This window comes from Pristiophorus japonicus, chromosome 14 (genome assembly GCF_044704955.1).
Source record: "Pristiophorus japonicus isolate sPriJap1 chromosome 14, sPriJap1.hap1, whole genome shotgun sequence".
Classification (NCBI taxonomy): Eukaryota; Metazoa; Chordata; class Chondrichthyes; family Pristiophoridae; genus Pristiophorus; species Pristiophorus japonicus.
Genome location: NC_091990.1, coordinates 28,841,299 through 28,905,602, shown reverse-complemented (window position 1 = coordinate 28,905,602; position 64,304 = coordinate 28,841,299). Strand labels below are relative to the sequence as shown.

At 46.4% G+C, this 64,304-nt stretch overlaps 1 long non-coding RNA gene across 1 annotated transcript; it reads left to right on the top strand.

Annotated features, from left to right (window-relative positions):
- The first annotated feature begins 7,014 nt into the window (after window positions 1–7,014).
- Window positions 7,015–57,122, top strand: LOC139279335 (uncharacterized). Its single transcript, XR_011596446.1, has 3 exons — window positions 7,015–7,104; window positions 42,499–42,599; window positions 56,161–57,122. It is a non-coding gene; the product is annotated as an uncharacterized lncRNA (long non-coding RNA).
- The last annotated feature ends 7,182 nt before the right edge of the window (window positions 57,123–64,304 follow it).

Here is a 64,304-nt window from a genome sequence, read left to right as displayed (position 1 = left end):
CTAAACCATAAAATGTTCTCTGGTTCTGAATGTTTTTATAATTATAATCCAGAATATTTCGTATCTGTACCAGTAATTCTGCTGAAAATAGTTACTATATGGGAAAATAGTTACTAAATTGGGAAACATTCATGTATTTTGTAAGATGCAAAGGGAATCAATACACCATTTTTTAGTTCACTTCGATCTTTGATTGTTTGAATTATTTTTTGGTACAGTAGCACCTTTATATGATCATGATTACAAACCACATCAAATGGGAATAAGAGTTATGGGGAGCAGGCAGGGAAGTGGACCTGAGTCCATGATCGGATCAGCCATGATCATATTAAATGGCGGAGCAGGCTCGAGGGGCCGTATGGCCTATTCCTGCTCCTATTTCTTATGTTCATTATGTTCTTATGAATTCTTAGGCAAAGAACCCATGAAGCAAATACATTACACCCACCAATTTAGCAATGGCCTGAACACCATTAATTGGGTACAGGCCTCAGCCCTGCTAAATTGGTTATTTTCATGGGCTTTCAGCCCATAAAAACGTTTTAGGCTTGTTTATTGATTTAATCTGACTTCTCCCTTACTCTTTCCAACTTTAGTGTGTCCTTTAGTGGTCTGGGCCCTTCTCCAATTTGCCAGTAAACAAATAATCAGGGACAAATTGCTTTTATGCATTGGATATCTGAAAAATATAGCAACTCGCTAGCTTACAAGAACAATGTGCTTTTTCCTCCATTTCCAACCTTTCATTATGTCTTTATTCTGCTCTCCTACCACAAGAGACCATTTAGAACCTGTCGCATCTGTTTTCTGTCTCACTGACCAGCTCCTTGGCTGTGCCAAAAGGTGTGATTTATTCCGTATTAACATCAAGGCCAGCAACATATTTGCCAAGTGAAAATGTAGTTAAAAATATTAAACGAAAATCTCACTCATCACCACTGCTTGTAACATTTCCGAAGCAGGATTAAAGTGCATTAAGACCAAGGGGCAGAAGAACAGCCAGAGTTCCTGCTTCTGGTTGTTTGCCAGTGACTCCTGCCAGAAACTGCTCGTGTGCAAACAGTAAGATCAGACTCTGTTATGATGCCTCCCACAATTGAATAGCCCAGGTGGTGCACATGGGTTAGGCTCATACATGAAGGAGGAGCACTTGGTTGAGGGATAAGCGCATCTGTAAAACAATATACCCAGAGGGGGGAAATTGGCAAAATTAAATCACGCACAAGGATGGATAAAGTGTGATGCAAATGTGCACACCCTTTGCTGTGACAAACCCTGTGGACCAGCCGGTCAACATTTCGAAAATATAATACAAGGTAAGCAACCACAATGGCACTTGTATAACAATGATACATGCATGAATATACCAGTTTATTATCACACTGAAACATCTTAAAATACTTAATTCAATGTATGACCTTTGAGGCGCAGTTATTGTAAATATGCAGGTGTATATCCTCAAAACAGTTTGGAAATCAGTGTCTTATTATTCAAATTCTACGACAATACTTTATTCCTCCGACATTTCAATTCATTTTAATTGCCACAAGAGACCTCCTCAGCACAAAAACCCAATCATCAAAAGAGCCTCAAACAAATTTTACACCAATTTGAATTTATTTTTTAAATGCTTGTTTAATTTATTTCCCTCATTCACACACACAGTGTCCTATTGACCACTAAGATTTAGTTGCTATTTTCTACTAACGTCATTATTGATTACGTAAGAACATAAGAAATAGGAGCAGGAATAGGCCATACGGCCCCTCGAGCCTGCTCCGCCATTTATTACAATGTTGGCTGATCTGATCATGGACTCAGGTTCACTAACCTGCCCACTCCCCATAACCCCTTCCTTATTCCCTTATCGGTTAAGAAACTGTCTATCTCTGTCTTAAATTTATTCAATGTCCCAGCTTCCACAGCTCTCTGAGGCAGCGAATTCCACAGACTTACAACCCTCTGAGAAAAGAATTTTCTCCTCATCTCAGTTTTAAATGGGCAGCTCCTTATTCTAAGATTATGCCCCAAGTTCTAGTCTCCTCCATTAGTGGAAAAATTTTCTCTGTATCCACCTTGTCAAGCTCCCTCATAATCTTGTACATTTCGATAAGATCACCTCTCAATCTTCTAAATTCCAATGAGTAGAGGCCGAACCTACTCAACGTTTCCTCATAAGTCAACCCCCTCGTCTCCGGAATCAACCTAGTGAACCTTCTCTGAACTGCCTCCAAAGCAAGTATATCCTTTCGTAAATATGGAAACCAAAACTACACGTAGTTTTCCAGGTGTGGCCTCACCAATACCCTGTATAACTGGAGCAAGATTTCCCTGCTTTTATACTCCATCCCTTTTGCAATAAAGGCCAAGATTCCATTGGCCTTCCTGATCATTCGCTGTACCTGCATACTAACCTTTTGTGTTTCATGCACAAGTACCCCCAGGTCCCGCTGTACTGCAGCACTTTGCAATCTTTCTCCATTTAAATAATAACTTGCTCTTCGATTTTTTTTCTGCCAAAGTGCATGACCTCACTCTTTCCAACATTATACTCCTTCTGCCAAATTTTTGCCCACGCACTTAACCTGTCTATGTCCTTTTGCAGATTTTTTGTGCCCTCCTCACTCATTGCTTTTCCTCCCATCTTTGTATCGTCAGCAAACTTGGCTACGTTACACTCGGTCCCTTCTTCCAAGTCGTTAATATAGATTGTAAATAGTTGTGGTCCCAGCACTGATCCCTGCGGCACCCCACTAGTAACTGATTGCCAACCAGAGAATGAACCATTTATCCCGACTCTCTGTTTTCTGTTAGTTAGCCAATCCTCTATCCATGCTAATATATTACCCCCAACCCTGTTAACTTTTATCTTGTGCAGTGTCCCTCCGCTCTCTGATCAATGTACTATTAAAGGGACAATTTTTTATCTTTAACTTTGATCGACAAATGTACTGCATCCATCCGTGCACTACAGACCCACAAGTGATGTTTACGTGATGGCATAAGTTGGTTACATGCTGCCAAGAAAGCACTTGTCAGCAAAATTCCATGTATCCAGTGCGCCAGTGCAATGGAATTTCTTCAGGCCACTCGGGAGGAAGTGGCCCCACATAGCACAGTAGCATGAAACAAGGGAAAAGTGTGATCTGCGGAGAGGAAAAAGGCCTCACCAAATTGTGTGCAAAAAGCTGCCTGGCATCTGTGTACCACTTGTATAAAGAATATCAACAATATATTTCAGTCTGTATCTGGCACGTGATATGCAATGGCACTGTGTAAAGATACATTTGCCAATAAACTTTTTTTAAAGTTTGCCTTAATTATTACAGTATGGTTAATAGACCACGTTCCACCCCAGGTCTGTGTTGGCTGGTCTCCCCCAGGAGGGCAATAAGGAAAGGCATTACAGCTGGCCTCAGTGCCCTGACATTAGGGGAGGGAAAATCAGATAGGACTCCCACTTCTCGTCTGTGAGTCAGAAAGTTGTGGGTTCAAGCCCCACTCCAGGGACATGAGCACAAAATTCTAGGCTGACGCTCCCAGTGCAGTGCTGAGGGAGTGCTGCACTGTCGGGGTGCCGTCTTTTGGATGAGCCGTTAAATCGAGGCCCCGTCTGCTTGTTCAGGTGGATATAAAAAATCCCATGGCATTATTTCGAAGAAGAGCAGGGAGTTATCCCCGGTGTCCTGGCCAATACTTATCCCTCAATCGACATAACAAAAACAGATTATCTGGTCATTATCGCATTGCTGTTTGTAGGAGTTTGCTGTGCACAAGTTGGCTGCAATGTTTCCCACATTACAACAGTGACTACATTCCAAAAAAATACTTCATCGGCTGTAAAGCACTTTGAGACATCCGGTGGTCGTGAAAGGCACTATATAAATGCAAGTCTTTCTTTCCTGATTGTAATCCTCTAATTCCTGCTTTGTCAACACGCATGGATATACGCGGGAGGACAGGATCAGGCTCGGGCTTGGCTGTGTTCCTTGCCGCCACTACGATGTAGTCAGGCAAGCTGAGGTTTAAAAAGTCAGTGAGAATAGTGCAGCATCCAAATGCTCATCAATGGGATTTTAATGTTAGCAGTAACATAGGTTCATCCACAGTGGCTTTTTTTTTTAATATAATGGTCTCTGCTTTCTTCATGAACATAAATCCAAGCTCCGTTGTGCCCACTTTCCCTCACTTCTGTTGTAGTTGTCTGGTCTAATATGTGATATTTGGGCAAGGTACTGAATGTCAATGGAGCAATCCCCCAACATGAATTAACAATTCAGAACAAGAGGGAAAAAAAAAATTCTACAGCTTAACACCATTTGTGTTGCGCTTGGAGTACCGTATGCAGTGGTCAATGAGAGAGGTACAGTAACTATAAAGACTATGGGCTAGAATTTCCTATCAGCCCACCAGTGCCCGATTGCTGCCCAAAGTACCACTAAGACTGGGAAGATTATCGCTGGTGAAAACTTCCCTCCAAAAGATGTAAAAATCCGCCGAGCGAAAAACATGGGTCTTGCACCCCCATTCTGGCCGAAAAAGTGCAATTTGGGGTCGATTGGGCGGTTCCTAAGCAAAATGGGCGATAAATAAAAAAAATCAATAAAAATTTACCCCGAGGCTGCGGATTGGGCCTAACAGCAGAAAAACAATAAAAATAATTTTTCAAAAATCATCACCTAAAAAATTTTTTTAAAGTTCCCAAGACACTTTAAAACTAAATAACAACAGATTTTTTTAAATAATTAGTAAAAAATCAAATCACTAACCTTTTTCTTGGAGGGCTACTCGCCTAACGCCCAGCTCTGCTGATCCTCGCAAGCGGTTTTTTAAAAACTCAGCTACGGGTCACCGCTGACCCAGATATCACGCCAGGGCAATCTCAGGACGGTGGTCCGTTCCCCAGCGGTACCTTAAAACCGTCGGCGTAACTCAGGTAAGGAATTTCTCGCTTACCTGATTACCGCCCACAATGGCCAATACCGCCCAGAAACCGGGCGGTATGCCATTGCAAATCCCAGCCCTAAGAGGTTAGTGGCAGCAGCTCGGGCATTTTTGAAGTACATGTCCCTGCTACACCCCAGACCTCATACATCATCGAACATCTGGAGCAGGGATAGAATATAATGCAACAAATTAAAATTTGCATGAGATATTCTTAAAAATAAAAAAGGTGAAAATCAATGTTCCCTTTAAGTTTTTCCGTTTGTGGTCCCTTTAACTGGCTGTGTTGCTCATTCAAATTTTGGTGCATTTCTTGTAAAAGCCGATGAACGCCTGCTCGGGACCTCCGGACCGCTGCGTGGCCATGCAGCTTAGCGGGAACGTTGGTGAGGACTACAATCCTATTACTGCATGATACTGATGACTGATAATATAGTTTCACATTTGTCTCAGAAAATGTGTTTGTTTTTTGTTGGTGATATACAGCACAAGGTTTTCTAACATATATTAGAAAGGTAATGTGGTGGAAACCATATTTGCTTCATACTAAATAAAAGTCTCTTGATAATGAAAGGAAAAGTGAAAATTTTGATACATGATTATATGAAATTAAAAAAACAAATTTCCTAACTATATCATTGTATTCGCTCAGAAGCACTAAAGTAATTAAAAAATCCTGTTAAATCCTTTTTGATGTACGTTATGTATTTTATCATATTTTGTGGCTAAACTATAGATTGCACAATCTGCTGCATGACTTATTATTTTATAATTTGTATGTTAATTATTTGTACAATCTACATAACAAACAAGTAAATAATCAGAATAGGAAATAATTGAACTCGGGAAAATGTTATTACAAGAGACTTTGCAACTGAAAATTCCTACCGACCTTTAACTGCAACTTTCTAACAACTGCAATTTCTGTTCTAGTGGCTGCAAATCAAATCCCTTATGTCCTGTCATAGAAGACGTCAGGTTAGCACCCTGAGGAGTAAGCTGGACTCAGTTAATTTTCGGAATATTTTACTTCACTGGCCATCTGTGCAGTAAAAATCCACACGAATTGTGAGCACTCCAAAAATAATATTTATTGGAACATCTAAGACAACAACAACTTGGCTGGGCAAGCCAGGAAATCCGCTGTGGCCGCCTCACGCCCTGTTTCACAACCGACGTCTCCGGTTGCAGGAGAGAGACAACTGTTTCAATGTGTCTGGTGGAGGACGCACAGTAACTCTCAGTCCCTAGACAAATAAATAGCAGCTCCCCCAGTCCACCCCATTTCAAGTATCAACTGAATAAATAAAACACTGCGATGGATATCTGCTGCTTGGAGGTTAACCCTTTGAGCATTGCACAGACTTTCGGCATCAAGGCAACATTAGAATGTTTTCAGCTGGTTAAGAATGCTGTAAATAAATCAACAATTTGTTCGGGGTGAGTGGCAGACGTTGGTGGAATACTCCATCGATACGAACAAACTCGGAGTGACGACTCAATCCCACTGACACTATCAGAATCAACAGAACAAGTACTTTTGTTCAGTTTGGGTTTGAACATTTAGTGAAATGGAGAAATCGTTGAACAACAAACTGAGCACAGCTTACTACTGAATCATCCAAAATCAGCTCAGCTCAGATTTACGGTCTAGATTTTCACGAACACCCAACAATAGGCACTACTGTACATTTTGGGGATTTTGTTAAACAGCAAGTTACATTTGAAGTTCAGTATTGCACTCAGAGATTTAAATACTTATTGACTAGTTGAATTCAAATTAGCAATCAAACTTTTGTTCCCTTGGAGGTCAGCGTAGATGAGGAATGTTTTGAAGGAATCATTATGTATTTTATAGTCTCTTGAACACACAGTTCAACTTAACTATTTATTTGGGAGATCTCAGACAGCCATGTGGCGTTTAAGATGGCGTTCCTTCACTGACCCTCTCTCTCAGTACAGCTCCCTATACCTCCGAGCTAGAGGGCTCTATACATTATATCGATACCTCCTAGCTAGAGGGCGCTATACATTATCTCATTGCACCTTTCCTTTCATAAGAAACAAAAATTAATTAAAGTTAGCTTCAATATAAACGGGTAGCCATCATCATCATAGGCAGTCCCTCAGAATCGAGGAAGACTTGCTTCCACTCCTAAAGTGAGTTCTTTGGTGGATAACAGTCCAATACGAGAGCCACAGACTCTGTCACAGGTGGGACAGATAGTCGTTGAGGGAAGGGGAGGGTGGGACTGGTTTGCCGCACGCTCTTTCCACTGTCTGCGCTTGATTTCTGCATGCTCTCGGCGTTGAGACTCGAGGTGCTCAGCGCCCTCTCGGATGCACTTCCTCCACTTAGGGCGGTCTTTGGCCAGGGACTCCTAGGTGTCAGTGGGGACGTCGCACTTTTATCAGGGAGGCTTTGAGGGTGTCCTTGTAACGTTTCCTCTGCCCACCTTTGGCTCGTTTGCTGTGAAGGAGCTCCGAGTAGAGCGCTTGCTTTGGGAGTCTCGTGTCTGGCATGCGAACTATGTGGCCTTCCCAGCAGAGCTGATCGAGTGTGGTCAATACTTCAATGCTGGGGATGTTGGCCTGGATGAGGACGCTGATGTTGGTGCACCTGTCCTCCCAGGGGATTTGTAGGATCTTGTAGAGACATCGTTGGTGATATTTCTTCTGCGACTTGAGGTGTCTGCGGAACATGGTCCATGTCTCTGAGCCATACAGGAGGGCAGGTATTACTACAGCCTTGTAGACCATGAGCTTGGTGCCAGTTTTGAGGGCCTGGTCTTCAAACACTCTTTTCCTCAGGCGGCCAAAGGATGCACTGGCGCACTGGAGGCGGAGTTGGATCTCGTCGTCGATGCCTGCTCTTGTTGATAAGAGGCTCCCGATAGGGGAAGTGATCCACGGTGTCCAGGGCTGCGCTGTGGATCTTGATGACTGAGGGGCAGTGCTCTGTGGTGAGGACAGGCTGGTGGAGGAGCTTTGTCTTATGGATGTTTAGTGTAAGGCCCATGCTTACGAAAGCATGGGCCTTTCGCTAAATGGGTAGTTAACTTCTTATGAATACATGTATTAAACAATTCCAAGTTTTGACAACTAACAACAAAACTCTTGACTTACTAATTCTTTATCCAAGTATCCAGTGGCCATGATTCTTATTTCTTTACATAGTGTTCCAGATATTTTGGTGTTGTGCGGATTCTGTTGCTTTGCCTCAAACTGGTTGTTTCAGTGGTGTTCTGTGCACTGATCGCTTTAGTCCCTTTATCAGTGCTCTGAGGGGAAATATCAGGCAACATATCCCTGTTTTCACGTGTTGTCGTTGAAGTGCTGTTTCGCGTGTTAGTTGGCTGTGTAGTCAGCGGACCGTGTGTGGGTGTCACTGAGATCTTGGGAGTTTCGATAAATATCTCAGCACTCTTTCTCAGATGTTTCCTATTTCAGCGATACTCATGACCATCTTCTGTAATGACCTGATTTGATCGAATGACGACTTGTTTCTGAGCCTGAGCTTTTTGCCACTCTTTGCTTTCTCGTGTTTGTTTGAATCTCACTGTTTTTCCTTCCTGCAGTGTAGGAAGAGTTGCAGCACCTCTGTTGTAGTAGTGTGCTTGTTTGGCATGGTTCCTTTGTTGACGATGACGTTGTGTATGATTCTTGGTTTGAGTAGTTCATTTGCGATTGGGATGTTTGTCTTTGTGCGGTGACTGAGCAAGCGTTGTGCTGGCAAACTGTTAGATCTCTTAATTTCCAATGAAATACGAACTTCGATTGTAGTTTTAACTTTTTAATCTTGGCAGAGAGCAATAACAAGTTCTTGGCTTTAAGCCAGGTCTTTGTTCTTCTGGCACCACATGGTCAAAATGGCTGTACTTATACCTGGATCAATTTACAGAAAAGAACTCGCCTTCTTTGACCTTATTGGCTCAATTAATAGTCTTTTAACCTTTTAATTGGCTCGCTACCCAAGGGTCCTAAAATGTCAAGTTGATTGATGCCTTAATGCAACATGCTACCACTCACGTAGCATCTCTGACTTGTTGTCTGTGAATTTTCACAGTCTGTCTAAATGCAGCCTGTTTGAATTCTCTATCAATCCGCCTTTGATTCTTTCACAAACTGAATCATGAAACATCAGGTATCACTGGTTAAACATTCTACAAAATAATTTCATACATGTTAATAGAGTTTCCTTCTAAAATTTGTTGATGTGTTTCACCACATGTCCAGACTAGTAGCTTCTTACACAAATTTACACCAACCCGAGTTCCATCGTGGCCACAATGGAAGTCTGGTTTTAGTAGGTTAATTAACCTTATTCCAATTTAATCCAAATCAATATCTTAATTCAACCAGTAAACAACCTTCCCTTAAGCATAACATACCCCTGTGCCACGTACAGACGGTCTGCTGGGACCTACAAGGTGTCTCACCTGCGGGACAGCAGCTACAGCCGCCTGGTCGCAACAACATTTAATCAATATAAACAAACAATATAAAAGTAAAACAATTACAACAAATAGAATTAAACCTTCCACCAATGAAGTTCCTATTGAACCTAGCCATTCAGTGGCTCCACTCCACAAAGTGAATGATGGGGGTTGCTTAAGTTTTTCTACCTCCTTTTGGATATGCTCCGCTAAGTGGGTAATTTCTTCGGAGCTATCTGGGATATATGTGCAACACTCAGTTCCGAGTAGGGTGCAAGTACCTCCCTTTTCAGCCAGGATGTCATCAAGGGCCAGTCTATTCTGTAGGGCTACTGTGCGGATTGCTACCATTTCTGCATTGATTTTAACTAGGGCTTCTGAGGTATCATTGGCTACTCATTCCACAACGGATGCCATGTTAATGGATTCCCTTGCCAGTTTGGCGGTCCCATACCCAGGGATCAGAATGGCAAAGAACCTCTCTGTTTCTGTGATAGCTCTCTTAGGACGGTGTAAATGTTCCGACAGTGACTTTATATGATACATATAAGGCACAATGTAGGCTAAATAGCAGGATCCCGTCCAATTCTGGGGCAGCCAAGGGTAGGCCTTGTGGCCACACACCCAATAGGTGCCATTATAGGTAATGAAGGTTAGCTGTTTCTTTGTCAGCAACACTCCGAGGCCTGTCCAGGCTTTTCCATCTGTTTTATTCAGAATGCCCGTTACGTTCAAAATTCCCACATTGGCCCAGTTTGGACAGTTCCGTGGCTTGATTATTTTATAATTCCGGGAGCAGTTACTATACCTCATATTTTGGCCTCCTTTGATGTTTCTAATCAGACAGACCGATTCCCCCGGTCTTCCTATTCCCGTTGTATTAGCGATAACAAAAAATGGGGGCCGTTTGGAATTATTGTAGCATAGTTGGTATCCCCCTTCAAAGGTAGTCAGATTGTAACCTGCTGACTTCCACTTACGTGCCCAGTTTTCCGTATCCTGAAACGCATTGCCTGTTTTGTTTTGACTAATTATCCACTCAGCCATTTCCGAGATATTCAAGGGAACTGGCCTCAAGGAAATCCCTCCCTTTGAGTGAATAGGAATATGCGCACACACCCAACAACTAGAAATGTTACCTTGTTTGGCATAAATGTGTGACATATATAAAAAGGTATTTACATGTAATTCCTTTGCTACCCTACTATTTCCCTTTGGTGCAGAGAGTCGGCTAGTAAGAAGTAGGCCTATGCCTAGGATACCTACAATCAATAATTCAGTAAATTTATACATTTTCGCAAAAAGTAATTGTCCTTATTAGATTTCAGCTTCAGTTATGGGTGCTCGTTTAACATGTGAAGCGTGGATCCAGGCTTTCTTTCCTTGGATTTTAACAGCTGCCTGGGTGGTCAATAACACTTGATAAGGTCCCTCCCATTTGGCACCCAAAGGTTCTTTATGCAACTTTTTCACATACACCCAGACTCCCGGGATGATGTCGTGTCCTCCTTCGGGTGGATTACCCCAAGCTGCTGATACCTGTCTGGAAACAGAACTAATAGCATTGGTTAAGTTCTGACAGTATGATAACAAAGTGTCACTCATTAAGTGAACATCAGCCTTCCGTAAATCGATAGTTCCTGGCAGCGACATGGGTCTTCCTGTTAGAATTTCAAATGGGCTTAGACCTGTAGTTCTGTTCGGGGTTGCCCTAATGCTACATAGCACTATTGGTAGTGCCTGGGGCCATGGTGTTCCTCCTTGGTGATATTTGGCAAGCCGTTGTTTCAGGCAGGGGGATGGGAACCAATGCAGGGAGACAGAGGGAAACAAAAACGAGACAAAAACAAAAGACAGAAAGGAGATGAGGAAAAGTGGAGGCCAGAGAAACCCAAGACAAAAAACAAAAAGGGCCACTGTACAGCAAAATTCTAAAAGGACAAAGGGTGTTAAAAAAAAAGCCTGAAGGCTTTGTGTCTTAATGCAAGGAGTATCTGTAATAAGGTGGATGAATTAACTGTGCAAATAGATGTGAACAAATATGATGTGATTGGGATTACGGAGACGTGGCTCCAGGATGATCAGGGCTGGGAACTCAACATCCAAGGGTATTCAACATTCAGGAAGGATAGAATAAAAGTAAAAGGAGGTGGGGTAGCATTGCTGGTTAAAGAGGAGATTAATGCAATCGTTAGAATGGACATTAGCTTGGATGATGTGGAATCTATATGGGTAGAGCTGCAGAACACCAAAGGGCAAAAAACGTTATTGGGAGTTGTGTACAGACCTCCAAACAGTAGTAGTGACGTTGGGGAGGGCATTAAACAGGAAATTAGGGGTGCATGCAATAAGGGTGCAGCAGTTATAATGGGTGACTTTAATATGCACATAGATTGGGCTAACCAAACTGGAAGCAATACGGTGGAGGAGGATTTCCTGGAATGCATAAGGAATGGCTTTCTAGACCAATATGTTGAGGAACCAACTAGGGGGGAGGCCATCTTAGACTGGGTGTTGTGTAATGAGAGAGGATTAATTAGCAATCCCATTGTGCGAGGCCCCTTGGGGAAGAGTGACCATAATATGGTGGAATTCTGCATTAGGATGGAGAATGAAACAGTTAATTCAGAGACCAAGGTCCAGAACTTAAAGAAGGGTAACTTTGAAGGTATGAGGTGTGAATTGGCTAGGATTGATTGGCGAATGATACTTAAGGGGTTGACTGTGGATGGGCAATGGCAGATATTTAGAGACCGCATGGATGAATTACAACAATTGTACATTCCTGTCTGGCGTAAAAATAAAAAAGGGAAGGTGGCTCAACCGTGGCTATCAAGGGAAATCAGGGATAGTATTAAAGCCAAGGAAGTGGCATACAAATTGGCCAGAAATAGCAGTGAACCCAGAGACTGGGAGAAATTTAGAACTCAGCAGAGGAGGACAAAGGGTTTGATTAGGGCAGGGAAAATGGAGTACGAGAAGAAGCTTGCAGGGAACATTAAGACGGATTGCAAAAGTTTCTATAGATATGTAAAGAGAAAAAGATTAGTAAAAACAAACGTAGGTCCCCTGCAGTCAGAATCAGGGGAAGTCATAACGGGGAACAAAGAAATGGCGGACCAATTAAACAAATACTTTGGTTCGGTATTCACTAAGGAGGACATTAACAACCTTCCGGATATAAGAGGGGTCAGAGGGTCTAGTAAGGAGGAGGAACTGAGGGAAATCCTTATTAGTCGGGAAATTGTGTTGGGGAAATTAATGGGATTGAAGGCCGATAAATCCCCAGGGCCTGATGGACTGCATCCCAGAGTACTTAAGGAGGTGGCCTTGGAAATAGCAGATGCACTGACAGTCATTTTCCAACATTCCATTGACTCTGGATCAGTTCCTATGGAGTGGAGGATAGCCAATGTAACCCCACTTTTTAAAAAAGGAGGGAGAGAGAAAACAGGGAATTATAGACCGGTCAGCCTGACCTCAGTAGTGGGTAAAATGATGGAATCAATTATTAAGGATGTCATAGCAGCGCATTTGGAAAGAGGTGACATGATAGGTCCAAGTCAGCATGGATTTGTGAAAGGGAAATCATGCTTGACAAATCTTCTAGAATTTTTTGAGGATGTTTCCAGTAGAGTGGACAAGGGAGAATCAGTTGATGTGGTATATTTGGACTTTCAGAAGGCTTTCGACAAGGTCCCACACAAGAGATTAATGTGCAAAGTTAAAGCACATGGGATTGGGGGTAGTGTGCTGACATGGATTGAGAACTGGTTGTCAGACAGGAAGCAAAGAGTAGGAGTAAATGGGTACTTTTCGGAATGGCAGGCAGTGACTAGTGGGGTACCGCAAGGTTCTGTGCTGGGGCCCCAGCTGTTTACACTGTACATTAATGATTTAGACGAGGGGATTAAATTTAGTATCTCCAAATTTGCGGATGACACTAAGTTAGGTGGCAGTGTGAGCTGCGAGGAGGATGCAATGAGGCTGCAGAGCGACTTGGATAGGTTAGATGAGTGGGCAAATGCATGGCAGATGAAGTATAATGTGGATAAATGTGAGGTTATCCACTTTGGTGGTAAAAACAGAGAGATAGACTATTATCTGAATGGTGACAGATTTGGAAAAGGGGAGGTGCAATGAGACCTAGGTGTCATGGTACATCATTCATTGAAGGTTGGCATGCAGGTACAGCAGGCGGTTAAGAAAGCAAATGGCATGTTGGCCTTCATAGCGAGGGGATTTGAGTACAGGGGCAGGGAGGTGTTGCTACAGTTGTACAGGGCATTGGTGAGGCCATATTTGGAGTATTGTGTACAGTTTTGGTCTCCTAACCTGAGGAAGGACATTCTTGCTATTGAGGGAGTGCAGCGAAGGTTCACCAGACTGATTCCCGGGATGGCGGGACTGACCTTTCAAGAAAGACTGGATCAACTGGGCTTGTATTCACTGGAGTTCAGAAGAATGAGAGGGGACCTCATAGAAACGTTTAAAATTCTGATGGGTTTAGACAGGTTAGATGCAGGAAGAATGTTCCCAATGTTGGGGAGGTCCAGAACCAGGGGTAAGCCATTTAGGACCGAGATGAGGAGAGACTTCTTCACCCAGAGAGTGGTGAACCTGTGGAATTCTCTACCACAGAAAGTTGTTGAGGCCAATTCACTAAATATATTCAAAAAGGAGTTAGATGTAGTCCTTACTACTAAAGGGATCAAGGGGTATGGTGAGAAAGCAGGAATGGGGTACTGAAGTTGCATGTTCAGCCATGAACTCATTGAATGGCGGTGCAGGCTAGAAGGGCCGAATGGCCTGCTCCTGCACCTATTTTCTATGTTTTCTATGTTTTTCAGAGTTCGATTCATTCGTTCTACTTGTCCTAATGATTGTGGATGATAAGGACAGTGTAAATCCCATGTAATGTTCAGTAACCTACAGACTTCTTGTCAGACAGCACCTGTGAAGTGTGTTCCCTGATCTGAGTCAATGCTATTCGGGACTCCCCATCGGGGAATGTAATCCTTACACAAGACCTTTGCAGTGTGATTGGCTGTGGCTCTTTTAGTTGGGACAGCTTCTACCCATCTGGAGAATCTGTCGACCATGACAAGAATGTTAGTGTATCCTTGGCATGAAGGAAGAGATATATAATCAACCTGCAGATGCTGGAATGGTCCGACAGGGGCAGGGGGCCTCAGTTGGGGCATTACCGTGATGGGTTCAGAATTATTTTTCTGGCAGACCACACAGCGGTCTGTTACCAGCTGGGCATGTTTTTTAAATCCTCAACCCCACCAGCTTTTCTGGAACCGTGCCGTCATCTGTTGTGAGGCCAAGTGTCCCCACGAGTGGATCTGTTGGGCTAAAAAAGGCATAAGCGCTTGTGGCGCGACTGGCTTATTGGTAACTCTTTGTCTCCAGACACCATCTTCACATAGCTTAATTTCTGCCTCAATCCATGTCCATTTTTCCTCTCGGAAGCACTCACCTTGCATTGTTTGAAGGTCTCGTGTCAGAGTCCTGAGTGCTTTCAATCTGCACATCTGTGTTGTTCTTCTGGAGGAACGCCTTGTGAGGCGGCATCTTTAGCTGCCTGGTCGGCTAGTGCATTTCCCTGAGCTTCTGTGGTATTTTCCTTGGTATGGGCCTTACACTTCAGGATGGACACTTACTGAGGTAATTGTATGGCCTCCGGTAAGTCCCTGACTTCTTTTCCATTTCGGATAGGTGTACCAGCAGCAGTGAGGAATCCTCTTTTCCACCATAACAGACCAAAGTCGTGAGCGACTCCAAAAGCATAACGCAAATCTGTGTAGACATTAGCTGTCTGTCCTTCTGCTATTCGACATGCTTCTGACAGGGCCCGTAACTCGGCCTGTTGTGCTGACGTTCCTGAGGGTAAACATCCTTTTGCCACTACCTCATATAAGGTTGTAACTGCCCATCCTGCTTTTCTGGTACCATTGTCAACAAAGGAGGAACCATCTGTAAGCAGGATGAGGTCTGGGTTGTGCAGAGGCTCCTCTGCTGCTAAGGCTGCTTCTTCTGTTTCTTTTAAAATCTCCACACAGTCATGCTCCTCACATTCTCCCCCCTCTTGCTCCCTCGATTGTGACATGGGGAGCATAGTTGCGGGATTAACCGGGCTGGCCCGGACGATATGGAGATTAGGAGCTTCCAAAACTGCTGTCCAGCGGGTCCATCTTGCTGCCGTCACCTGAGACATTCTATTCATAGACAGCAAAGCACGTACGGTGTGGGGACACTTGACAATCAGCTTTTGGTCGAGGACTAGACCCGCAGTGATCATTACCGCTCGACATGTAGCTTCCATGGCCCTTAGGCAACTTCCCCATCCGAGGGCTACCACATCCAGTTTTGCCGAATAATAGCCAATAGGTCTTTGCCGGTCCCCATGTTCTTGTGTCAGTATAGCTGTCATATATCCTTCTTCCTCATGGACAAACAGGGTAAATGGCTTACCACTGTCGGGGATTCCCAGAGCCGGTGCCGAAACAAGGCCTTTTTCAAACTCAGGAAAGCCTCTTGCTGTTCTTTAGTGAGGGTGATGGCTTCTTTAGAGGCACGTTTCCCCTTTAAAATATCATTCAATGGCTGAGCAAGCTGTGTGAAGGAGTCAATCCAATTTCTGTTAAAGTTACACAATCCCAAAAAAGATCTTAGTTCCTGAATAGTGGTGGGTTTTTTAGCAGCCCGAATGGCTGCAGTTCTATCCTGGGTAAGTTCTCTCTTTCCTTGTGAAATCTTTTGTCCCAGGTATACAACCTCTTCTTGGGATATTTGTGCTTTGCCGATGCTGGCTTTATGTCCTTTCAGCCGAAGGTGGTCCAGCAAAGCTCGTAAATCTTGTTCATGCTGGTCTTCCGTGTTTGAAGCTAGCAGGATATCGTCTACATATTGGATGACTGTGGATGACAGGGGAGGTAATTCTCGCAAATGGCTTTGTAAAGCCATGTGGAATACCGTAGGGCTGTTGTGGAAACCCTGTGGTAACCGGGTCCAAGTATACTGTTGTCCTTGGACAGTGAAAGCAAACCACTGTCGAATCTCCGGTGCCAGAGGCACCGACCAAAATCCGTTGGCCATATCTATAACTGAGAAATATTTATGTTCCGGTTTGAGGGCATTAAAAATGGTGGAGGGATCTGCGACCAAAGGAGCTTTTTGATCAATACACTGGTTAGCTTTCCTATAATCGACAGTCAAACGCCAAGTCTCATTAGATTTCTGTACCGGCCATACGGGGCTATTGGAGGAGCTATGCGTTTTAATAAGCACCCCTTGTTTCTCCAATTGCTGAATAACCGGTAAGATTCCCGTGATGGCAGTTGGACTGATGGGATACTGTTTAGTGCATGGAGGCTTGGTCCTGTAAATGACGCAGGCTCCATCTGGAGTAGACCACAATCGTTCTTATCTTTAGCCCATATCGGGTGTTCCTTCAATTCTTCTTTCTTCAAAGTTCTAATTGACCATGTCACCCGACCATCCTCGAAATGCAACGATGAATCTACTTGTATTAGAACGTCCATTCCCAAAAGGAGTTGATCTACTGGGCCTATCCAGACCGGCGTGGTTAGTTCATGTGGACCCAGCCCTATAAGTACCGGTGTTGTCCTTTTAATTTCCATTTTATGGCCCCCCAACTCCATAGGCTGTAAGTGCCCTACCATCCAATGGCAAAAAGTCTCCATATTGTAGGGGTAAGCATGTTAATTCCACCCCTGTGTCTAAAAGACAGTCCACATCCTTATCGCCCACCCTCACAGTTATATATAGCCCATCTCCCCTTTGTTGTATTAGTGCGAGGAGGGAGGCCAGGGTGGGCACTAATCGTTTTTTGCTATCCCAAGTAACTCTTTCTGTTGTTGTATTGTCAGTCGCTTAAATGCTTCTATGAGGTCGTTATCTTGTGACAAGCCTGGCTTGTTGGCTGAATTGTATCCCTGGCTGCGTCCTCTTCCCCAGCCATGACCTTTCTGTTTTGCCCTGCACGTCTTGGCCCAGTGACCTTCTTTCCCACAATAATGACATTTTCCGGGTAATTTTCCTAATAACTGTTTATTGGAATCCTGGGATTTCCATCCCATAGCCTGTACAGCTCGGACTTTAGCTCCCATATCCCGATCTAATTGGTTACATCGATCCACCAATGCTGCAAAGGTAGTTCCTCTACCTTCCCAGTCCGGTAACACTACCTTAAGCATTTTGGACAGTTCTGGCTTTAGACCTGCCACGAAAGCTGCTTTTAGGGGTCCAAACACTTGTTCATCCATTTCCTCATCCGTATTATTCATACCCGAATGTTCTAGCCACGTGCATCTAAACCGCTCATCATACTCCAGGACCTCCTCTGTTCCTTTCTGTTGGCAGGCTGCAATTTTTCCCCAGTCTGTCTTAGCTGGACTGAAGGCTTGCAGCCAGTGTTTAATCGCCTCCCATCCTGCATCTAAATCTTGCTCATCCTGCCCCAAAGCTTCTTCTACCTTGTCATGCAATTTTCTTCCCTGTGTTTTTGGCACCATTATGGTCAAAATTTGCACTCCGTCTCAGGGATGAAGTTGATATATATTTCTTAAGTGGTCCAATTGGTCCCACGTTTTTACTCCCCCTTTCTTTGGATTGGGCAATTCCTTGGACCATTTATCAATTTTCTCTGGGTCTGCCGGATCATGAATTAAGTATTTTTCATACAGCCTTTTCTTCGTTTTTTTGGTTCCGCCTTCATCCGCAGTCTCTTCTGATTTGATTACAACTCGTCTTTTTTTAAACGGGACAAAGCACACCCCTAATTCTTCATCCTCCGACACTGTACTGTCGGAGGATTCAGAATCCGTATCTATTCCTCGGTCGTGTCTTCGGGTTTGCGCTTTTAATTTATCCAAACATGGGTACCCTGGGAATTAATCAATACATTTTCCTTTTCCTATTACTGTCTCTTGACCTAATGATTTTTTCCATTCTTTAATTTCACCTTTAAGATCTTTAACTTCCGCTTCTAGCTTTTCGAGTTCAAGCTTTTTCTGTCGCAGCTGCGCACAAACTGCTTGTAATTGATCCTTTGTACTGGTCAGTTCTCGATCATGTTGGGAACGCATTATAATTTCATTCCGCTTTCGAATCTGGCCCATAACCGCTAGGGACCATCTAGTTCGCTCTTTATTTTTCATACGGGTCGTTTTTCCCCAGACCCTTTTAATCTCGTCCAAGGACCATTGTCCTTTGGAGGTTCCGTACTTTTGTTCGATCTTAATACAGGTTTTAGATAAGTTGAATTGTTGCTCTATGTATTCTTTCAACTGTTCGAGAATTAAATCTAGCGAAACTTCAGGTGGTGCTTGCTCACCTTTACCAGTTGTAGGCAATTCTTTGCTCTTATCTCCTGCTGTCATAATTTCTTTACTGGGGTCTCGAGTCGTAGGCTTTCTAGCCGATCAATAGGTCGGTGATTAATTAACTAACACACCGCCGAAGTTTAGACGACTATGGGATCTCGAGCCGACTACCAACCGGAGGGTTCGCCACCGGAGGCTTTCGGAATCGCGTAGAAGGAGAGGCGAATTTAGATTTTTGACCGAGGACTTTTAAAAAGAGGTGTCCTTACCTCAATATGTAGGTCCGATGTCCAAAATTCAGTTTCTTTCCTCAGCGATCGTGTTCGTGACGCCAAAATTGTTAGATCTCTTAATTTCCAATGAAATACGAACTCCGATTGTAGTTTTAACTTTTTAATCTTGGCAGAGAGCAATAACAAGTTCTTGGCTTTAAGCCAGGTCTTTGTTCTTCTGGCACCACATGGTCAAAATGGCTGTACTTATACCTGGATCAATTTACAGAAAAGAACTCGCCTTCTTTGACCTTATTGGCTCAATTAATAGTCTTTTAACCTTTTAATTGGCTCGCTACCCAAGGGTCCTAAAATGTCAAGTTGATTGATGCCTTAATGCAACATGCTACCACTCACGTAGCATCTCTGACTTGTTGTCTGTGAATTTTCACAGCCTGTCTGAATGCAGCCTGTTTGAATTCTCTATCACAAACTATCAAGGCCTTCAGTTGGTGTGTTTCGCCAGATGAGAAGTTTCATGTCGAAGTTATCACAGCCTTTCTTTGTCTTCTAGATTAACCGCTTTGCGAGCTTCACCGCGTTATCAACCTTTCCGTTGATTTGTGGATATTCTGATAAGCTTGTTGCGTGATCGAATCCATATTCTGTGGCAAAGTTTGTGAACTGTTGTGAATTGAAGGGAGGTCCATTGTCAGATTGAACCTTGTCTGGAATACCATGGATAGAGAAGTGTTTCTTGAGGTGTTTGATGATAACAGTGGCATCTTTCTTTCCATGCAGATTGTCTATCTCGAAATAGTCCGAGTAGTAGTCCACTGTGCATAAGTAGTCTTTGCCATCGAGTGTGAATATGTCACAACCAATCTTTTCCCAAGGTCTCTGAGGGAGGTTGTGACTTATCAATGGTTCTTTTGGTTGGCTCGATTGATAGGTGTTATATGTTTCACACTTTGAAACATAGTCTTTTATGTCACTGTTCAGTCCTGGCCAGTAAACGGATTCTCTGGCACGTCGAAGAGTGTTCTCGATGCCAGTGTGAGCAGCATGAAGTCGCTGACGAATGTCGGATCTCAGGGATGACAGAGCGATAGCCTTTGAAGACTATGCCATCCTATGTTGTGAGTTTGTCACAAACTTTGAAGTACGCCTGTGTTTCAGGCTGGCATTCATGTGCCGTTTCTGGCCATCCCGTTGTGATTTGTTGTATGACCAGCTGTAGTGTGGAGTCGCTTGCAGTTGTGCATTGTGTGTTAGTCAGTCCTTGTTTGGAGAGTGGGAGAAAGTCCACCATGTGGATGCATTCCACTGCAATCTCTGTTGGTGATCTCTCCACGTTTTCAAGGTACGCGCACGAGTGGGTGTCTGCTAGGCACATTTCTTTTCCTGGTTGTTACTTTATTTCGACGTCACATTGGTTGAGTTGAATGAGAAGACGTTGTAGATGCTTGGGTGCTGCAGATAACGGCTTGTGTCGTATAGCAACCAAAGGCTTATGGTCTGCCCATAGCATGATCTTGTGATCATATACATATTGATGGTTTTGTTCCATTCCGAAGACTTAAGCAAGCAGCTCCTTTTCAATTTGAGAGTATCGCCTTTCTGCTGGAGTGAGCAATCGGCTCGCATATGCAATTGGTTGTCCCTGTTGCAGAAGGACGAACCCAAGATCCTTGCTCGAAGCATCTCCTTGACTTTCGGTTGCAAGTTTGTGGTCAAAGTACCTGAGCACCGGAGAATCTGTCACATGTTGTTTGATAGCTTCAAACGCTTTGTCGTGTTCTTAAGTCCATTTCCAGTAAGCCGTCGCAGAGGCTCGCTGAGGTCTGAAAGATCTGGCAAAAATTTTGCAAGGTACTTTGTCATGCCGGCAAATCGTTGTACACCTGCGACATCCTGCGGTTTCTACATTTTGTTGATTGCGACCATTTTGCTTGGGTCGACTTTGAGTCCATCACTAGACAGTACGTGCTAGAACCTCCACTTTATTTGCATGCTTAACGCCCACTTAAAGCCCATTTTACTGCTGAAATGACGTATAACACTTAATTATCGCCCATTTTGGCACAAAATGGAAACTGTCCGGCTTTTTTTTTAAGGAAACTTATCGGCGAGCGGCGAGCGTTATTTTCCCAATGTGCTTAACGCCAGGAAAAAATATTACCGCCCGCCCACTTTTTTGGGACGGAATCAGCAGAATGGGCGAAATCAACTCCCATAATATTGCCCAGCGTTACTTTCCACATGGAATTAACGCCGAGATTCAATATGAACGCCCGCCCACTGTTTTTTGTCGTAAAGAGCACATCTGGTGAAACTAACGCCCAGGAGATCGTCCACGATCACTTTCACCACCTGCGCACACATATCACCCACAATATCGCGCTCAAAAAAACGCCCACAAAAAGTGGAACTAAACAGAAGGAATGCCAGCGGTGTGGCTGGCATTTGTTAAATCTCACTCTTACATGAGGAACTGATATCAGAAAGATTTGCCTGAAAGAGCGCGAATGTGAATGACAACGCTGAAATACTGCTGTGTGTGTGCAGCTCAGACATCAATGGCGCCCATCAGCTTGGTGCCAGTTAAAGTTTACGTTGATTGATGTTAAGTTGTATTTAACCCTTTCATGGTAAGGAATCACCAGTGCATACCAGTCCAGAATGGAGGCGAGAATGACCAGAGGACCACTAGATGGTGTTGGGGTGGAATGGCTTCTGGAGCGTGGTGATGCAGGTTCTTCGAAGTCCGCGCTCTCATCCGTCGAGAACAGACCCAGCGGATTGACGGGCGACAATCGGAGCTTCTCAGCACCAGATGTAGTAGGATCATCCGCCGACTCCTGCCCCGCGCCCCCACCTTCTGGCCTCTATGGCCTTGCCTGGGGCCACGCTGCTGGCTGAGCTGCAAAACACAAATGAGGTTATTAGAGGAGAAGGGGGTGCTAGGGTCACAAGGTGAGTCCACGCCCGCATGCAGCAAGACTTGGACGACATTCAGGCTTGGGCTGATAAGTGGCAAGTAACATTCGCACCACACAAGTACCAGGCAATGACTATCTCCAACAAGCGAGAGTCTAACCACCGCTCCTTGACATTCAATGGCATTACTGTAATGAATATAACGACTCAAAAGACTTGTCCTGTAAGTTCACTCAGGTGCAAACCTGGTTCAACGTTATTCATGCCCAAAGTGCGCATGACATGGTACTTGCTCTTATATACCAGGGCCCGCAGACACACGCGCACAGCCTGATGACCTCCGACAGTGGTGCCCCCTGGTGTCTAGTGACCCCAAGCATCAATACATAACAACATCCCCCTTCAAGATCTTAGTATCATTCTCTTTACAAATTAAGATGGTCTGGAGCTTTTCACTCACAAGTTGATTGTCTCAGTTCAACTCCAGTTCTGGGCCAGCGTTCTGAGTCAATTATGACTGGAGGCTGAGTAACCGATCTGATGGGAGTGGTAATGACGCTAACAGAGACTGAAAACCCAGATTCAGTAATGACAACAGAGTCTTCTGATGAATGAACATTGGTTGGTTGGTCACTGACTGCATCTTCCTCAACCGGTTCCAGTTCATCCGTGTGCTGCAGTCTTATCTGACCAACATGTTTCCTGCATGTTTGCCCATTCTTGAGCACGATAATAAACACTCTGTTACCCTCCTTGGCCGTAACAGTACCGGTGATCCACTTTGGACCTTGACCATAATTCAGCACATAAACTGGATCGTTGACAGAGATGTCACATGACACAGCAGCATGATCATGATACCATTGCTGATTTTGACGTCTGTTTTCAACATGATCATTCAAATCATATTGGACAAGAGAAAGCTTGGTCTTGAGACTTTGCTTCATCAGAAGTTCAGCAGGGGAGACCCCGTTAAGTATGTCAGGTCTTGTCCTGTAACTAAGCAATATACATGACAAATGAGTCTGCAGTGAACCCTGAGTCACACGTTTCATGCTTTGCTTGATTGTTTGAACCGCACGCTCTGCTTGACCATTAGACGCAGGTTTGAATGGAGCAGACCTTACATGTCTGTCTGATACCATTGAGTTTCATGAACTCCTGAAACTCAAGACTTGTGAAGCAAGATCCGTTATCACTCACAACAATGTCAGGCAAACCATGAGTAGCAAACATGACACGAAGGCTCTCAATAGTAGCTGTGGACATACTGGATGACATAATAATACACTCTATTCACTTTGAATATGCAGCCACCACAACAAAAAACATCTTTCCCAGGAAAGGGCCTGCAAAATCAATGTGTATCCTCAACCATGGTTTAGATGGCCATGACCAAAGACTCAGCGGAGATTCCGCTGGTACTTTACTTACCTGCATGCAATATTGTTAATGCAGTTCGGGAGTGTTTAAACTAATATGGCAGGGGGATGGGAACCTATGCAGCGAGACAGGGTGAAGTAAAATGGAGTCAGAAATAGATGGTAGAAAGGTAAAAAGCAATAGTGGAAGGCCGAGTAAACAAAGGCAAGAAACAAAAAGGGCCACACTACATCATAATTCTAAAAGGACAAAGGGTGTTAAAAAAACAAGCCTGAAGGCTTTGTGTCTTAATGCAAGGAGTATCCGTAATAAGGTGGATGAATTAACTGTGCAAATAGATGTTAACAGATATGATGTGATTGGGATTACAGAGACGTGGCTCCAGGATGACCAGGGCTGGGAACTCAACATCCAAGGGTATTCAACATTCAGGAAGGATAGAATAAAAGGAAAAGGAGGTGAGGTAGCATTTCTGGTTAAAGAGCAGATTAATGCAATAGTTAGGAAGGACATTAGCTTGGATGATGTGGAATCTATATGGGTAAAGCTGCAGAACACCAAAGGGCAAAAAAAGTTAGTGGGAGTTGTGTACAGACCTCCAAACAGTAGTAGTGATGTTGGGAAGGGCATCAAACAGGAAATTAGGGGTGCATGCAATAAAGGTGCAGCAGTTATCATGGGTGACTTTAATATGCACATAGATAGGACTAACCAAACTGGAAGTAATACGGTGGAGGAGGATTTCCTGGAGTGCATTAGGGATGGTTTTCTAGACCAATATGTCGAGGAACCAACTAGAGGGGAGGCCATCTTAGACTGGGTGTTGTGTAATGAGAGAGGATTAATTAGCAATCTCATTGTGCGAGGCCCCTTGGGGAAGAGTAACCATAATATGGTGGAATTCTACATTAGGATGGAGAATGAAACAGTTAATTCAGAGACCATGGTCCAGAAATTAAAGAAGGGTAACTTTGAAGGTATGAGCGTGAATTGGCTAGGATAGATTGGCGAATGATACTTAAGGGGTTGACAGTGGATGGGCAATGGCAGACATTTAGAAACCACAATTGTACATCCCTGTCTGGCGTAAAAATAAAAATGGGAAGGTGGCTCAACCGTGGCTATCAAGTGAAATTAGGGTAGTATTAAAGCCAAGGAAGTGGCATACAAATTGACCAGAAATAGCAGCGAACCCGGGGACTGGGAAAAATTTAGAACTCAGCAGAGGAGGACAAAGGGTTTGATTAGGGCAGGGGAAATAGAGTACGAGAGGAAGCTTGCAGGGAACATTAAGACGGACTGCAAAAGCTTCTATAGATATGTAAAGAGAAAAAGGTTAGTAAAGACAAACGTAGGTCCTCTGCAGTCAGAATCAGGGGAAGTCATAATGGGGAACAAAGAAATGGCAGACCAATTGAACAAGTACTTTGGTTCGGTATTCACTAAGGAGGACACAAACGACCTTCCAGATATAAAAGGGGTCAGAGGGTCTAGTAAGAAGGAGGAACTGAGGGAAATCGTTATTAGTCGGGAAATTGTGTTGGGGAAATTGATGGGATTGAAGGCCGATAAATCCCCAGGGCCTGATGGACTGCATCCCAGAATACTTAAGGAGGTGGCCTTGGAAATAGCGGATGCATTGACAGTCATTTTCCAACATTCCATTGACTCTGGATCAGTTCCTATGGAGTGGAGGGTAGCCAATGTAACCCCACTTTTTAAAAAAGGAGGGAGAGAGAAAACGGAATTATAGACCGGTCAGCCTGACCTCAGTAGTGGGTAAAATGATGGAATCAATTATTAAGGATGTCATAGCAGCGCATTTGGAAAGAGGTGACATGATAGGTCCAAGTCAGCATGGATTTGTGAAAACGAAATCATGCTTGACAAATCTTCTGGAATTTTTTGAGGATGTTTCCAGTAGAGTGGACAAGGGAGAACCAGTTGATGTGGTATATTTGGACTTTCAGAAGGCTTTCGACTAGTTCCCACACAAGAGATTAATGTGCAAAGTTAAAGCACATGGGATTGGGGGTAGTGTGCTGACGTGGATTGAGAACTGGTTGGCAGACAGGAAGCAAAGAGTAGGAGTAAATGGGTACTTTTCAGAATGGCAGGCAGTGACTAATGGGGTACCGCAAGGTTCTGTGCTGGGGCCCCAGCTGTTTACATTGTACATTAATGATTTAGACGAGGTGATTAAATGTAGTATCTCCAAATTTGCGGATGACACTAAGTTGGGTGGCAGTGTGAGCTGCGAGGAGGATGCTATGAGGCTGCAGAGTGACTTGGATCGGTTAGGTGAGTGGGCAAATGCATGGCAGATGAAGTATAATGTGGATAAATGTGAGGTTATCCACTTTGGTGATAAAAACAGAGACAGACTATTATCTGAATGGTGACAGATTAGGAAAAGGGGAGGTGCAACGAGACCTGGGTGTCATGGTACGTCAGTCATTGAAGGTTGGCATGCAGGTACAGCAGGCGGTTAAGAAAGCAAATGGCATGTTGGCCTTCATAGCGAGGGGATTTGAGTATAGGGGCAGGGAGGTGTTGCTACAGTTGTACAGGGCCTTGGTGAGGCCACACCTGGAGTATTGTGTACAGTTTTGGTCTCCTAACTTGAGGAAAGACATTCTTGCTATTGAGGGAGTGCAGCGAAGGTTCACCAGACTGATTCCCGGGATGGCGGGACTGACATTTCAAGAAAGACTGGATCAACTGGGCTTGTATTCACTGGAGTTCAGAAGAATGAGAGGGGATCTCATACAAAAGGTTTAAAATTCTGACGGGTTTAGACAGGTTAGATGCAGGAAGAATGTTCCCAGTGTTGGGGAAGTCCAGAACCAGGGGTCAGAGTCTAAGGATAAGGGGTAAGCCATTTAGGACCGAGTTGAGGAGAAACTTCTTCACCCAGAGAGTGGTGAACCTGTGGAATTCTCTACCACAGAAAGTAGTTGAGGCCTTTTTTAACATTTTTTAATAAAACCACATTGCCCTTCCATGATCATCACTGAGGCTTCTTGCAGCTTTCTCCCCCTGCCGTCCGTCGGGCCCAACGGCAAACGGCTGCCTCAAGTAATGAGGCTTCCTGCAGCCTTCTCCCTGCCTCCCCCCCCCTTGCGGTCGGGAACGGCTGCCTCAAGTAATGCGGCTTCCTGCAGCTTTCTCCCTCCTGGAAAGAGCTTACAGCATTGTAGAAAAGGAAGCTTTGGCCTGTGTATATAGGGTCAAGAAGATGCATCAGCACCTGTTTGGTCTTCATTTTGAACTCAAAATGGATCACAAGCCACTCATTTCATTGTTTTCAGAAAAAAAAGGTATTAATACCAATGCACCGTCCCATATCCAGAGGTGGGCGTTGACATTGTCTGCCTATTTCTCCTACTCCTGCACCTATTTTCTATGTTTCTATGGGGCGTGGGGGGGGCGTGGGGGTGCTGGGGTGGGTGATCAGCCATGATCTTGTTGAATGGCGGTGCAGGCTCGAAGGGCTGAATGGCCTACTCATGCACCTATTTTCTATGTTTCTATGGCCCCAAGTTTCCACATGATTTGCTCCTGATTTTTAGGAGCAACTGGTATCTTAGGAGTATCAACTGGTATCATAGGAGAACGGAGTATCTTAGAAATCGGAATTCTCCACATTTAAGTTTTCTGCAGTTCTAGTCAGGTAGAACAGTTTCACTTTTGAACAGAATTTTTTTTTCAAAAGGGGGCGTGTCCGGCCACTGACGCCTGATTTGAAAGTTTCCACAGTGAAAATGTACTCCAAACTAACTTAGAATGGAGCAAGTGAAGATTTTTGTAGGCTTGAACAAACCTTGTCTACACATTAAAAAATCAGGCGCAGATTACAAATTAGGCGTCGGGAACGAGGTGGGGGGGGGCGGGGGAAGGGAAGTCATTACATTCCACAACGGCAAACCGCTGCCTGAAAGGCCTGCCTGAAGCACTTTCACACAGGTAGGAACGTGGTTTATTTAATCTTTTCTTTGCTTATAAGTTGTTATTCAGGTTGGATTTATTTGTATAATATTTGTATAAGTATAACTAAGGATTTATTGTGGAATGTAATGACTTCCCTTCCCCCGCCCCCCCCCCCCCACCCCCCCCCATTCGTTCCCGACGCCTAATTTGTCATCTGCGCCTGATTTTTTAATGTGTAGACAAGGTTTGTTCAAGCCTACAAAAATCTTCACTTGCTCCATTCTAAGTTAGTTTGGAGTACATTTTCACTGTGGAAACTTTCAAATCAGGCGTCAGTGGCCGGACACGCCCCCTTTTGAAAAAAAATTCTGTTCAAAAGTGAAACTGTTCTACCTGACTAGAACTGCAGAAAACTTAAATGTGGAGAATTCCGATTTCTAAGATACTCCGTTCTCCTATGATACCAGTTGATACTCCTAAGATACCAGTTGCTCCTAAAAATCAGGAGCAAATCATGTGGAAACTTGGGGCCATAGAAACATAGAAAATAGGTGCATGAGTAGGCCATTCAGCCCTTCGAGCCTGCACCGCCATTCAACAAGATCATGGCTGATCACCCACCCCAGCACCCCCACGCCCCCCCCACGCCCCATAGAAACATAGAAAATAGGTGCAGGAGTAGGAGAAATAGGCAGACAATGTCAACGCCCACCTCTGGATATGGGACGGTGCATTGGTATTAATACCTTTTTTTTCTGAAAACAATGAAATGAGTGGCTTGTGATCCATTTTGAGTTCAAAATGAAGACCAAACAGGTGCTGATGCATCTTCTTGACCCTATATACACAGGCCAAAGCTTCCTTTTCTACAATGCTGTAAGCTCTTTCCGCCTTTGACAAACTTTGAGGCATACGCAACAGGTTATAGCTTACCAGACTCATTTGCTTGTCGGAGTACACAGCCAAACCCATTTGATGAAGCATCACAGGCTAATACAAGATGCTTATACGGATCATAGTGCACAAGCAGCTTGTTTGAACAGAGCAGATTCTTGGCTTTCTCAAAAGCTCTATCTTGAGATACACCCAGATGTCGCCTTTTCTGAGCAGCATGTGCAGTGGCTCTAATAAAGTGCTCAATCTGGGTAAGAAATTACCGAAGTAGTTGAGTAGCCGAAGGAATGAATGCAGCTCCGTCACATTCTGAGGTCTGGGTGCATTTTTGATGGCCTTGGTTTTCAAATCAGAAAGCCTGATGCCATCTGCAGCAATCTTCCTCCCCAGGAATTCAAATTCAGGTGCCATGAAGACACACTTCAAATGTTTCAGCCTGAGTTCCACTTTGTCCAGACGATGTAGGACTTCAAGATTGTTCAGATGTTCAGCAGTGTCGCGACCTGTGACCAGAACATCATCTTGAAACACGGCGGTTCTAGGAATGGACTTCAGTAGACTCTCCATGTTCCTCTGAAATATGGCTGCAGCCGAACGGATTCCAAAAGGACACCTGTTGCAGACAAACAGTCCTTTATGGTTCTGATGCAGGTGAGTTTCTTTGAAGTGTCGACAAGCTCCTGTGTCATATATGCCAATGTCAGATCCAGTTTAGTGAACGACTTTCCACCAGCTAGCATGGCGAACAGGTCATCAACCTTCGATAGCGGATACTGATCCTGTTTTGAAAATCGGTTAATCGTAACCTTGTAGTCTCCACAGATCCTGATAGTGCTATCACGCTTTAACACAGGAACGATAGGACTGGCCCATTCATTAAATTCGACCGGTGATATGTTGGAGTCTGTCAAGCTCAATTTTGACCTTCTCCCTCATCATGTACGGAACAGACTGAGCTTTATGATAGACAGGTCTTGCATCAGAATCCAGGTGAATCAGCACCTTGGCTCCAGTAAAATTGCCAATGCCCGGTTCAAACAAAGAAGGAAATTTCTTCTGCACTTGAGCACATGAAGTGTCATCCACCGAGGACAATGCTTTGATATCATTCCAGTTCCACTTGATTTTCTCGGGCCAATTCCTGCCGAACAGCGTTGGAGCATTGCCTGGGAGAATCCATAATGGTAAATCGTGAACCACACCATCATACGACACCTTGACTACTGCACTGTCAATCATCGGTATGAGTTCATTAGTGTAAGTATGCAACTTGGCATTGACTGGACTCAGCTTAGGCTTCACAGCCTCAGTGTCCCATAGCTTATCGAATGTCCTTTGGCTCATTATCGACTGACTCGCACCCGTGTCCAGCTCCATTGATACAGGCACACCATTCAGCTTCACATTAACCACAATCGGTTGGCTCTTTGTCAGGAACGAATACAGGCCGTACACTTCCTCCTCGGGTATCTTGGGTTGCATATCTGTCCAGCACTGGACTGGTCATCATCATCAATGTGATGAGCAGCAGCACACTTGCTCAGTCGCTGAAGGTGCCCCACTTTCAAACAGCCTTTACAGATGTACTGTTTAAACCAACACTGATGAGGACGATGATTGCCCCCGCACCAACAGGTGAAATCGGATTCATACCAGTTGGCGGACTTTGAGCAGCTAAAGGTTTCACATAAACAGTCAAGTAGGCCCTGCCATAAGCAGCTCTGCCAGACGATGACACAATTTTGTTTACAGTACTTGCCATGGAGCTCCGACTCTTCGATGATATCTGCCTTGAATTATCATCATTTGCGATGCATGCCTGGGCAGTCGCGATGTCCTTGCTCAAATCTAGCGTTTCTGCAGCCAATAATTTCCGAAGGATCACATCATGATTGATGCCTATCACGAAGAAATCTCGCAGCATGTCTTCCAATGCGTTTCCGAACTTACATGGCTTAACCAGACGTCTTGGGTGGGCGATAAATCCTGACACATCCTGGCCCTCAGCACGAACATGTGTGTAGAAGCGATAGCGTGAGATAATGATTCCTTCTTTTGGCTTGAGATGTTCACGCATACTCTTTGACCGTTGGATGTGCAGGCGAGAGAAGATTCTTTATGAGGCCATAAATTTTTGGACCACAAATGGTGAGGAAAATTGCCCTGCACCTAACTGCGTCACCAGCTTCCTCTATTTTGTTGGCCATGAAATACTGACCCAGGCGGTCGATGAAATCCGCCCAATCCTGCCATCTACGAATCTCTCCAGAATTCCAGTGGTGCCCATTGTGCATGCGAAGGTTCTTAAGTTACCTCGTCGCCAAATGTAATGTATATAATGACTCGAAAGACTTGTTACTGTAAGCTCACTCAGGTGCAAACCTGGTTCAACTTTATTCGCGCCCAAAGTGCGCACATGACATGGTACTCGCTCTTATATACCAGGGCCCGCGCACACACGTGTACAGCCCGATGACCTCCGATAGTGGCACCCTCAGGTGTCTAGTGACCCCAAGCATCAATACATAACAATTACCATCGCCGAATTCCCCACCATCAATATCCTGGGGGTCACCATTGACCAGAAACTTAACTGGACCAGCCACATAAATACTGTGGCTACAAGAGCACGTCAGAGGCTGGGCATTCTGCGGTGAGTACACTGCAGCAACTTGCCAAAGCTTCTTTGGCAACACCTCCCAAACCCGCGACCTCTACCACCTGGAAGGGCAGCAGGCGCACGAGAACACCGCCACCTAGAATTTCCCCTTCCAAGTTACACGCCATCCTGACTTGGAAATATACCGCCGTTCCTTCACCGTTGTTGGGTTAAAATCCTGGAACTCCCTCCCTAACAGCACTGTGGGAGCACCTTCACCAAACGGACTGCAGCGGTTCAAGGCGGCGGCTCACCACCACCTTCTCAAGGGGCAATTAGGGATGGGCAATAAATGCTGGCCTCCCCAGCGATGCCCACATCCCGGAATGAATAAAACAAAAAGACACAGGGCGTCTCAATAAGATGGCGGCAGACCTGCACCTGTGACCCCTCACCTCATTTTTTATCTCCGTTTCCCAGCCACAGCCAGCCTGATTGAGAGGCTGGCTTGCTGTCGGGCGGGTCACCACCAGGCTGCAGCCGGAGAGCGGAGAGGAGGGAGGGGGGGATTGGAAAGACCTGGGGCGGGGGGGGGGGTTTAAAGATTGCAGCCCCGAAGGCAGATCAGAGGCTAGAGGAAAGATCGGGGTCCGGAGCAGGGGTTTGTGGGGGGTGGGAAGGAAATCGGAGGCTGAAGCGTGGGGGAGATCGGAAGTTCAGAGGGAAGTTTGGAAGCTGTGGTTGAGGGGAAATCAGAGGCATCGTTGAGGCGATCGGCAGGGTGCGGGGTGGGAGATTAGAAGTCGGGGGAGGGTGGAAGGGTCGGGGGCGGGCGGTGGGGTCCGATCGCAGGGTGTTGGTAAGTGGAAAGCCACTTACTTCCTGGAGCCAGCAGTCCTCATCTCCCTTTAGCTGCTGGGTTCCCCGAGGCCCGGAAATCTTGGTCAGCCAGGGTTAAATTTAAAATGGTGGTTACGTATGAGGCACACAGCCTGATTATAATATTTAAATTGCCAACCCACCTCTTGGAAGTGGTTGGTTGTCCTCTCCCCATCCCACCTCCGTTAAAACCGCAAGTGGGCCGGGGTTGGAGGCGGGATAGGATCGTGATTCAAATTTTAACATCCCACCTGACCCAAACCCGCCCGTTTTTGGGGTTTAAAACTCCCCCCCCAATTGAATCAGCTAGATTATGTTTTGGAGGAGAATGTTGGATTGAAGATGGGGAGGAGGATTGGCACTGCCCAATGACCACCTCACTGACAAGTTATCTGTTGGTCCTGCCCAGCCTGTGCATGACCTGCCACCTCAGTACAGTTGCAACATCATCTCTGGGATCGATACATTTAATGTTCGGATGTATCGCATAAATGAACCTAAACCCTCTCTGCATTTCTCTCTGAATCAAGAAAAGTTTGTGCCAAACTCTTGGTTCTTGGCTATCCTATTTTAGTTGGCTCTATAATTGTTCAGTGAATCTGGATGGAGGCCTGAAGCTTTCTAACTTCATGATTTATCAATTTGAGATGTTAAATGTGGTTTCAGACTTTGTTTTGCCACATTCTTGACTTCAGGCTGCTAATATTGACTCGGTTTCAGTTTACTGAAGTAATCTACAGTTTCCTTCTGAAGGCAAAAAAAATACATTTTGAAAAATTTAATTTATAACTTAGAAACAACCGAAGTCTCATTAGGCCAAACCAAATTAACGTCGTGCTTTTTGGCTCAACCTTTCTAACTTAAATAATGGATTGATTTCTAGAGTGGGTGGGCTTATGCAATCGAACAGCAATGTGGAACGCTGTGTTTATCTCAATGTAGGTGCAGCCAGAAATATTCAAAAGGTTGAAAAAAAATAGCAGTTGCAGAAAGGGGACAAAATGGCTCAGTTCTAAAGGGAGGCGAGGCCACAATTCAAAACTGTCCTGATTTCAGTGCAGTGATTTGATCAGTTCACAGGAGTGCTATACAGGGGGGTACGGCATAACTGAAGGGGAATACATTTGTGTAGTAGCAGGGAAGAGAGGATCCAATGAGAATGGAAGAGGAAGAGGTAATATTAAACCAAACCCAAACCTAAATTTGGAGATGTTTGCCAGTATAATATATTCCACTAGACAGAGTTCTTTGATTCCCATTGGAAAACACGCGTTTCTGTGGAAAGGGACTTATTACAGTATAAGGACGTGGGTTTTCATTTTCCTGTCACTCTGTTCTTTACAAATTCACATTGACCCGACTGTCCCTCATTACGATCAAGTGGATAACATGCTCGCTCCAATTTGTTTGCTTATCAGGAATTCAGTGTAATTTTACTCAGTTTTTCGACGATTGAATTCCTAACATGTTTTATACTGCATTGAATTAGTTTGCAAAATTTAAACCATCTCATATTATTACTTTAATTTGCTCTATTTTGGTTTGGCATAAAAATAATATAAGGTAGGTGTTCCTCTCTGAGATCTCATTGAGTGTCCAACAGGTGCAACTGAGGTATGCTACGGCCGAGATAAGACAACTCTCCAAATCTTTCCTCCTCCAGACTATCTGCATGGCCCAGGGATACTCCAAGTGTAGACTCGTCCCCGACTGGAAAGCAGAGCCCAGCTGCAGGCTCAAATCTTTCCGGGAGGGGGGAGTAAAAATGAAGATCAATACTTGCCTTGGGTTTCTTCAGCCTGCCTAGGTGACCCTGAGTTCCATCTGGAGCAGGCTATAGGGTCAGCATTTTACATGCCGCGAGGGCATCAATCAAGCCAAAGTCAAGAAACATAAGGTAGAAGGCCCCATTAACTATCTAGGTAGGACTGTGTCAACTACAGCTACAGCCCAATGGCAAGCCCCACATGATTCCGGCAGGTGCAAAGGGACATGGACTTAATGTGATGAGTCTCTGTTGCTATTCCTCTGTCCTGCGCCTAGACAGCATTGATTGCTCAGGCACAGGGCACAGAATAATCTACGCTTATAATTAAGAAGATTACTCTGTCAGTTGGGCAAAAATAAATTACTTCACTGAATAAATTTTGTTTGTAATCCTCTTTAATGGGAGCAAGTACAATGGATGAAGAACATAAGCGGTTTGGGAATGTCTAACTTCTGTTCACATAACAGAAATATTCACATATTTGGTATTCACCTCAAGTCTGTCCGACTACATATGGTATAGAAATAAAGAGAACAGTTATACTTTACCAGACTAGCACACAACAGGAAACCTTCGACTAAAACTTCGAAGGAAACATTGTGGGGGCCCAGTTAACACAGTCAGTGAGAACATTGTTTCAATCTTGGAAAGAATGATGGACTAAAAGTCTCCTCAGCTATACGGGTCCCGACTGAAATGAGTTTGGGGAAGTCTCAAATGAGATCTTTGTGGGCATGAGTAATTATCGCAAATCCGCATTCAACTGGAAAACTCTCTCAAAGAAAGACTATCAGGATGTAGGATAGAAAAAATAATATTGATGCAGCATAATAGGCCGTATACAATCTTCATTTTACATCAGTACAAAGTAGTTTCAACTTTACATCAAAGAAAATATGTCACATTATTTAGGAACGAGGTCACCAGACACAAAATCTAGTACCTCAACAGGTAGGCTCTACTGTTTCACTTTCATACCAGTACAGCATGTTTCTGTACAGCTCATCATCATAGGCAGTCCCTCGTATCAAGGATGACTTGCTTCCACGCCAAAAACAGATGAGTTCACAGGTGTTTCAATGAAGGACCTAATATTCCAGATCCCGAACTGCATATTGAAGGGTGGAAGATGCCTGTGTGTGGATTTTTTTTAACATGTGGTGGCCTGTTGCACACCAGCCACCACACGAGCTTGACAGAGCTTGGTCTAGTGACAAGGATTAGCCAAGATAACTGGAGACCAGCTCTGCTGCACAATCCTAGTGCGCACACATATTGCAGTGTGGGCTGGCCTGTGCTGCCCCTGGGCCTCTCCTGGGCCCCGATCACATCACTCGCCACTCCTGTGCCCCAACCTCGCCACTCCTGCTGTACCTGCCCATGCTCCAATCACCGACCTGGACCTTAGTGACGTCCAATCCAATCGCCCTCTTCACAGCCGTTTCTCTCCAGCATGCGCTGTACCTTGAAGTGGTATGCCGGGTTGGGCCGCACGCTGCTCCTTTGAAGGCCCCGACCTGTTGATGGACCTTGCAGGCTGGACCTCCACACCTGGCACAGCTACAACACTGGCATCTACCCGACAATGTGTAAAACTGCCCAGCTATGTCCTGTCCACAAAAAACGGGATAAATCCAATCAAGCCAATTAGTACCCCATCAATCTACTCTCAATTATCAGCAAAGTGATGGAAGGTGTCGTCGACAAAATATAAGAAATAGGAGCAGGAGTAGGTCATTTGGCCCCTCGAGCCTGCTCCACCATTTAATAAGATCATGGCTGATCTGATCATGGACTCAGCTCCACTTCCCTGCCCGCTCCCCTTCATTCTCTTATTGCTCAAAAATCTGTCTATCTCCACCTTAAATATATTCAATGACCCAGCCTCCACAGCTCTCTGGGGCAGAGAATTCCATAGATTTATCTCCCTCAGAGAAGTAATTCATCCTCATTTCAGTTTTAAATGGGCGGCCCCTTATTCTGAAACTATGACCCCTAGTTTTAGTTTCCCCTATGAGTGGAATTATCTTCTCTGCATCCACCTTTTCGAGACCCCTCATTATCGTATATGTTTCGAAAAGATCACCTCTCATTCTTCTGAACTCCAATGAAAATAGGCCCAACCTACTCAATCTATCTTCATAAGTCAACTCCCTCATATCTGGAATCAACTTAGTGAACCTTCTCTGAACAGCCTCTAATGCAAGTATATCCTTCCTTAAATACGGAGACCAAAACTATACACAGTACTCTAGGTGTGGCCTCACCAATACCCTGTACAGTTGTAGCAGGACTTCTCTGCTTTTATACTCTATCCCCCTTGCAATAAAGGCCGACATTTCATTTGCCTTCCTGATTACTTGCTGTACCATGCACAAGGACCCCCAGGTCCCTCTGTACTGCAGCACTTTGCAATTTTTCTCCATTTAAATTATAATTTGCTTTTCTATTTTTTCTGCTAAAGTTTTCCCACATTATACTCCATCTACCAAATTTTTGCCCACTCACTCAGCCTGTCTATATCCCTTTGCAGATTTGTTGTGTCCTCTTCACAATTTGCTTTCCCACCCATCTATGTATCATCAGAAAACTTGTCTACATTACACTCGGTCCCTTCATCCAAATCATTAATATAGATTCTAAATAGTTGAGGCCCCAGCACCGATCCCTGCGGCATCCCATTAGTCACTGTTTGCCAACTGGAAAATGACCCATTTATCCTGACTCTCTGTGTTATTTAGTCAATCCTCTATCCATGCTAATATATTACTCCTAACACCGTGAACTTTTATCTTGTGCAGTAACCTCTTCTTATGTGGCACTTTATCGAATGACTTCTGGAAATCGAAATACACCACATCCACTGGTTCCCCCTTATCCACCCTGCTCGTTACATCCTCAAAGAACTCCAGCAAATTTGTCAAACATGATTTCCCTTTCATAATATCATGCTGACTCAGCTTAATTGAATTATGCTTTTCCAAATGTCCTGCTACTGCTTCCTTAATAATGGACTCCAGCATTTTCCCAACGACAGATGTTAGGCTAACTGGTCTATAGTTCCCTGCTTTCTGTCTACCTCCTTTTTTAAATAGGGGCGTTACATTTGCGGTTTTTCAATCCGCTGGGACCGCCCAGAATCCAGGGAATTTTGGTAGATTACAACCAATGCATCAACTATCTCTGCAGCCACTTCCTTTAAGGCCCTAGGATGCAAGCCATCAGTTCCAGAGGCTTGTCCGCCTTTAGTCCCATTATTTTACCGAGTACTACTTCTTTAATGCTAGTGATTGTATTAAGTTCTTCTCTCCCGATAGCCCCTTGATTATCCACTATTGGGATGTTTTTAGTGTCTTCTACCATGAAGACCGATACAAAATATTTGTGCAAAGTCTCTGCCATTTCCCTGTTCCCCATTATTAGTGCTATCAAGTGGCACTTACTCACCAAAAACCTGATCACCGATCCTCAGTTTGGGTTTTGCTGCAACCATTTGGCTCCAGACCTCATTACAGCCTTGGGCTAACATGGACAAAACAGAGGTTAGGTGAGAGTGACTGCCCTTGACATCAAGGCAGCATTTGACCAAGTGTGGCATCAAGGAGCCCTAGTAAAATTGAAGTCAATGGGAATCAGGGGGAAAACTCTCCACTGGCTGGAGTCAAACTTAGCACAAAGGAAGATGGTTGTGGTTGTTGAAGGCCAATCATTTCAGCCCCAGGCTATTGCTGCAGGAGTTCCTCAGGGCAGTGACCGAGGCCCAACCATCTTCAGCTGCTTCATCAATGACCTTCCTTCCATCATAAGGTCAGACAGGGGGATGTTTGCTGATGATTGCACAGTGTTCAATTCCATTTGCTGCTCTGCAGCTAATGAAGCAATCAATGCTCTCATGCAGCAAGACCAGAACGGCATCCAAACTTGGGCTGATAAATGGCAAGTAACATTCTCGCCACACAAGTGCTAGGCAATAACCATCTCCAACAAGAGAGAGTGTAACCATCTCCCTTCGACATTCAACGGCATTACCATCGGCGAAGGCCCTGCCATGAACATCCTGAGGGTCACCATTGACAAGAAACTTAACTGGACCAACCACATAAATACTATGGCTACAAGAGCAGGTCAGAGGCTGGGTATTCTGTGACGAGTCTCACCTCCTGACTCCCCAAAGCCTTTCCACCATTTACAAGGCACAAGTCAGGAGTGTGATGGAATACACTTGCCTGGATGAGCTCAAACAACACTCAAGAAGCTCGACATCATCCAGGACAAAGCAGCCCGATTGATTGGAACCACCTTAAACATTCACTTCCTCCACCACCGACGCACCATAGCTGCAGTGTGTACCATCCACAAGATGCACTGGAGCAACTCACGAAGGCTTCTTCGACAGTACCTCCCAAACCCGCGACCTCTACCACCTGGAAGGACAAGGGCAGGAGGTCCATGGGAACACCATCATCTCCACATTTCACCCCCAGTCACACACCATCCTGACTTGGAAATATATCGCCGTTCCTTCATCGTCGCTGGGTCAAAATCCTGGAACTCCCTCCCTAACAGCACTGTGGGAGTACCTTCACCACACGGACTGCAGCGGTTCAAGAAGATGGCTCACCACCACCTTCTCAAGGACAATCAGGGGTGGGCAATAAATGCTGGCCGTGCCAGTGATGCCCATACCCCAGAACTGAATAATCTTTTTAAAAACTTGCAATTCTATAGCGCTTTTCACATATAGAGAGATCTCTCAAAGAGCTTTACAGGAGGCTAGACAAAGAATATACACCAAACAGGATGGGGAAAAAGAAAAAGGGACATTAATGGGTAAAAGCAGTGGCGAAATGAAAGGTGGTATGGAAATAGGGAAGGAGGGGACATGGTGGAGATGCGGTTGGAGCGAGTTTCAGAGAATGTAAGCAACAGTCAGCAGTGATGGAGTGGCGAGATCAGGACACAAGCAGCAGCTAGTATCAGAGAAGCAGAATGTGCATACAGGAAGATACAGCTGTCCGCAATCACTGAGGTATGGTAGGGTGAGACTGGGGAGGAATTTGAAGAATGCGACAAGATTTTAAAGTCAATTTGCTGTGGCACAGGGACCCAATGGTACTTGGCGAGGTCAGGGGTAGTTAGAGTGTGGGCCTTGGTGCAGGAGAGCTCACATGAATGATAGTGGAGGCATGGAAGCTGGCAAGGTGTACACTGGAGAAAATAAAGTGCCGACTTTCCTGATTTTTGCTGACATTGCATTTAACTTGCATTTGGAGTCCACTAAGTAACGTTCTATCTATGTGCCCTTGCACCAGTGTCCCACTTTGCCAAATAGAGCTGGTCATATAAGGTAGCATTGTCAGCTCCACAGTGTTGTAAGCAGGTACTAATCTCAAGCTAGATCCATAGTACAACAGCATTTCTTTTTAAAAAAGGAAGAAAAAAAAGTAATTGCCTGCTGTTTTTAGAACCTGGAACCAAGGATTTACAAGCATCTGCTAACCTACAAACTTCACTCAGCAAAAGAAATTAGCCTGCTATTGAGTTAGAATATGTACACCCGGGTATGCCAAGGCTTTGCAATACACTGGCCAGACCGCACTTGCAATACTGTGTTCAATTCTGGACACGATCTTACAAAAACAGCATATATGCATTGGAGAGAATGGAGAGCAGAGCAACAAGTATATAAGAATGAACAATGAAGAACAAACGTTACTGGAGGGAGAAGACAATTACATTTGTAGATTTTAAGGAGGCCTTTGACACTACACATCACAGTTAAATATAAATACAAGTCTTTCTTTCTAAAATGTTCTAAATTCTGAAGATATGCAGAATTACATATAAAATCGTCACCATTTCAGTGATATACGACAACACCACTGCAATAGTATGCTTCCTGGATGGTGATACAGAGCCATTTCAGATTACAGCAGGTGTTCTTCAAGAAAATACACTGCACCCTTTTTACTTATCATGGTCTATGTAATGAGAAAAGCAGCAGACTCCAAGGGAAGCAAATAAGGTCTTACCATCCAGATGAAAAGGAGTCAAAGATATTAAAGAAGAAAGATCACAGTCTCGGATTGTGCAGATGACATTGCTCTCTGCAGTGACATAGCAGAAGGGGGACAGAAGTTACTGAGGCTGCTGAGATATTTGCGCATGCGCATAAATGTTCAACACTCTCTTGCACCTGCCGGTTGTAGAGGGGAGAGTGTAGGAGACACAGAGCTGCAAACGTTTCATTATCCATTCATTAACTGACTAATGTGGAAAAAAAGCTTCAAGGAAGACTGTCAAGACCAGGCCCAGAGCTCCCTGGTTTAATGATGAGGAACTGGAGGAGCTTGTATCAGAGGTGGAGCACAGGTATAAAGGCCTCACCCAGGATGGTCGTGGCAAACCTCCACCACCCCAATACAGACGCATCTGGAGGGAGATTGGTGAGGCTGCGTCCTCAATGGGCAACGTGTCGGAAACGTTGGAACAATGTGGTGGCGTCAGCAAGATGACATGTTCATCGGCTACATTGTAATCCAATAGACATATTTCCCCCTCTTCCACACCTCATGTCATGATGTTCTCAGTATCAGTTGCAGCAATGTGCCATCGCTTGACATCTTATCACTTTTGCATAATAACTCTGGCATAGCTCATACCATCTGCGTAGTCACATCTGTCACTAAATAGGTTCTGCATGAAATGGTCTCCAAACTCTTGCAGGACATCTCCATTAAGCCTTCACCATCTTCCGCAACTCATTGCCACCTCCTCTACCACACCTTCCCTTCAACGGAGTCATAGGGAGTAACATATCTGACCTCTCTCTGGGTGGGTGAAGGTCCATTGCCTCACTATTTATGTACCACTGACAATGCTGCAGGATGTGAACGATATCCCGGAAGTGCAGCGCGGCAGCACTCTGACCGATTCTCCCTGCTGCCCGACTCACATCCAGCTCAGACCAGCTTTTCCCCAGTGGTCCTACTGGTGGGTGGCAGGGCAATCTTAGACGGTCCTCGATGGGGAAAAAGCCAGATTTCCAGCCTCTGGCATGGGCGGGCGGAAGGCCTGCGCGCCGGGGGAACCGCCGGGACCAATCTTGCGGCGGGCGGAACGTGGGCGGCAGGTGTCATCACCACGTGCAGCTGCCCACTTCCGTCCCGTGGTTGAAATTGGCCAGCGTACCGTGAGGTCGTCGCGGACGATGTCAGCACCAGCCTCGCGGGTGGCGAACTGGGCCGCTTTCCACTTGCAGGGCGAACATTAATGGGGAGGTGCACAGCGCCATTTTATTCTCCTGGCCGACTTACCGGTCTGGCCTTTCGTGCTTTATTTTGCGGAGACCGTGCCTGCCACGCCGGAAGCAGGAAATCCCGCCTCGCCTCGGTTACCGCCCCCAAACGGGGCATTACCGAATTTCGACCCGAGGCACTTACCAATAAACCAGGAAAATAAACTCAATGGCATCTAGACAAGTCCGCTGATAAATGCCTTAAATATCGGCTGGAAAGACCCCATCCCCACTGAGATGCTTCATAGAGACAGACAGAGCAACAGTAATAAAACATAGTAGGATGAAATTTACTGGTCATTCCTTCAGGACAAAAGAGGAACCGATTTCAGAATTATTATTCTGGGAACCAACACATGGAAATAAAGAGAGAGGTTGGCCGAGAATTATTTACAATACTTAACTTGTATAGTTCTGTTAGTTAGATTGGCTAACTAACAGAAAACAGAGAGTCGGGATAAATGGTTCATTCTCGGGTTGGCAATCAGTAACTAGTGGGGTGCCGTAGGGATCAGTGCTGGGACCCCACTATTTACAATCTATATTAATGACTTGGAAGAAGGGACTGAGTGTAACATAGCCAAGTTTGCTGATGATACAAAGATGGGAGGAAAAGCAATGTGTGAGGAGGATACAAAAAAATCTGCAAAAGGACACAGACAGGCTAAGTGAATGGACAACAATTTGGCAGATGGAGCATAAAGTTGGAAAGTGTGAGGTCATGCACTTTGGCAGAAAAAATCAAAGGGCAAGTTATTATTTAAATGGAGAAAGATTGGAAAGTGCTGCAGTACAGCGGGACCTGGGGGTACTTGTGCATGAAACACAAAAGGATAGTATGCAGGTACAGCAAATGATCAGGAAGGCCAATGGAATCTTGGCCTTTATTGCAAAGTTATACAGGGTATTGGTGAGGCCACACCTGGAATACTGTGTATAGTTTTGGTTTCCATATTTACGAAAGGATATACTTGCTTTGGAGGCAGTTCAGAGAAGGTTCACTAGGTTGATTGCGGAGATGAGGGGGTTGACTTATGAGGAAAGGTTGAGAAGGTTGGGTCTCTACTCATTGGAATTCAGAAGAATGAGAGGTGATCTTATAGAAACGTATAAAATTATGAGGGAGCTTGACAAGGTGGATGCAGAGAAAATGTTTCCACTAATGGAGGAGACTAGAACTTGGGGCATAATCTTAGAATAAGGAGCTGCCCTTTTAAAACTGAGATGAGGAGAAAATTATTTTCTCAGAGGGTTGTAAATCTGTGAAATTCGTTGCCTCAGAGAGCTGTGGAAGCTGGGACACTGAATAAATTTAAGACAGAAATAGACAGTTTCTTAAAGAAGGGGTGAAGGGGAGCGGGCAGGGAAGTGGACCCGAGTCCATGATCGGATCAGCCATGATCGTATTGAATGGTGGAGCAGGCTCGAGGGGCCGTATGTCCTACTCCTGCTCCTATTTCTTATGTTCTTATATATGAAATAGAAATTTCCATAGAATTACCATCATGCAGGATGAATAAAAAGGTATAAAGGTATTGGCTGATGATGATGTAGAGAGAACAAAAGAACAGCAAAGAAGAGAGAAAAGGGGAACCTCACTAAAGAATATAGGGCCAGAAATTGGTCATTGCATAAGGTCTGCCCTTTTCTCGGCAGTATGCTGGAGGTGCATCGTTTCAAACCGTCGGCATACTGCCGAGACCGAAGAGGACAAAATTGGTTGATTTTTTGTCAGCGGTATGCCAGTGGTCTGCAGTGGGTGGTATGTAACTTAATAGTCGATCCAGATCGACTTTCTCTTCGATGGAAGATGTGGCACTGAACTGCACATGCACGATTTATTTTTCCCCGTTTTTTTCACAGAAGTGTTTTACCCATAATTTCGGGGGTCAGGTCACCTGCACATGCGCAGTGAGTTGAAGAGGAGGGAGAGAGAGTGAGAAGGAACAGCAAGCTAGTCGATGGTCAGTTACTTTAAAAACACATTGCAGAGTTAAAAAATATTCGTAACAACTAATAATTCTACAGTTTGAACAATAAGAAGACATATTTTACAAAGCAACATAAATATAATGGAAATGTTAAAACAAAAGTGGAAGCACAGGAACATCGAGAAGGATGGTCGGTTGAGGGCACCCACCTTCGACGAGACGGAGTTACCGGCCGTTCTCGAGCATATAACAGAAAGGCACTCTGACCTAACGAAGTGTGGTCATGGAAAGCCCCCCTCAAAAGGAGTACAACAGGATATGGGATGAGATCAGGGAGGCTGTGTCCTCCACAAGTACCATGGTACGCACCGGGGAAAGGTGCCATAAGAGGGTAAGTCATCATCATAGGCAGTCCCTCTGAATCGAGGAAGACTTGCTTCCACTCTTAACATGAGTCTTTAGGTGGCTGAAAGGTCCAATATGAGAGCCACAGTCTCTGTCACAGGTGGGACAGATAGTCGTTGAGGGAAGGGATGGGTGGGACTGGTTTGCCGCACGCTCTTTCCGCTGCCTGCGCTTGATTTCTGCATGCTCTCGGCGACAAGACTCGAGAAGCTCAGCGCTATTCCGGATGCGCTTCCTCCACTTAGGGCGATCTTGGGCCAGGGACTCCCAGGTGTCAGTGGGGATGTTGCACTTTATCAGGGAGGCTTTGAGGGTGTCCTTGTAACGTTTCCACTGTCCACCTTTGGCTCATTTGCTGTGAAGGAGATCCGAGTAGAACGCTTACTTTTGGAGTCTCGTGTCTGGCATGCGAACGATGTGGCCTGCCCAGCGGAGCTGATCAAGTGTGGTCAGTGCTTCAATGCTGAGGATGTTGGCCTGGTCGAGGACGCCAACATTGGTGCATCTGTCCTCCCAGGGGATTTGTAGGATCTTGCGGAGACATCGTTGGTGGTATTTCTCCAGCGACTTGAGGTGTCTATTGTACATGGTCCATGTTTCTGAGCCATACAGGAGGGCGGGTGTTACTACCATGAGCTTGGTGACAGTTTTGAGGGCCTGGTCTTCAAACATTCTTTTCCTCAGGCAGCCGAAGGCTGCACTGGCGCACCGGAGGCGGTGTTGGATCTCGTTATCAATGCCTGATCTTGTTGATAGAAGGCTCCCAAGATAAGGAAAGTGGTCCACGTTGTCCAGGGCCATGCCGTGGATCTGGATGACTGGGGGGCAGTGCTGTGTGGCGAGGACAGGCTGGTGGAGGACCTTTGTCTTACTGATGTTTAGCGTAAGGCCCATGCTTTCGTACGCCTCAGTAAATACGTCCTGGAGTTCAGCCTCTGTGTGTGCGCAGACGCAGGCGTCGTCCGCGTACTGTAGCTCGACGACAGAGGTGGGGTTGTCATGTATGTATATGCTGCTTGTAGCCATCAGATGGTGTCATTGTTGGAGGCCACTGAGCAGCATGCACATGGTGCTGCTCTGGTATAAAAGGCCAGCCATTTTGAGAGTCAGGCATTTTGGGCCGTAATAAAGCAGAACAAGGTTGTACCTTGTTCAGTTAAACAGTACTCAGTTTGTACCTTTATTGCATACATAACATTTGGCGATGAGAAAACAAAAATCCTTGTTTGCAAAATGAGCACGATTGGATTTTTAGAGCGATTCGTGGAGGGAGAAGATTGGGCAGACTTTGTGAGCCATTTGAATCAATACTTCATGGCCAACAAAATGAAGGGGGTCGACGATGCAGATCGGCGCCGGGCCGTGTTCCTCACTGTGTGCGGCTCAAAGATCTACCGTCTGATAAAGAATCTACTCATGCCTAGTGATCCAACAGAGAAAAGTACGAGGAGTTGTGTACATTGGTACGGGAGCGCCTCAAGCCAGATGATGGCATCATCATATCGAGATACAGGTTTTATACACATCGGAGGGCCAGAGCGCGGCGCAATTCGTAGCCGACCTGAGACGTCTACTGGGACCATGCAAGTTCGGGACGGTGTTGGCAGACATGCTGCGGGACTTCTTTGTTATCGGTATCATCCACGAAGTGATCCTGTGCAAACTTCTGCCGGTGGAGGAGTTGGATTTAAAAAGGGCCATCCACATCGCTCAATCATGCATGACGACGGACAGGAGTCTAAAGCAAATATCGGTGAAGAACCGAACCTCGGCAAGTTCTGTAAATGTGATTGATTCGGCGTTTGGCAGAGCGGCACATGGCAGGGCCTATCCGGCTGCGTTCGCGAAACCTGTGGCTGCCCAAAGTCCGCCAGCGGGAATGTATCCAACTTTTCCATGTTGGTGTTGTGGAGGAAATCATCGGCACCAGCAGTGTCCACAGATGAGCAAGCGAGCTGCGACACACCACGTGGAGGATGAGAGTCAGACTAGCGCGGATCCGGATACGCAATCCAAGATGCCAGGAGGAGGAAGTGTATGGACTGTACTCTTTCATAACCAAGAGTAAACCAATTTTGATTAATGCGAAGTTTAATGGGATACTGGTATCAGTGAAACTGGACACAGGGGCGAGTCAATCGATCATGAACGAGAGAGCATTTAATAAGCTGTGGGACACTAAGACTGTGAGGTCCAGGCTGAGCCCTGTTAACGCCAAGCTGCACCAAAGAACTGATAAAGGTGATTGGCAGTACACAAATTAACGTATCATATAACGGTGCGGTTCACGAGTTACCGCTGTGGATTGTTCCAGGCAATGACCCAACGCTGCTCGACAGGAACTGGTTGGAGAAAATCAGATGCGACTGGAACGACATAAAGATGTTGTTGTCGGAGGAAGATACATGTGACCATGTATGTCGTCATGGAGCATGGTGACGTAGTTTTGGGGGCATCCGAAGTGGAGGAGGATGCTCCATAGACCTTCGCAGTTGACAGTGTCAAAGGCCTTTGTAAGGTTGAAGAAAGCCATGTATAAGGGCTGGCGCTGCTCCCTGCATTTTTCCTGCAGCTGTCGCGCTCCAAAAATCCTGTCTGTTGTGCCCCGTAGGGGACGAGATCCGCACTGCGACTCCGGGAGGAGCTCCTCGGTCACAGGGAGAAGATGGTTGAGGAGAACTCTAGCAACGACTTTCCCAGTGGCTGATAGAAGGGAGATTCCCCTGTAGTTGTCGCAGTCGGACTTGTCCCTTTTTTAAAAGATGGTCACGATCACTGCATCTCTAAGATCTCCCAGCATGCTCTCCTCCCTCCAGATGAGAGAGATGAGGTCATGTAGCGCCAGCAGTGCCTCTCCGCCATACTTCAGCACCTCAGCAGGGATTCCATCCGCTCCCGTAGCCTTGTTGTTTTTTTAGCTGTTTTATGGTTTTTTCTGCCTCGTGCAGTGTTGGGGTTTCACTGAGGTGGTGGCGGGTAGCATGCTGCGGAATGGAGTCGAGAACACTCGAGTCAAAGGCAGAGTCCCGATTGAGGAGATCTTCAAAGTGTTCCTTCCAGCGGGCCCTGACTGCTTCGGTGTCCTTGATGAGTGTTTCCCCGTTCTTGGCCAGCAGTGGGGTGAGGCCTTGGGTGTTTGGACCAAAGGTGGCCTTGACTGCGATGAAGAATCCTCGCATATCATGGCTGTCGGCCAGCTGCTGTATCTCCTGTGCTTTCTCTATTCACCACCTGTTCATCAGGTCCCGTTTTTTATTGTTGTACCTCAGCCTTGGGCCATCTGTGTTGTGTCCTTAGATGCTCTAACAATGACTCCACTTGAACTGTAGTGATCTTAGTCTTTTATTAGTTAACTCCAGAGTGAGGATCACACCTGGTGGCCTGCCTTTTATACTAGGCCATGCACATCTGTACAGATAACCTACGAGTCTCCCACTGCTGTGCCCTCTGGTGGCACACCTTGATATAGTACCAACAGTGGCCATGTAAGATACATGACATCACTCCCCCCTGAACCCTCAGTGCAAATCGCCTCTGCATTACCTATGCTCTGGGCGTAGCTCTACATGGGTCTGTCTGGTAGACCTCTAGCGGGCCGGCTCAACCTTGGGTGGGTAGTTGGTGCAGTACCGTGCTGGTGGTTGCTGTTTGTGTGTGTGTGTGTGTTCCTGGCCACTCTATTCTCCTCCCTTCCCATGTTGGTGGGGCAGGGGCTCCTGGCATTCATGTACATCCGAGTTCAGGTAGGTGGGTTTTGCGGGTTTCTTTTAGGCTCCATGGTGCAACAGGAGCGTTAGGTGTCTTTGTTGGTGTGGTGACCGGTGCGTAAGGACAAACTAGTTCTGGAGCTGCTGGGTGGTGTCCCTGCAGTCTGGTGGCGGTGCAGTGCCCGGTGCTGGCAGTGTGAAGCCGGTTGGCTCACGTAGCCTGCTGTCGGGGCTGTTGCCGTGGTCCCTAGTGTCAGGCACATTCACGGATGTCTGTGACCACCACCCCCCCCCCCCCCCGTCCTTTCTTTAAGCCCTGGGTCCCAGCTGCTCCCTGAGGAGCTGTCGTCTAGCAGTGCACAGGGGACCGCTGACTCGCTGGCCTGAACGTCGCTTGGTTTGAGATCCTGGCTGGTGCTTGTTTCCTCTGGGGAACAGTGGCAGGTGACCCTACATCTAGGTGTGGCCTTAGGTCAGTCTGCTCCTTCAGGCTCATGGCCGTTGGTGCCATCGATTGCCTGAGAGATGGAGGCGACCCAGGGGCATGGTATCACTGCCGGTGTCTTCGCCCTGCTGAGGTCGTTTGCTTCGCAGCTCGTGTGTATTGGCTGCTTGTGGCCACACTTTGTGGTGCACGACTCTGCTCCCTAGGACGCAGGCTACAGCACTGGATAGCTCGCTGGACCTGTGTGTAGCCGCTGCACTGGCTGCGTGCGGTGGGAATCCTGCATCGCACAGCTTTTCCTTGCTTCTGATGGACACTCTAGGGGTCTGATCAAGATCGCGCGACTGTTCCTCGCTGGTTGCATGTATACAATTCCGATTATCAGTTACACATTTTACATGGTCAGTTACACACTTTACATAATCTGTTACACCTTTAGTCTCTAACTTACAAATCTTGTTACATTGCTTAAGTGTGTGGAACTGCCCCTTTAATTGTAGTGGGTTGCCGGCCTCCTTTAAGAGAGCCTTGCTTGCTTTACCCCAATCCGCTTCTCCGTTTGGTGCCACGTGTTGCTCCATCAGCGCTGCACCTCGTGGTCTGGCCGCAGCCATCTCTGTCTTCAGCGCATCGCCTCGTGGTGCGGGCAGCATCTTTTCTTCGCCCACGATGTCGACTCCGGTGATCCTCTCCTCCCCGGGCTCTGCCTCCGCAGTTGGGAAGTCGCTGCTGGATCCGATTTTCTCCCTCTTGAGTCCTGCCACTGGAACCTGGACGGTGCGTTCGGGTTGTCTCAGCTGGATCACCTCCACGCAGTCGTGCTGAGCGGTCTGTGTCTCGGGTGCCGTGCTGGTCCAGCTCATCGGTGCTGGGTCCACCCTCAGGTGAGGGCTTGCTTTGCCTCTGAGCGCAGAGGGCTTCGATCGCTGGAGGGGTGAAGTCTTCCCACTTCCACTGGATCTTCTCCATTCACCTTCTGCCGAGCAGCGTTGATCCATCACCTGCAACAATCCACAGAGATAACTTGTGCACCGCACTATCATGGAATACCTTTACATTCACACTACCAACGACTGGGATGATTTCATTGGTGTAGGTGTGCAGTTTTGCCTGAACCGGGACCAACTCGGGTCGTTCAGCCAGATTGTCCCATAGCCTCTCAAAGGCTTCCTGATTCATCACTGACTGGCTCGCCCCATGTCCACTTCCATGAAGACTGGACTTCCCATTATCTCGACTTCCACCTTCAGCGGGGAGCACTTGGTGGTGCAGGTAAACATGCTGTGTACCTCCCCGTGGGACTGGGCTGCCTCTCTGTCTAAAAATTCATAATCCACGCTGGATTCATGGCCATCTGCAGACTCCTCATCGACACAGTGAGTCCTATTCTCTTACATATTCGCTGGAGGTGACCCTTTGTGCCACAGCCTTTGCAAACATAGTCTTTAAAACGGCACTGGTAGGCCCTGTGATTCCCTCCGCAACATCAGCATGGTGCTACTCGATTAGCCCCCCTCGGCGGACTCTGAGTTAAGGGACTCGGAGGCCTGTTGTCTCTTCCGAGAGGATTCCCGCTCTACAGTCCGGCTCCTGAATGGCGCCACTCTCTGCACAGTACCTGCCAGGTTTGAGTCCTGAGGGTGAGGCATCTGCCTAGAGCCGCAGGTCGAGGTCATGAATGCCTGGCTCACAGAGATGGGCTTCTGCAGTGTGATTGTGGTATCCGCCGACAGTGGCTTGTGAAGAAGGCCCTCATGGCCAATTCCAATGACAAAAATGTTCCGCAGCGCTTCGTTAAGTTGGGTGCCGAACTCGCACGGTCCCGCCAGCCACCTGAGGTCTGCGGCGTACATCGCGACTTCCTGGCCTTCGGGCCGTTGGTGAGTATAGAGCTGGTGTCTGGCTGTGAGCATGCTTTCCTTGACTTGAGTTGCTACTGGATCAGGGTTACGAGCTCCTTGTACGACTTGGTCGTTGTCTTCGCTGGTGCCAGCAAGTCCCTCACGAGGCCATATATGTTGGGCCCACAACTGGTTAGCAGGACAGCACGCCACTTATCAGCCTGTGCGGCCGGGTCATCTCCTGCCAGGTCGTTTGCTGTGAAGAAGTGTTCTAGCCTCTCCACAAAGGTGTCCCAATCATCACCATCGGCGAACTGCTGCAACGTACCAAGGGTAGCCATTTCCGCGTGAAAGTTCATATTCTCGTCGCCAGTTGTTGTGTTCTTAGATGCTCTAACAATGACTCCACGAGGCAGTGTGTTGTACTTGAACTGTAGTGACCTTAGTCTTTTTATTAGTTAACTCCAGAGTGAGGATCACACCTGGTGGCCTGCCTTTTATACTAGGCCAGGCACACCTGTACAGGTAACCAACGAGTCTCCCACTGCTGTGTCCTCTGGTGGCACACCTTGATATAGTACCAATAGTGGCCATGTAAGATACATGACACTCTGTAATGCTGCTTTGCTGCTCCAGAGTTGGGTTGTTGTTTAAGGCTCAGAAATGCCCTGTGCTTGCAATCTATAAGCTCTTGAATCTCCTGATCATTCTCATCAAACCAGTCCTGGTGTTTCCTGGTTGAGTGACCGAGTATCTCTTTGCAGGCACTAGTTATGGAGGCGTGGAGGGCAGACCAAGCGCTGTGGGCATTCTGCATCTTGGGATCATCAAGGCATGCCTGTTTAGCTGTGAGGCGCTGACTGTATAGGGCTCTCTTAGCTGGGTCCTTAAGTGCCCTGGCATTGATTTTTTGCGGCACTGCTTCTGCTGGCCCCTCCGCTTTGGGGTTATGTTGATGCCAATGATAGATCGGATTAGGCAGTGGTCCGTCCAGCAGTCGTCGGCTCCTGTCATGGCAAGGGTGATGCACACATCCTTGCGATCCCTGGCTCAGACGATGACATAGTCGAGCAAGTGCCAGTGTTTGGAGTGAGGCTCTTGCCATGATGCCTTGTATTTGTCCCTCTGGCGGAACAAGGTGTTGGCGATGACAAGTTCATGTTCTAGACATTTTGTTAGGATTAGGGTACTGCTGGAGTTGGCTTTCCCTACCTCCTCTCTGCCAATTACGCTTCCCCAGAGGCCTGTGTCCTTGCCGACCCTGGCGTTGAAGTCACCGAGGAGGATAAGCTTGTCGCCCGTGCGGACGCAGGACAGGGATTTTGAGGTTGGAGTCAAAACATTCTTTGGTCTCATCTGTTGTATCGAGTGTTGGGGCATACACACTGATGACTGTGGTGCACTGGTTCTGGGATAGGGTGAGTCGGAGAGTCATGAGGCATTCGTTTACCCCACAGGGGGAGTCTTTGAGGTGGTCGACCAGCTCGTTTTTGATGGTGAAGCTGACTCCATGGAGGCGGCATTCTTCCTCTAGTTTCCCTTTCCAAAAGAAAGTGTAACCTCCACCTTGTTCCTTGAGCTGGCCTTCCCCTGCCCGCCGGGTCTCGCTTTGGGCGGCGATGTCAATATCAAAGCATCTAAGTTCCCGGGCAACTGTGGCGGTGGCGTTCCAGTCTGTCGCTGTTGGGGTTGCCCATGAGGGTCCTGATGTTCCAGGTCCTGAACTTCATGTTAGAGGAGTGGAAGATGCCTGTGCGTGAGTTCTTTTAATGTGGGGTGATCGTTGCACACCGGCCACCACACGGGCTTAGCTGAGCAAGGTCTTGGTCCAGTGGCAAGGGGGTCCAAGATGACTGGAGACCAGGCACTGCTGAATGGGCCTAGTTGCCTACAGCGAGATGTTGGCCGCAGGCTCTACGCTGTGTAGCCCCCGTGATGGTAGGTGGTCCGAGGCTCGGTTGGGGGCAAGCATTGGGAGGGTCAGTGGCCCACTGGAGTTCAGAGTGGGAGGTCAGGGGGGTCACAGCCTTGGTACTCACCACATGCTGAAGAGGAGGAAGCCAGGTGATCTGGTGGAGGCCAGAATGACCTGATGAGGGTAGCAAGGGTAAGTAATGATTTTATTTATGCACCCCCCCCCCATGTGCCATGGAGATGTAGGTTCAGTGTTACACGATGGTATGTGTGTGTGCATGTGCGTGTGCGCGTGTGTTAGATTTTTACTTTACTTTCTGCTGAAGATGACATCTGCAATAGCAGCCGATCAGCGGCGTATGGGGGGAGGACCCACAAACCAAGAACCATTGACTGAAATAGAGATCCGTGCCCTGTTGCTAGTCGGGGATAGCAACCGTGCCACCACCGGCATTGGAGCTGACCCACTCACAGAGAATGGTCAGTCGAATACAATCCAGTCTGTGTTGCAGTCCTTTCATGTCATGTAATGTAACTGTAACCATAATGTTGGCCTGATGTAATGCAAGTTTATTGCACTGTAATTTGGCCTGATGTAATGTACTGCAATGTTGGGGGCGTGTAACGCAATGCATATATGTATTGTCTGTCTGCGATATGTAATGCTGTATTGCAGCAGTGGTGGATGTTATGTATGTAAACATTGTAACTGTGTAAGACTTTCCACCAGCAGGCACAATTGTTGGAGGCCCAAGGGTCTCCTGCACACCTCGGGCAAGGGAGTATAAAAGGTTGTCTGCCATGCTGCTTAGGCACTCTGGAGCTGTATTAAAGAGACTAAGGTCACATTAGTTTTAGCTCACAGTACTCAGTCTTGTGGAGTTCTTCCATACTTAACAATTGGCGACGAGTAATAGATTACGAACTTTCACGCGGTCATGGCTGCCGTTGGTACTTTAGAGAGATTTGTAGAGGGTGATGATTGGGAAGCCTTCGTTGAGTGTCTTGACCAGAACTTCGAGGCTAACGAGCTAAATGGGGACGATATAACAATCAAGTGCAGGGCGATTCTCCTCACCGTGCGTGAGTCCACAATATATGGCCTCATCAAGAATCTGCTAGCACCAGAGAAACCAACGTAGAAGACATATACAGAGTTATGTACGGTAGTTCGGATCCACTTCAAGCCGAAGGAGAGCGTCTTAATGGCCAGGTATCGCTTCTACATGCACCACTGCTCTGAGGACCAGGATGTGGCGAGTTATGTCGCCGACTTGAGACGCCTTGCAGGAACTTGCAAATTTGCTGGATTTTGGGGGGAAATGCTGCGCGACTTTTTTGTGCTTGGCATCGGCCATGAGGTCATTCTTCACAAGCTGCTGTTGGCCGCATCCCTAGACCTGAGCAAGATCATCACGATAGCCCAGGCTTTCATGTCCACAAACGATAATACCAGAGATATCTGCTCAGCATTGAAGCTCACCGGCAAGTACTGTGCATAAAATAACGTCGCTAGCAGGCAGAACTGCATATGTCAGGGTCTACACGTCGGCGGCTGCAAGACCTAGGATGACTCAAAGTCCACCATCGGGCGTGAATGCAAATCCATTAGCACCGTGTTGACGCCGAGGGGGTAATCATCGAGCCCATCAATGTCGATTCAAGCACTACGTGTGCAAAGGCTGCGAAACAATGGGGCACCTCCAGCGAATGTGCAAGAGTGCTGCGACTCACCACGTGGCAGAGTCGGCAGAGGATGATCGATCCAGCGCGGACCACCCAGAACAAACAAGAGAAGCAACTCAACCCGAGGAAGAAGTGTATGGGGTACGCACCTTCACCACCAAGAGCCCTCCTATCATGCTGAAAGTCAAATTGAACGGTATTCCGATATCAATGGAGTTGGACACGGGGGACAGTCAGTCAATTATGAGCCAGAAGGCTTTTGAGAAACTATGGGGCAACAAGGCACGAAGGCCCAAACTGAGCCCGATTCAGACAAAGCTGTGCACCTACACCAAAGAGCTCATACCAGTCATTGGCAGTGCGGCCGTTAAGGTATCGTACGATGGAGCTGTGCATGATTTATCACTGTGGATTGTACCAGGCGATGGCCCAATGCTATTCGGCAGAAGCTGGCTGGGAAAGATTTGATGGAACTGGGACGACATCAAAGCACTATTTTCAGTGGATGATGCCTCGTGCGCCCAAGTGCTCAGCAAGTTTCCGGCGCTATTTGAACCAGGCACCAGCAACTTCACAGGCGCTAAGGTGCAGATCCATCTAGTCCCCGATGCAAGGCCCGTTCATCACAAGGCTCGAGTGGTTCCATATATGATGAGGGAGAAAGTCGAAATCGAACTGGACAGACTTCAACGAGAGGGAATCATATCGCCAGTCGAGTTCAACGAGTGGGCCAGTCCGATTGTTCCAGTGTTGAAAAGCGATTGCATGGTCAGAATCTGCGGAGACTACAAGGTAACGATCAACAGAGTCTTGTTACAGGACCAGTACCCGCTACCCAAGATGGATGATCTGTTCGCAATGTTAGCAGGGGGGGAAGTCGTTCACCAAGTTGGACCTAACCTCCGCCTACATCTCACAGGAGCTGGCTGAATCTTCAAAAAGATTGATGTGTATCAACACGCAAAAAGGACTGTTTATATACCACAGGTGCCCTTTTGGGATTCGCTCGGCTGCTGCCATCTTCCAGAGGAACATGGAGAGTCTGCTGAAATCGGTTCCGTGCACCGTTGTGTTTCAAGACGACATCCTGATCACCGGTCGTGACACCACTGAACACTTGCACAACCTGGAAGAGGTTCTAAGTCGACTAGACAGAGTGGGACTCAGGCTGAAACGCTCCAAGTGTGTTTTCCTGGCGCCAGAGGTCGAATTTTGGGGGAGAAGGATTGCAGCAGATGGCATCAGACCCACGGACTCAAAGATAGAGGCCATCAAGAATGCACCCAGACCACAGAATGTTCCTGGGACTCCTCAACTATTTTGGTAACTTCCTACCCGGGTTAAGCACTTTGCTGGAACCATTGCACATGTTGATGACTGGGTTTGGGATAAATCTCAAGAGATAGCCTTTGAGAAGGCCAGAAATCTACTTTGTTCTAATAAGTTACTTTTACTATATGACCTGTGTAAACGATTAGTGCTAGCTTGTGATGCATCTTCGTACGGGGTCGGCTGTGTATTACAGCAAACCAATGTATCATGCAAACTTCAACGGTTGGATACGCGCCTAGAAGTCTGTCGAAGGCTGAAAGAGCCTACAGTATGGTCGAGAAAGAGGTGTTAGCATGTGTAAATGGGGTTAAGAAAATGCACCAATACCACTTTGGACTTCGGTTTGAGCTTGAAACTGACCACAAACCGCTCAATTTGCTGTTTTCAGAAAGCAAAAGGTATTAACACCAATGCTTTGTCCCGCATTCAAAGATGGGCACTAACATTGTCCGCCTATGACTATGTTATCCGCCACAGACCAGGCATGGAGAAATGTGCTGATGCCCTCAGTCGGCTACCATTGCCCACTACCAGGGTAGAAATGGCGCAGCCCGCAGACTTGCTTCTGGTCATGGACGCTTTTGAGAGTGAAGGGTCACCCGTCATTGCTCGCCAGATCAGGACCTGGACCAGCCAGGATCCTGTGCTATCACTTGTAAAAAGCTGCGCCCTCAATGGGAGCTGGTTGGCGTTCCCGGGGAAATGCAAGATGAAATTAAGCCATTTCACCGACGCAAAGATGAAATGTCCATCCATGGGGTAATCGTGTGGTTTTGCCAAAAAAAGGCAGGGAAACGTTTATACGCAAACTACACAATACCCACCCAGGCATAGTCATGATGAAGGCTATAGCCAGGTTGCATGTTTAGTGGCTCGGCATCGACTCGGACTTAGAGTCATGCGTACACCAGTGCAACACGTGCTCACAATTGAGCAATGCACCAAGAGAGGCTCCATTGAGTCTGTGGTCATGGCCCTCCAAACCGTGGTCCAGGATCCACGTAGATTTTGCTGGCACTTTCTCGGAAAGATGTTTTTAGTTGTAGTGGACGCCTACTCTAAATGGATTGAATGCATAATCATGTCATCCAGCACATCCACTGCCACCATTGAAAGCCTCCAGGCTATGTTCGCCACCCATGGCTTGCCCGACGTCCTGTCAGTGACAATGGACCGTGTTTCACCAGCTCAGAATTCAACGAGTTTATGACCCGCAATGGCATCAAGCATGTCAGGTCTGTCCCGTTTAAGCCCGCATCCAATGGTCAAGCGGAACGGGCAGAACAAACTATCAAGCAGAGCTTGAAACGCATGACGGAAGGCTCCTTGCAGACCCGCTTATCTTGGGTTCTGCTCAGCTACCGCACGCGACCCCACTCGCTCACTGGGGTTCTCCCTGGAGAATTGTTAATGAGGAGAGCTCTCAAAACCAGGCTCTCCCTAGTCCACCCAGATCTAAATGATCATGTGGAAACCCGGCGTCACCGGCAAAACATGTACCACGATCGCGTGACATTGATGTTAATGACCCTGTGTTTGTCCTGAATTACGGTCATGGTCCTAAATGGGTCGCTGGCACTGTCTTGGCCAAGGAGGGGAATAGAGTGTTTATAGTCAAACTATTGAATGGACAAACGTGCAGAAGGCATTTGGATCAGACCAAACTGCGGTTCACCGACAACCAGGAACAACCTGAAGAGGACATCATCATCATCGATCCACCAACACACACCCAACCAGCAATCGACATCGCTGTCAATCAAGAGGATGAACCCACCATTCCCAACAGTCCTGTCAGACCAGCCGCGCCACAGTGCAGCAATGGTCCGACCAACTCACCCATGCCAGAGTTTGAACTCAGATGATCAACCAGGGAGCGTAGGGCCCCGGATCGTCTCAACTTGTAAATAATTTGTATCAAAGACTTTTGGTGGGGGGGGGGGGGGGGAGGGAGGAGTGATGTTATGTATGTAAACATTGTAACTGCGTAAGACTTGGCACCAGAGGGCGCAATTGTTGGAGGCCCAAGGGTCACCTGCACACCTCGGGCAAGGGAGTATAAAAGGTTGTCTGCCATGCTGCTTAGGCACTCTGGAGTTGTATTAAAGAGACTAAGGTCACATCAGTTTTAGCTCACAGTACTTGTGGAGTTCTTCCATATTTAACAGTGGACATTTAAGTAAGGCTGCGATAAGACGTACTCATGTAAACCTGACCCCCTCCCCTGGTGCCAACCTTTTTAAAATGTTGTTTTGTACTTCCAGACTCGGACGATTTAGACCACACCGACACAGGGAGACCAGGCAACAGACCCACTGCCTCCACCTCTGGTGTCACCCAGCCCTCTCCCGACTTCACCACTGGCAGAGATGAAGAAGACGAAGAGGAACAGGAAGAGGAAGAGCCACTGATCCTGGAGCCAATGGAAGTGGAGGGGGGGAGGTGGAGACGGAGGAGGATACACCAGCTCCAGTGGGCCAGCTGGAATATCCTCCACCACGGAGTCTGTATTCAGAGGATTCCCCCATGGCTCCTCTGATTCTGTTGGACCAAGCGGTGCGCAGCGACAGAGTTGGTGCAGAGAAGGTTGGTTGCTGCACGACAGATAGGTGTGTACCAGGACATGGTGTGTCTGTCACAGGCCAGCGTCGATATAGGTTGAGAGCTGTTCAAAGCCATGGCTACGATAGCCGCAAACATCACGGCTCTATCAGAACGGCAGTCGGAGGATATGTCGTGTCTGATCACCGCGATGGAGCAAACCGCCGACTCCATCGAAGCCATGCGGCAATCGACGGGATCGGGACATGGCGCGGAATCCCCCGTGCCATAGTAGTCGGGTTGACAGCACCCGAGGGTGGGGAGCTGCCTGCATCTTCCAGCTCCAAAGCCGTGCCTTCCACATCACGAGCTTCTCCTGAGGCCCCATTCATTGTGCCTGCAATGTCTGACCCCCAACAGCAGCAACAACACTCGGGGTGCACTGCTGCATGCCGGCTTGGTACCACCATGGGGAGGTCCGGGCTCAGGAGCATTCGGAAAGGGAAGGGTGGAGTAAGAAAGGGGAGGGGGAATAGTCCCATTGGTGGTGTAGCATGCGGTCGAGATCGTGGTCGAGGACAGTAAAGGGTCTTTCGTTGTACTTGTTCATTGAATAATTGAAGTTTGAGAAAAGCTCATTAAAGTTGTTAAAGTTTTGTTAAAGTTGTAATTAAAGTTGTTAAAGTTGTTACAGTAATTTTATAGTTACAAGTTTTACAAAGTTTTAAAATTGTTGTTTGCCATTTTTACATAAACGTTTGAATTGAATTGAAGCACTCTTGTCCAGTGTCAAACCTTTGGGGTAACAGTCATCAGGGTCCCAAAAAGCAGCTGTCCACATTCAAGCAAAGTGTTCATTTATGAGCTGAACTTGGGGGGTGTCAGGACCGCCCTCCGGGAGCTGCCTGTCTTTTACAGGGAACTCATCAGGGTCTGGAACAAAGTCTCCACCAAGCGCAGCTCTCCGCCGGCTGGAGTGGCGGCCGTCCTGCAGGAACCGCTGCTCGGGAATCCGTACCTCCACGGCCGAGGTTTTATGTGGCGGTCGGAAGAGAGGGCTGTGGCTGGTAAGGTGACCAGGGTCAGGGACCTGCTCGATGGCGGAGGAGCGGGCTGGATGGCGCCAGACACGCTGGCGCGGCGCCTAAATTCTGCCAACGTCCGCCACGCGGCCGATGCCATCGAGTCGCTAAAAACAGCTCTGGGCCCTGACTCCGTTAGGTGCATCGAGGAGGCTCAAGCACGTGGGGAGATCCTGTCCGAACTGACCCCCGTCCGGACGGAATTCCTCATCGGCGCCAAACCCCGGAACCTCCCTCGGGGGCCGGTGCCTCACAACTTGAGCCGCCTCGGGGAAATCCCCTCCGTGCCTTTCAGTTCCGCGCGGAGGGGTTTCCTGTACGGGCTGCTCCTGCACACCCTCAACTTTGCCATCCTCGCCGGCCGTCCGGACACGCCATGGCGTACCATCTTGCCGTCCGGAGGAGGCGGGGGTCCCCGATGGAGGGCACTCTACGCAGGGGTCCTCCCACTATTCATCGGGGACTTGGCCTGGAGGGTGGTGCACGGAGCAGTGCCGTGCAACAAATTTTTTAAGCCGGTTCACGGACTCCCAGGCCGCCTGCAATTTCTGCGGTCTGGAAGAGTCCGTGTTCCATGTTTTTATGGAATGCACAAGGTTGCAGCCCCTGTTTTATTATTTGAAGGGGCTGCTCCTGAAATTCTGGCTGCACTTCAGTCCCACTCTCCTGATCTTTGGGCACCCTGTGCGGAGGGGAGCGGGTAGGTCCGAAGGCCTCCTCGTAGGACTGCTCCTGGGCACGGCCAAGGGTGCCATCAGCCGGTCCAGGCAGCGGGCGGTCGAGGGGGTCGTTCAACCTGACTGCCTGCCTCTCTTCCGCTCTTACATCCGGTCCAGGGTGTCCTTGGAGATGGAGCACGCGGTGTCCACCGGTACGCTCGCGGCCTTCCGCGAGAGGTGGGCACCGGAGGGACTGGAGTGCATCATCACGCCCGGCAACCAAATTTTAATTTGATTTTATGTTTTAAAGTTTAATTTGTTTTAATTGTCGGTGCTTTTAGTGTCCCCCTCCCCTATTATAGGGGGCACTGGAAAAAATTTGATTTTAGCGCCCCAAAAAAAAAAACAAAAAAAAAGGAAAAAAAAAAAGGGGGCCTTGAAAATGTCTGCTGTGTCACCCAGGCGGGTGGCACGGTTTAATGTTTATGTTTATTTTCAGGTAAACTCAAAAGAGTTTCATTTATGAGCTGCTGCCGTAACAATTTTGCAGTGGCATATTCTCCGTGTGCCCTTCGCTGTGGTGTTGGGGGGGGGGAGAGGGGGGGGAGATGGGGGGGGGGGTGAGGGGGGGGAGAGGGGGAGGTGGTGCCATGGGTTAATCTGGAAGCTCCTCCTCATCCTCCTCCCCCTCATTTTCCTCTTCTTCCTCCTCCGTTTCTTGCACTCTCTCACAGGTGGTCCCGCAGTCCCCTGTGGCAATTTCTGTCCCCACATGATTGCTAAACTATGTAACATGCAGCACACCACTGTGAACTGAGCAACTTGCTCAGAGTGGTATTGCAGCCTGCCTCCCAAGTGGTCCAAGCATCGAATGCGCTGCTTCAGCACTCCAATTGTCTTTTCGATAATATTACGTGTGGCTATATAGCTCTTATTATATCGTTGCTTGGCTTCTGTCTGAGGGTTCCGCCGGGGGGGGTGGGGGTCAAGGGCCAGGTGGCGAGGCCGTACCCTTTGTCATCCAGCGTTTACCTTGCAGCTCAGACTTCAACAGGTCAGACACAGTGCTCTCACGCAAGGTGTGTGCATCATGGATGCTCCCTGGAAAGTTGGCATTCACTGTCATTATGCACTGTGTATGGTCACATAAGAGCTGCACGCTAAGGGCGTGAAATCCCTTATGGTTTCTGTCATGTGTGTAGACCATATATACTAACTGTATAGTCACATGAGGTGTGCCACCAGAGGGCACTGCGGTGGGAGACCTGAGGGTCACCTGCATAGTATAAAAGGCTGCCCACCATGCTTGTGCCTCACTCTGGAGTTACAATAAATGGGACTAAGATCACAACAGCTCAAGTACAATACTAGACCTCGTGGCGTCATTCATAAGAGTATTAAAGACTTAACAGTTTCGGTACACCTCCGCCTCTTGTAATGGTGCTCACAGGGCAATATGGGTACAGTCAACAGCACCCTGCACCTTGGTGAAGCCAGGAATGAGTGCAAATCCCAAAGCCCTGTCACTCTGTGCCTCCCTGATCATTGGGAAGTTTATAAATTCCATCCAGCATGCATACAGTGCTTCGGTTACCTGTCGAATTCACCGATGAGTAGCGTGCTGAGAAATCGAACATAATGTCCCCAGCTGATGCCTGAAAAGAGCCACGTGCATAAAATGAAAGTGTCGCAGTCACCTTCATCTTGACAGAGAGTGCAGTAATATTGGTGGTACTGGGCTACAGGTCTGCCTTAATGAGCTGGCAAATCTCATTGATCACCTCTTTTCAGAAGCGCATCTGTAAGATTCCAAAATTCATGGAAACCCCCCCAGTGTTTGGACTCACTGAAAAGGAAATTTGATTTGAGCCTATTAAACAGAAAGTTTGGGATCCTAAAATGCATATGGAAGAAATCTATGAGTCTTAACCAAGTTTGGGATTTTAAAAGGCATGTTTGGGCCTGTGGGGAAAACGCTGCAGAAACAGATGGGTGGGATCAACCTTTACCTTTAGAATTTGGGTATTGTAGCTAATCAGTTTGTCTGGGGGAGCTGTTTAACCATTGTCAGGCTCCCAGAAAACATTAGCATTTAAACAATCGACCACAGAAGAAACATTATCCACCCCACCCACAGGACCCAAATATAACATACATATTCCAACACCTTTTCAACATGCATAGAAGTATCTGGCTCAGCCCAGACTTCCCGAAGCCAAAGCAGTGCTATTACAATGGACAAGAGCTCATCAACTCAAATAAGGAGTATCATGATCCCAAAGTCTATCAACGCCAGATTAAAATATTTAATCAAGTTTCAGTTAGCTAGCCCGCCAAAACTTAAACATCGAAGACCATTTAAAATCAATGGGCAGCAAAACTTAAACAAAAGAAACGTTAGATTTGGCGCGAAGATTAAGCATCCTCTCCGAGTATAACTGAGGGCCTATCGTACCAAAAGAACTATTCTGACCATCACTTTGAAACAACAAGATCAAGATCGAGAGCACACGGTGAGAAAACACAGGAAGAAACATCGCGACATAAGAGAAAAGAACCTAAAAAAAAAACAATCAGTGGAACATCAATACCAACTGACTTGGTAACAGCCATCAACCAGACCACCGCGACCGACGAAACCAACCAGGAAAATAAACCACCAAGAAAACCGGGGTCCAAGCAAGTTTTCCACTCTACAATTTGTGCCTAGACTATCCAGCGGGTAAAAATTACCTAAAGAACTTAAAACCCTATTGATAACAAAGAAAAATGGGTACTCACCAGAGATAAATCCAAAAAGCATCTAACCGCATCAGCGGACTCACCCCAACTGGCTTCAATACGCAGCAGAGGTCTTCTATCGTGTCCGGGGTATGGCAAGGCAAACCGGTTATGACCAAGGAACCCCGAAATGGGCGAAACAGCCCTAGCTGTCAAAGGAAAGATCTGGTGAGCATAAATCCCTGGAGCCCTAGAGTTTGACTTAGTTAGAGAGTAAGTGGGAGGTGGGAGGTATTTCTGTTGTGTTTATTATTTGTAATAAAATATTTCCCATTGTTTAGAACCTTTTTGTAAGATTTTACAGTTTTATTGGAGTGTATTTGTGCTTTTTGTTTTCTTGAATAAAACCCAAACCTTCTTTGTACAAAACAGTTGTCTGCTGCACTTTATCACACCCTGATTAATAAATCCAAGGTCGAGAACCAGGGAGTGGAACCGACTCACAACTGCTCTGGTCAGGAAGGCAAGCTGATAGACCCACCGCCCCCTACACATCCTTCGAATGCACTGTTAATCGGTGAGGTCTCCCTGAAAATCCTTTGCGGGTAAAGCCGCCTCTTCCTCCTCCTCCTCATCATCAGTCTGCGACCTCCTCCATTACCCTGATAATTCTGCTCAATAAACCTTCTCCCATCTGGATCCTGCATTAGACAGGTAATCAGCAATATAGGCTGAGATAGTACAGGCCCCATTCTTTTTAAATCTCCAGAATATTTTTCAATGAAAAAAAAATAACTAAAATGCCTTTGATCTTAATAATGTACTCAGTACCAATAAAAATACCTTTCCCACTGTAAATCACACTGTAAAGTCACTGTTCACCTCAGAAATACTGAGGTGCTGCTTTTGCTGACGGTTCCCGATTTAAAAATGGTGGCTCCGAGCCCTGCCGCCTATTCTCGCCCACTTAACATCACGTAAAACCACCTTTTCCAGGACGAAATGCAGCTCCGGTGGTATGTCGGCGGTATGTGATGAAAATCGGACTTTTTGGGCAGTCCTGCATGGCGGATGGCGTGCATACCGCTCAGTGGTATGTCAATGATGAATATTCCGCCAAGCGCAATGTCGGCGGTGTGTAGGTGTTTTTTCACCAAAATCGCATTTTTGAGCAGTAAGCGGACGGTACACGGATGGTAGGGGGCGGTATGACCATGAATTTCGGGCCCCATAATCTACTAAAATGGTCGAAATAATGGAAATCTGAAATATTACTCCAAAGTAAATCAAACCAGTCGGGCAAGAGAGCATACATTTATATGATGAAAGGGTAATCTGGAACAAATACTAGAAAGATTTCATTGCTCATAAATGTTTGGTATAACTGCTAGGCAAGATAGTAAAGACAAAGATATTAGAGATACTCTCAATGTTGTTGGATGTCAGGTTGTGAAAGTTAGGGCACCAGAGGGTGAGCTTTGATAGATGTAAGGCCCTTTTCTCATCCATTATTCATAGCTCCTTATCTGCTTAGATGCTACTTTACCAAATAAAGCATTAATACGAATGTTGTCAGTTTTAGGCAGGCTACTAGTTCGTGTCTCACAATCACGTGATCCTGCCTTGTGGGCCAGAAAGATAGACATGAGTCATCGTGTCCCATTACATGTTCCAACCATTGGCAATCCTGAAGAACCTTGAACTACCTCCCAGCCAAGGCAGTTTATTATGAGAGATGAAGCAAACATGTTGAATTGAAAACAAATCCGCTGTATGTAGTAATCGAGATAAATAAACTGATACTTTAAAGGGGAAATGGCGATGATTGGTTTCTGTCCCAACAGGGACAGATAACCAAACCCTTGCGGCTGATTGTGGTGCTCAGTCCTCAAAATGGTGGCCGGATTAACTGCTTCATTGGACAATCTACCCACAGTAAGCACAGATTCTAATCCATGTGGGACAAATAGCACTGGCAGTCATACAAGAGTGTAAGGCCCATAGGCCCATCCTCCAAATAGGAAAACCAAAACAGAAAAACAAGATAAAGCACATCATCTTGCTATGTTTGCCTTCAATTTATGTCCTTGATGTAGATCCATAAATAGCCTCTGGAGAGCACAGCTGAGAATATCTTTTGTTATTAAAAACAACATCCTCCAGGAAAGAGTTTAGTGTTTGCCCAGATTGTAAAGGAGCATTTTTTGAAGTGCAATACCAAATAGGTGACATACTTGCACAATATGTTTCATGTGTTAGATGGAAAATTGAGAATTAGAGATTTGAGGACACCTGTTTCCCATTTCCCTCCATATGAATTTATGTGTGCGTGACTTGCTTTAAAAAAATTCAACTAGAACCATTTATGTTGAAGCTCAGCATGGGACTTACCACATCTCGGTATGAATGATCGTTCTGATGTTCCATAATGTCATACCCATGTGTTACAGTGGTGTATTGTAATGTGAAGAATACTATGATTACACTGTGATGGAATTAATATGCAAAACTTTGAAGTATTGAACAGTACTACAGTCGATATGAACAGTACTACAGTAGATATCACAGAATGAATATGGTAATATATAATGAGAAAGTCTAAACAGTTTAAGACTAAAAAGTCAAAGTATTTATGATAAAGAAAGAGACACTCTAAACAATGTCAAATAAATGTTCTATTTTCTCAGATATATTTTAATGTTTCATGCCGTTTTGAGTTCCATTCTTTCAGAGCTCATTTCTGCTGTTCTCTTAAAAACACTTTGAGCACATGTCAGGCAATAAAAGTGCATTACTCAGCCTGGCGTAACTCACAGATGTGTAAATTATGCCACTGTTTTCTCTGGAAGACAGAAGTATTGGTGGATCTCAAAGGAAACAATGTCCAACGGGATGAAATTAAATATGCGATAACAATTCTGACCTATTCAAAAATGTTATAATTCAAGAAATTAAAACAAAAAATGTTACTGGCACACTTTCAAGGCCATAGAAGTGTTTCAGAGCCATTTCTTTAGCCAAACAAATTGAAAACTATGATTGTAATCTATTTGCTCATGGGTTTTTTGCTTAAGAATTCATAGCAACGCATTGCTATTAAGAACTAGTTGATTTTTAACAAAGGTTTAACAATCACACTACAGTTCATCCATCAGGCTCACAACCACCTGCCTCATCGTGGATCCCCTGAACCCAACTGGCTGGGGTTTTATTGTCTTATGAACATCACATGACTGGCTAAGCCGCTCCCAACTAAACAGCTAACCTGTGGGCATACTCACAGGTGCATGCATTACAATAACATTAAGAGACTCAATTTAGACTGTAGAGAGGTCGAGGAAGTGCTGCAGTTGTACAGACAGTTCAGACTAGAGGTGCATTGTCCTTTCATCTCCAGCATTTGGA